A 72,089-nucleotide genomic window follows, 5' to 3' on the forward strand; every position below is an offset into this window, starting at 1 on the left:
CAGATAACATGAATGGTGATGAATTGAATATCAAGAGTAGACAAAAGAAGGTGAAAACTAAAATGATATTGAGTAGAACTATTATGAGTGAAATAAAAATAATAAACAAAACATAGAGAGAGGTGAAGTGCTTGGTAATCAACACTCAAAATTCAAATATATAGATTGGACCTGGTTCTAATTATTCTGAATAACTGAGGCAGTTAAGGAGTTAAAAAGACAAGGGTTTCAAAATTTATATTTTTTCATAATCAATTCAAATTAATATAAAGTACTAAAATTATTAAAATGAAAACAATTTCCAAGCAACAAAACTAAATAATAACTATCTTAAACACAAAGAATGTAATAAAGTTTACCATATAATGATTTTTTTCTGTGATTTTCTGGTTTAGTGGGAGATTTCAGGATAAAATTATACTTTAAAGCAAAGTCTGAAAAATAATAAGATAACGAAAAAAAAAAAAAATCCAGACTGTGTCTAGCTTGGATTATTTTCAGTTGTTTTAGAAACTAAAGATACAAGCTGTTTCAAACTTGAATTTTTTTTTCAATCAATCTAAACGAATATAAGACATTACAATTTTTAGTAAGTATAGTAATAGGAATAGCTTCTACACAAATAATTTTCTTTATTTAAAAATTTTCAACAAAGTATTTGATACAGTTAAATGAAATATTTAGGGATAAAATAAAACTTAAAAGCAAAAAAGCTTATTTTTTTACACATTAAAACATAACAAAGTATTTGATACAGTTAAATGAAATATTTAGGCATAAAATAAAACTTAAAAGCAAAAAAGCTTTTTTTTTACACATTAAAATATGCACATAATCACACATACAAAATAGCATAGCGCTGACATTTTTATATTGTTTAAAATTACAAGAGTTTCACCATTTGCATTAATATCTCAAATTACAAACTAAATAAAATGAATGGGTTAAAATACATTAAAATAGAAAAAAAAGGATTATTTATTTAAATAATGAATTAAATTAAATTATTCCTTTAGATTTTCTAAAAAAAAATTGCTGTATTTGCTGTATGTAGCTTAAAGTCTCTAGCTGTTGGAGTATAGTTCACAACCTTTCATACTTTATCACAGCAGTCTATACTATTAATACTCCAAAAAAAAAATCACAATTAAAAGTTTTGTACTTATTATCACACTAGCTATGAGATTCAACAATGGCATTAAAAAGACAGTTTATTAGGTGATTTAGTTTTCAAATCAAGACTTAAAATCAAGATGCAGGACTGGAATCAACAATTTTTCTACGCTTGCAAGATAAACTAGGCTTTCGTTTTTTGAGTTTAGCACAGCCTTTCCCATACCAGCCCCCGGAAATATTATTTTTATCAAAATTTTTTATAAAATAAGTCCTTGAGTCAATTTTCTGTGCATTTAACTGTAAGAGAGTCGAAGCAGAGGTTACGTCCTGTAGTTTGATACAAGGCACCAGGTTGTGATTCATGCAAATGAGGGCCTTTTCTTTATCTGTTTCTTCTTTTTTAACAGTGTTTAAAACAGAATTTTGCTTTGAACAGTTTTCTTCTTCTCTAATCAGATGCAACCTTGAGCAAGATGAATATTCATGAGGCAGCAGTGGTGTAGCTAAGTTAAAAATAGGGTCTTCTTGTCTAAAGAGGATATAAAAATGTTATTATGGTTACTAAAAAAGTTAACACACTGTTAAATAAAATTGATAATTTTTTTCATCCATTCACAGCACCTACTCTGTAGTTTACATATACTACTTAGTTTAGAAATAAAATTGCTGAATAATACTATACTAAATATCTTAAATTTAAAAAAAAATACAGTCGACAATTTTTAGTATGACCTCCCTCTCCACCATTATTACGATCCTTTCATTACAATGACCAATACACGAAGTCTTAATTTAGATTTAACAGGGTTGCCACTCAAATCTGGAGAAAAAAAATTTGTTTTCCCTGTACATGTTATACACAATATATTAAGAGGAAACAACAATTACTGTGCTCTTGTGAGAGCTATATTGGGCTAACTATATTTATTAGTTTCAATTGCTGGAAAAACAGCTGAACATACTTAAATAATGCTGTAGTAAATGAAATAGTTTAGTATAGCTGAAATATCATGGTTAAATATCCCACAGATTACGCATTGAGTGGTCACCATTTTTTAAAAGACAAAAATAAGAAACAAAATTCCCTGTATTTTCCAGGTTTGTAAAGAAAAAATCAAAATTCCCTGCATTTTCCAAGTAATTTTAGCTAATTTTTAAATTTCCTGTATTTTCCAGGTTTTCCCTGTTCTCCCTGCGGAGTGGCAACCCTGTTTAAACAAGTTAGTTAAATATATATTATTAATTAAGATATTTAAAAAAAAAAAATTAGACTTTTTTTTAAAAAAGAATTATAGAAAGTGCCTTTCTTGACTTGTCAATACATACAACGAAATGAATTGTAGACCATGTCGATTTAATGGTAATACAATTGGCACTATTTTCATGAATCCATTTTAAAGATTATTCAAGTAGTATAAAATACTAGGAGGTTCCGCCCCCTGCTCGCTAGTGCACGCCAACCCCCGAAAATTGCTACGCAATCCTATGTGGTTCACGCCGTGAACCATGGCTCGCTGCGCTCGCTCGCCAATGAACACAGTGTTCTAGCACAAAGACATAGTATATTATCATCAAAGACATAGTATTTTATAATCAAAGGCATAGTATTGTACTTTAGTATTGTACAATGCATAAATAAACGCGAAATATAAAAAAAATTCAATGCATTCAATACAAACACTTAGACGTTTAGGTAGCTCCCATTAGAAAAATATCAATTCAACAGCGGCCTTTTAAAGCATTCTCACTTCAATTAATTAATTAATTCCTAATTGAGTTAAAATTAAATATTGTCATGTTTTTAGTGCATGAATCTGAATTGAACAACCTGATAATGCTCACTCTGGTTATTGTTTCCGTTTTTAAAAGCGCTATATGTTGAGCCAGTTTAAATAAAATATTATCATGTTTTTAGGGCATGAATCTGAATTGAACAACCTGATAATGCTCACTCTGGTTATTGTTTCCGTTTTTAAAAGCGCTATATGTTGAGCCACCTCATCTAGATTTGCCATGTGATATTTTTATCAGCAATCATTGGTCGATTTTCTAACGTTGCCATTCGGGGAGTTGTAATATGGCTTTTTTTTGGTGCCATGTAAAAGAAATATATATATAGATCTTCTAGAATAATAAAAAACATTCAGTCGGCAAAAATGTGAGTCTTGATGCATATGAAGAGAGTCAGAAACAAGTTTTTTTATTTGATTTTGGTAGAGATGTGGATATATTGAACATCTCTATATTTTAGAGAGGAGTGAAGTGGCCCAGTAGGTTGTCAAAAAGGTGCCAAGAGAGGAATGCATCAGAATGGATAAAGACATGGACTAGTGGGTCACTGTTCATCCCTCAAATTTCATCAGTTGTTGGAGAAAAATGAAGAGATGATCAACAGGAGATTGAACGCAGGATTTGATACATCTTTAATCAAAAACCAGTCTAGATGTTGAAGATTGGGACCCTATTTTAGAATGATTACATGTTCATCAAGTTGATGGAGGAGATATATTTGGGAGCAAGTTTTAGGAGTTTCTTGGCACAAAAAAGAATCTTAAGGTGCTGTGAGAGGACGTCATTCAAGCCCTGGATTGGAGCACAAGGAGAAGAACAAAATTTAAGAGTAGATTTCTGGCGTTATGTGCTTGGTTGATGCATGTATCAATCTTCGCGGGGAACGTGTTGGTTTAAATACCACATTTATTTTTTGCCAGAAAATTTAAATTATTAGTAGGCCTATTTCTTCCCAAGTGAAAACTAAAGCTTAATTTTTAGTTTAAATACGCCATAGAAGAAACGTGCAACAACTAAACTGAAAAATTCACAAAATCTCATGTGTCGATAAAAGAGGCAAACAAAGAGTTGTAGGTAACTAGATACTGGAAATTCCAATGCGGTTCGCCCTAAAGAGTACAAATTGCAACTAAGTGACCCAATGTCAGAGCAATACTTTTAGAATGTTCAAATTGGACCATTCATTCAAATATAGCGATTAAAATGTTTCTTCAATTTCAAGAATATGATTCCAAAAACAGCATTTAACAGTTTTGAACTTTCTAAACAAAATTTTTTCATTGACAATGCAAAGCAAAAGTCTCCAGGAAATGATTCAAACCACTATTTTTTTTGATGTTACCCCTCAATACAGGTAAAACACACTTGAATTTTCTATGAATGATCTCTTATCTTAGGCAATTTTCTATGGTCAAAAAGATACTGAAATGTCGATTTCTTTCATTCTTGAGAATTAGAAATGTATATTGAATCTACACCAGGAAATTAGAGTCCTTTGTATGATTTCATAACCTTTGTAAATTTCTATTTGAAGGCATCAATTGATTTCTTAATCATATTTTTCTTGTCCAAAAACTACCCTCACTCTTTTCATGAAGTGTAGTAATAGGTGATTTATTTTGGAGATAAAACATTTGGTATATGCATTCTTCTTAATTTTATTTTTGGTTACACTTTTCAGTTCTCTGGGGGTATGCTATTTAGCAGAAATGGCTGCTTACAACCAGCATAACACCATATGTTTAGAACAGACTTTAAAAATTTTGAAGGCAGTGGATTGATTAGATAAGTATAGTAGATTTTGTAAAAATAAGCGCCGTATTTATGAGCAAGTATTTGCTACAATTTTCAATATTCCTATTATTGCAGACCTTATAATGCCCATATTTTTTTGGGCCACAGGGATTGTGTCGACTGTATTCAGAAGAATACAACATTATGTTAATCAAACTAAACACATAATATCGATAAAAAAAATAAATATTGGGAAAACTATAATAAAAACATAGATTTAGAGTTATATTAATGAAATAATGCTTTTAAGTGGTGGAAAGAAAGATTAGTTACTGTTTTAAAACTTGAATATAGCGGTCTAAAATTTCTTTTTTTCCCTTCAAAAAATGAAGACAAGTTTCTGTTAATATTCTTCATAACTATTTACCATAAATTCATTATTAGCAACGTCATGAAATTAAAGTGAATAAAACTCTAAAATTAGGCTCCTTTAAACACTTTGAGCAATACTTTGATTGTTAACTGCCAAAAAGTAGTGGCAAAAATTGCTTTTGGCTTTAATACAGAGAGCAATAGGCACTCATTATTCTACACTGCTTTTAATTTGAAGGTTGAAGCATTCAAAACAAGGCAGAACATAAATATAGCTAAAGATTCTAAATATAAAAAATGAACTAAAAATGGAAAACAAAATCTGATAAATTAATCATATCAGCATTGCATCCTTTTTTCAAAAAATGAAATAAAAGTGTTAAAACTTTCAATAAAAGATAGAAACGTTATTGATTACTGCCTATTCTTTGCAGACAGTGACCGCATCAGGTTTGTTTGGATGTGTCATTTTTGCACAAAACTTTGTTACTGAAAGGGTCCTATCTGTTAGGATCTATCTGTAGGTTAGGCATAGTGTTTTCTATTATTTTAAATAACTAATAAAAAATGTGTTACTTACTTTTTGTACTTGGGGGCATTTATGTTTAAGGATGACAGTACTAACTGCATTACTTCATCACATTTACCTAAGAAAAATGATTATAAATAATAAAAAAAAGCAAACAAATAAATCTGAAAAAAAAAATTCTCTTTATATCCTACTGAATTTATTAAAAATTAATCTATTTATTAACGTTAACAGAAATAATTCCAACATTATAGATATTGAAATATTTGTTAAATACAAGTAGTAAATTAATTGATAGATAACTAAAAAAAAAACTAACTTTCTTCTAATTGACAATGCAAAAAATAGTTTAAGGTAGAAAGCGTAAATGAAATTAATGCCAAAAAATTACAATGAAAAAATAATACACTTGAACTTACAGAACACACTATAAAAAGGAACACTAAGCATTGATATATTAAGAAACATGATAAATTAAGAAAAAAAAAAATGAATGTGAGCTGTAATATAACATAAACTAAAAAGGAATACTAAGTATTGATGAATTAAGTATTATAAAATAAATAGTGGGTAAAATATTAATTTAAATGAACGTGAGTAGTCACAGAACACAATTTAAAAAGATTTTTTTTAAAAATGTTTGTGAGTAGTTACAATACATAACTTAAAGAAGTAACGCTAAGCCTTGATAAATTAACAATTATAAAATAAATTAAAAAAATGCTAAATGAATTTTTTAATTGAATGTGAACATTAATAGAACTGAACTTAAAATAGAGCACCAATGAATTATCAACTATAAGATAAATTAAGACGAAAAAAAAAATTTACTATGAATTTTTTAAATGAATGTTAGCAGTTTTAAAACACAACATAAAATATTGAAATGATTTCTTTGAAATGATTGTGAGCAAATAAAAAACATAAATGAAAAAGAAACACTAAATATAGATAAATTAACAACTATATGATAAATAAAAGGGAAAAAAATACGCATGAAATTTTAAAATTAATCTAAGCAGTAATAGGACATAACTTAAAAAAGAATAACACTAAGTATTGATGAGTTATCAATAATATGATATATTAAGGAAGAGATGTTAAAGTGAAGTTTTTAGTAAAACATACCATTTATTTTTAACACTGCCTGAGAATCTTTTGGTGTCCACTGCAAGTTGACAATGTACAATTTAGGGCGTTTATCCAGTGACTGATTATTTCTCCATAGTTGAGGATATCTTCTTAAAACCTGTTAAGTTAATGTCATTAAATTTAAATATATAACAGCATCAGAACATGATTTCATCTGCAAAGTTATTTTTTATTATCCAAAAAAAAACCTAAACTGTAGAAAATTACAATTTAGGGCATTAATAATTCTGTTAATTAATAGGATTCAATATTATTAATTTTTTAAAAAAGTAGAGACATCATAATATAATTTACTGGGGTAAATTTTAATCATGGATTATAACTTTTTTACATTTGATAAACAAACATCTGAGGTCAAAGAGGTTTACCACTCCATAAAACACAAATGCATTCTAACTTCCTCAAAAAGTCCCCAACAAAAGTGAGTTTGCTCACAAGGCTTGGTGAAAGAGTTTTCTAGTCTCCTGGATTGGATTCAAAAATAAAAGTTTTTGGAGTTGAATATTGATAATCACAATATCTATATGAACTGACTGTTCAACACTGATGATGAAGATATTTAATAATAAATAATGAATATAAGATAAATATTATATACAACTCAAATTTTGATTCATCATTCTCTTGTTTTCTGAATTAGGTATATAATTACAAGACTACAAGTGTAAACATTGGCAAACACAAATTGGATGTGGATCAGCTATTAAATCTCAGCGATAAAAATAATATATCTTACAAAAAATAAAGGGCTGCAATTGGTAAGGTACATTGGTACAAAGAGCTAAAGATTGGTATGAACAAATCCTATCTGGATTGTTTGTTCAACATAAGAGATAAAAATGAATTCAGTCATACAATATAAATTGACATTACAACAGGGTTGCCATGCAAATCTAAAGAAAAAAAATTCCCTGTACGTATTATACACAATATATTAAGAGGAAATGCACATCCACTGTGCACTTGTCCAAACAATATTAGGCCAACTATACTAGCTATAATTGGTAAAAAAAATTAAAGAAATAAGGAACATCTTAACCTACTTAAAACAAATAATGCTATAGTAAATGAAATTGTTTTGTATAGCAGAAATATCATCCTTACATATCCCATAGAATGTGCATTGAGTTTTCACCACTTTTTAAAAGACGAAAATAAAAAAATAATTCCCTGTATTTTCTCAGTTATTTTAGGTGATTTTTAAATTTTCTGTATTTTCCAGGTTTTTCCTGTGGAGTAGCAACCCTGTACAATAAATATCAATCACATTATCATTATCATATAATAGAGTGTTCATGCAGGAGCTCTCTTGTTCAAATTACATGGCAACAGAATTGAACATCAGTAGGACACAAAACCCTATAGGGATTATTTTTTCAATGATGACCATAAAATAGATACGTGAGAGGAAGACAAAAGCTTACTTTTAGACTACTTCCAAGACACAGGATTACTTCAGCTTTATCAACTGCTTTGACAGCACCTTTCCAATTCATGGGCCACTGAAGTTTACCCTTCTCTCCGAAATGTACAATCGTATCAACCAACTCTGATTTACATTTGTTACAGAATCGACCGGTTTTGTGACGATGTAAGGCTGTGCGCTCCGTCACGTCAAATAGACGGATATATTGTTTGAGTGGCTTGCAATTAGGGCATACCTATAACATTTTATACATAAATGTTACATAAATTGATTTAGTAATTACAAAATATGGTGATATTACATAGCAGTGTTGATCACAAAGTTTTATGTGGGTCATGTTCCCATGCAATAGTTTAAAGTAATTTTGTGCAGAGTTCGCATTTTCAATATATGACATGACACACACCAAAAGAGACTTGATTACTATCTGACAATACTAGATTCAGAAAACTGCATTGCACTGGCATGCTTGCTTTCACATTTATTGATACAATGCCATTTATGTCTGGCCTGATATAACGATATTGCTTATAAAAACAACAAAAAGCTTTTAGAGCTTTAAGGAACCAGTAAAAATTTACAAAGAAAATAAGTATTTTTGAACACCCTATGCCAGAAAATATAACAATAAGCTTATAACTTATGTCTGGCCTGACAGACATTTATGTCTGACCTGATATAACGATATTGCTTATAAAAACAACAAAAAGCTTTTAGAGCTTTAAGGAACCAGCAAAAATTTACAAACAAAAATAAGTATTTTTGAACACCCGATGCAGAAAATATAACAATAAGCTTATAACTTGCATCAATTACTTAGGTTGTTACTTGCAATGATTGCATGGAATTTCATAAGGTTAGTTTAAATATTTATAGAGATATGGTCATTTTTATAAGAAACTAATTCCTTTTGCAACAACTTTAAAAATATTCATCAAAATTATTAAAAATTACTGGAGTAGATTTTAACTGATAACAAAATCATTCTTTTAAAATTTAAAAAAAAAAAAAAAAAAAAAAAAAAAAATTACACATATGAGTATTTAAAGTGGTGCTTTCATATTGACTAAGAGCGAGTAAAATTAATATATGTATATATATGTGTGTGTATATATATATATATATATATATATATATATATATATATATATATATATATATATATATATATATATATATATATATATATATATATATATATACACACACACAATTTTGAAGTAAATTGTATTCAGTATGAAGTGAAAAAGGTCCAACTTGAATGTCTTGAAAATTTAAAAAGTTTAGAAAACTTTTTTTAAAACTTTTTAAAAGAAAACGGGATTTTACAAAAATTTTATTTTGTATCATGAAACAAAATTTAATAAGAAATGATAATACCTAGCAATAATCATCCATACTCCACAATATGATAGTATAATAAAAAAAACCACATAACACTAAAAAAAAACTTTTACAGAGGTTAATCCTCTACAATGCTGGTGTTATTTTCAGTAAGTTTTGTCTATAATGGTATGAAATAAAATTTGCGACAAATCACAAATCCCTTATCAATCATTTAGAGCCTTTCTTAAAAAAGTACAAAACTACTTAGAAAATTGCTAGGAACTTTTTAAATTTCCAAGATTTCCAAATTGGACTTTTTCATTAGTTATTAAAATACAATTCACCAAGATACTGTGAAATTTTTTTCGCATATGCGCAGTATAAAAGAAGTATTTTAAAAGCCCATATCTAGCACAATTTTAAATTAATTTTGTTGAATATCTTTAAAGTGTCCAAATTGAGTATCTTTAAAGAAAAATGTCAATTTCTCCATAAATATGAAACTAAAGTTGATGAAATTTTCTGCAATCAATGCAAAGTAAAAGTAAAGTTTCCTGCAAAAGCAAAGTAAACGATGCAGAGGGTGTTTAAAAATACCTGTTTTCATTCATAATTTATTGCTAGCCTGTTAAAGCTCTGAAATCTTTAAAATTGATTGACAAATATGAGAAATTGCATGATCTAAACACCTGCAAAGTTATAAAATAATCATCTAATTATTTCATGAGAAATCTAAAAAATTGAAAGTTCCTCTTCCATTACTGTAGGGTAGTGTATCTTGTAGAGTAGCGAAATTTGCTTTGCAAGGCTCATAAAAATTTTGAGACTATTTTAGCATTAGTCTGCTCTATCTAATTGTACCAATATTTCCTTTCTTTTTGCATTTATTTAACAATTTTATATTTTTCTGATAAGATAGTTGCCTTTTAAAATAAATATTTTATTGCTTTTTTTTGAGCTTGTGATCAAATCTTTAAAATTAAATTATATAATCTGTAGTATTTCAATATTCTTTATATGAAAAGTTGAGCCTTTAAATTCTAATTACACCAAATAGTTGCAAAAACACATCTTTCTGACTGAATTCTAAAATATTTTTTAATTTTTGTTTTAAATATAATCAGCAAGCTTACGTTATTATTTAACACTAGAATGCTAGCAACTCTTGCAGTATTCTGTAAAAATAAACTGAATTACGAAAGTAGTAAGTATGTACTTTCCAAAAAAAAAGAAAAGAAAAAAAGCTTAAATTAAGCAATTATTTTTTTAAAAAACCGATAAGAAAATCACTTTAATTGCTTTATTAAATTTTCCTTAAAGGTATTATTAATGAACTTAAAAAAAAACGCAATTCACTATGTTGTTAGCGATTTAATTTTTCCTAGTGTGCTTGAATAATATTGGAGAAAATAAAAAAGTTTCTGTTATACGATACGACGGAGATACAATTGCTTTGTAATATTGAGGCCTAATTTTATGGGCATGGTGTTGTTAACGTGAACACTTAAAATGAAAAAGTGTCTGTTACATGATTTGGCGGTGATATAATTGCCTTGTGATATTGATGTTAATAATTGCCTTGTAATATTGAAGGTAATAGGCTAATAAATAATATGTTTCTGAAAATTTTTAAGGACATTATCTTTCATTTTAAGGTTATTTTTGGGTCTTTTTTTTGTTGTACTTTTAAAATTTTTTTATGTCATAAACATTTTAGTTCTGATTATTTTAAGTTGCACATATAATGATAAATTTTGTAACATTTAAAACATATATTTGATCTTGTGTAAAAAAAAATTCTACATCATTATAAAAGAAATCAAAATCAGAAATGTTGAAAGTGTACAAGAAGCTTTACCTCAATAAACATATTTCCATGTAATTCAGATAGAACATTTCGGGGTAGACCACTTCGGAGATGCAGGCCATCACAATTCTGGGAAACTATGTGTGATAAAAGTCCTTCCTTGTGGAGTTGTTTCAATGCCATATGGGTGAAAGTTGGTTCAGATTGACTCAGATCTTTCAGCCTGCACAGAAAAAAAAAAAGAAAATTTCATTCTTTTAAAATATAAAAACAGAAATAATTTATTTGAAGGAATTATAAATGAAAATAAATCAATAAATTTATAATTTTCTTTTAGCTGTAAAGAAAATAACTTGTTATTTAATAAATAAGTTTGAAGCATATACAATTTAGTTGTGTATTGAACAATGAAGAAAGACTTGTTCTGTCAAAAGTAACATAGAACAATTGTTTCTTTATGATCTAAATTAAATTTATTCTTAATTTAAAATTTAATTAAAAAATCGGGTTTTTGTTTATAGAAATTTAGAAGGGTGCTTGGTGTTGAGCTTGAACAAAAATAACTATGATTTCAGTTTTTTAATGATTAGTGTGTAATAATTTTATACAAAATAATATTTACCTTTTATGTTAGATGTTTTAATTATATTTCAATATTTATTTTCTTATATTATGCACCGTTTATACATTTTATCTGAGTTTTGATTGGTAAAGTTTTGATAAAATTTGGACTCCTTAATGTTTATTTTATTTTCTGCATATTTTGCCACATTCCAAGAATTTTTTAAGCTAACGGAAACATTTTTAAACAAAATTATAAAATTCATTTATACAAATATAATTCCAAGTAAAAAAGAATTTTTAATAATTATTTATTAGTATTTTATTTTTTATTTCATAATACTCCAAAAAAATTTGAATTGTAAGGAAAAAATTTTTTATCATTATTTTAAAGAATGTACAGGCTAATAAAAAATTTGAACATAATCGGTCAAATAGTTCCAAGAGAAAAAAAGTTATATAAAAGAAAAAGATACTTTAGAAACTTAAGAAAAAGATACTTAAGTTGAACTCCGGAACTATTTGACCAATTTCAGAAAGTATATACACTATCGGTCAAAAGTTTAGACTCACTCTTGAATTTTTAAAAATAGACAAATAACAATTAAAAATGACTTCTTTTAAACTGAAAATTACATTAAATTAATTTTATTTTGAGAAATGTAGGTACGCATATATGATAAGAACTATAATTTTATGCATAACTTATGAATTTCGTCCAATCTTGGATTTTTCGAAATATCCTCCTTTAGCCTTTATCACAGCAGCACATATTTTTGGCATTCTTTCTATTAGTTTTTGTAATGTTCTAGATGATATCTGGTTCCAGCAACTAAGTAAAGATCCCCAAAGCTTGTTTTGATTGGTACATCTCATTTTTGAAACATTTCTATCGAGTTCATCCCACAATAGCTCAATAGGATTAATATCAGGGGATTGAGGGGGCCAATCCATGTATTTCAGTACTTTTTTCTTTTCTTTCGATGCAATGTAGTTTCTACACAATTTCGATGAATGTTTTGGATCGTTATCTTGCTGAAAAACAAATCGTTGACCAACAATTCTCTGCCCACATGGGAAAGCGTAACGCTGCTATATTCCGCGATAATATTTTTATCCATAATACCTTCTATTCTTACAAGATCTCCAACTTTATCACCGACAAAACATCCCCAAATCATGACTGAACATCCACCATGCTTCACAGTTGGTAATAAACATTGACTTGTCATACGTTCACCAACTAAACGACAAACATACTGCCTTCGTTTGCTTCCAAACAATTCAAATTTTGATTCGTCCGTAAACAAAACCTTCGACCACTGTTCCAAAGACCAGGTAACATGTTTTTTAGCCCATTGCAGTCGTTTTACTTTATTTTGTTTTTTCAAAAGAGGTTTTCTAGCAGCTACACAACCTTTTAAGCCATAGTCACGAAGTCGACGTTGTACAGTAGATACTGACACTCTTATTTTTGACAGTTTCTTTCTTCCTTTGCAAAGTTCTGACAACAGTGGTCTGAGAAACATTAGTTTTAGAGGCAATTTGTCTACTTGAATAGCCTTCTGCATGAAGTGCAATAATAACTGCACGTGTTTCCACACTTATTTCTCGTTTTTGACCCATATTTCTGTAAAAAAAAATTTCTTTTTGTTTTTAATATATACCGGTTATTCTGGCAAATTAAGGCTATTATATAAATATTTAAAATTTGTCATGTACATGAACATAACTTATAATTAACCCCATAAAGGAAGAGAAAAGTAAATTCTTTATAAACTAAGAATTAATAAAATTTTTTTAAATAAATTACACTTGTTTTAGAATAGGTACTTACATGCAATTTCGTTATCAACTACAGAATGGATACAAAATGAAAAAATAATGAACAGTTTTAAAAGAAAACAGAGTTTTGTGATGTTTGTTTATGATTATGTTTGATAAATTGTATATTTAAGTCAGAAACATTTAACTATTTTTGAAAATTTTGAAATAAATACAAGTGAGTCTAAACTTTTGACCGGTAGTGTATATCAGCAAGTTTAGAGAGAGTAAAAATGAACTTAGCTTTTCTTAAGGACCTCTTTCCATGCCATAAATGAAAGTATCAATTGTAATATAAATTTTGAACATACTGTTAAATGGTGAAAAAATAAAACTAAATAAAATTCTACATATTTTTAACAGTAAATTTTGTTTTCATTGTTAGAAACCTTAGTTTAATTAAAGCATATAATTGAAAAAAAAATAGCAAAAAAAGCGAAGCAATATTTTTGTGGTTACATATTCAAGCAATGATTCTAGAGTATATTTACTTTGTAGTATTTCTCGACTAGTTATAAAATTGTTAGCAGTAATTTCTAAACACAATTTCTGTTATTAAATCCACTACTTTATACTATACTTCACTCCTAAGTGAAATTACTCTTTAAAACATTTTTTTTCCTTGGATAACACCATATTCCTATTTGATGATATATATTATTATATGATACACATGAATCATTTACTAACATTCGATATCACATCAACATCTAAATAAAACAAATAGATTACTTTATTTCTTGTCCTTTTTGCAATAAAGTCCACACTCCATCAGGGCCTCTGTAATCAGGAATCTCTGCTGACTGAAATGTAATGAATCATTTGTAATCAAGTACAATAAATAAAAATTTCTTCATTGATTAAACAATTTATTTAAAGGAAGTTCATGAAAATATACAAAAAAAATAAAATATCAGTAAGATAATAAAATTGAGACAACTTAGGTAAGAAAAAGGTTCTCGATGGTCAGGAAATGCTTCGTAATGCATAAGTGAATATACTGGTTAATTCAATTTATAGTAAAAAATGGTATTAAATGCATTATTTTTTTTTTATAATATCTTGCACAGTTTATAGTCTTTCAATATTTACACATTAATGATTAAACTGTTCATTTATTTTAAGAATTTTTAATTATATCTAGCATTTGATTTATACTAAGAACAACCCTTTTGCATTTCAACATGGTAAAACTATGAGCAGAATGTAAAGTATGTGGAAAATTTTAATAAGTACAACGATACTGCAACAATGGTCGAATCATATCTTGCCTCATCCTGCCCTGTTAGCATTTTGGAACAAGAGCTAAGCCAGTAGGCTATACTCAAAGTTGGTTGAACGAGTCCAATACTATAGAAAAGGAAGGTTTATGAAGAATGCAGTCTTCCCAGACATTTAAACGGCCGCAAACACAACTTCTCTTTTTTTTGTGGTCATTCCAGATAATCTAATCTTGATTAACTGAGAGTCTATTGTTTATGATTTTATTTGAAAGAAATCTTATAAAATCAAAGAAAATAAGTCATATTCCAATATTTAGACATTGTTAATGCATAGAATTTCATTAAATCATAGAATTTCAATGCATAGAATTTCATTAAGAATATCATTGGCATAATTAGTTACAATAGAAATTTCATTGACCATCTATGATATATATCTATAAACATGAGACTGATTGAGAAGTCAAGGCAAATCCTATAAAAATGTCCTAGTTATGCCAATATTGGTAAAAATTAATTGTCAGTTGCTATTAATAATTAAAGGTTATTAATAATTACCAAGCATGCATTACCCAAGTACTAACAATAACTCATTTATGTGAATTAGTTATCATACTTTTTAAAAGTTATAATTAATAATAGCTGGTTAATAGTAGAAGTAATAGTTTTCTATTTAAGTCACACAAGAGCTGCACTATGTGCAATTGGTAAAGTTTTGGGATCATTCCTGAGGATGATCTGAAGACATGCCATCACAATTTTGATCCTCTGTTGGCTCTCCCCATTTGATAGCCCGATTTCCTGTGTGCAAAGTTGAGCACTTTAAGGCAGAACAGCTTAATGAGTATCGTATTATGCTCCCTCAGTCTCTTTGCAGACTGATCAATGTGGTCAACCACCCGCTAACTGATGGCTGGCAGTGATGCTGACTACAGTGTTTTACTGGGAATTGTGCTTTATGGTCAGTCCATTAAGCAATACTATTAATAATTATAATTAATAAAAAAAACTTATCATATTAACCAGGGTTGGCAAGTTTTTGACACATGAAGGTTTTACCGGTTTATACCATGGTTTTTACCGTCACGTCAAAAACTGTCAAGAACCCATAGTTTTGATAAAACTGTATTTTAATTTGAGTTTAACTGCTTATGATTTAAAATTAATTCATTTTTGGGCATAAAATTAGAAAAAAAGTTGTTAAAAGATATTTAAGAACAGATTTTTGCACTTTCCCAACATGATTATATCAAATCATACTATTCGAAGTAAAATATTAGGATACTCTGCAAAATTTTCAACATTTCCAAGCATCATTTTGTTTGCATATTACGTAACTGAAGAATGTCAAGTCATTCCTGACTTACAGTTTGTTAGTAGTTACAAGTTTTGAAAGTTTTGTTTAGCTTATTTCTAATATTTAAGAAATGCCAAATTTTAAATTCTTCTTTTTAGTTCTTGAATTTATTAATAGTTTTTTTGTTTGTTTGCTTATTTCTAACAATTAAGAAGTGCAAAATTTTGAATCCTTTGCAAATCAAGCTATAATGATAAAAGTTAAGTATCACTATTTTCAATAAGTATATTACAATATTTCTGTATGAATGTATATCCTTCTATAAGAATACATGTATATAGTTGCAAAATCAATAGCAATCATTTACAACATTCATTTATAAAGGCAATTAAGTGAAAATAATATATTGTCCGCTGTATGCCATAAGTTAAAGAAAACAGTAGGTTTTTGATGGTTTTTACCGGTAAAAACGCGGTTTTTATCACCATCATGACAAAAACCAGTTTTTGACGGCAAAAACCCAACCCTGATATTAACCAGAACAATTATATGATGAAAACTTGTACAACACTCACTGTACTTATTCCAGCTCCAGTGTACACTACAGTATAAGCTGATTCCTTCAATGCTTGGGCCAGTTGAAGACATTTAGCAGATAGAACTTCAGGATCATCAATAACCTAAAAATTTAAAAGATGAACAGTAATTTATAGAGAAAAAATTTAAAATATTTAGATAGAACATGATCACTCATTTTAACAGTTTAAACATCAAATTAAGAATGGATAACTTAATATTTGATAAGTTCACTAATAACAAATGATCAGAGCTCATTCTAGGCAGGGTAAACAGGGCGCAGCACCCTGCTGCCCTTTTAGTCAAAAGAATTCCCCCTGTTACCCCTGAAGTAAATTAGTGCCCTGATGTAATAGACTCCATACCCTTTTTGCCATTTCTTTCCTCAACCCTTCTTTACTTTTTCTCCAAACTCTACAACGGATTTCTTAAACTGTTATTTTTAACTCTTTTTATTTAGTTTGTCATTGCTGTCAATACATAGATTTATATGGGAAAGGAAAAATAGCCATCACAACCCATTGTTGCACTTGTCATTGAAAGTTTGCAGTTACTTCCACTATCATTAAATCATAATTATTATTAATCATTTTAATTATTTAATCATAACTACAGACACTTAAAAACATACATTTATTATTTTATTTATATATGCATGCATTTTAAATAAATTACTAAGCTAATTAGCTCATTAACTCGATATATATGTTAATTTATTAATGAAAATAAGTAATTAATGATTGCTTTGTTACTTTAAGTTAAGTAAAAAAAAATTCTTTTACTAATTGACAATGTTTTTTAATAGAATGTGTAAAGAATTCTTGTTTTTAATAGAATGTGAAATTATTGCCTTTTTAGAATAATAATGCCCTTTCTTTAAACTTTTGCACCCTGCCCTTTTTTCTGCCTAGAATGAGCTCTGCAAATATGAATAAAATAAAAAAATTAAAGTAAAAAAATGTTGAAAGGCATTTTTAATGATATTCCATTAGCCTTCTTCAGACCTCTTTTTACTGACAGTGATTACAACTGCATTTGTTGCGTTCTGGTATATATCTTCGCTCGGAATAGAATGGTATCTACTAAAAAGCATAAAAAATGTTAAAACATTAATTTTGGAAATGTATTAAATAGTTTATACTTTTGGTTCAGTTTAAAATGATTATAATAGATGAGATATTCTACATTTTCCCTAGGTGTAGTTTATAAAATATATTGAGAGGAGCCCGATTGATGAATTCAGGATATTTTTGCAAAACTTTTCAAATTCTTTCTGGCTTCGTGAATTTCACTTTCATGTTCAACCTTATAATAGGGCTTTCATTTCCTTTAACATTAAATTTAAAATCAACATCCACTATTCCACAGACATAAAAGGGTTCTAAAATATTTTTCTTATCAATAAAATCGTTTAAACATGGTGCTAATAGCAAGCAAAATTTTTAAATGAGTCAAATGAAAAAAAAAGTGAGCACTATTCTTTGGGTCCTTGGATAACAACAAATGAATGTTGGAAATAATATAAATTACAAGAAAGAGGAAGAAAAATTATCAATAGCAAGAATCTACTTAAGATCATTGTTCGGAACATATTGAAAAACTTCTTTGATGTTAAAATTCAGCTCAATCACCTTCAAATAACACAAGTATAAGTATATAACACCCCTAAAAGTCATCACCTTGTCCTAAAGAATTTCTTTTTCAATGTAGTTAAAATTTCAACAAAAGAGTAAAATGCTGGTAATGAATGCACACCTTAAACATAAAAAAATTAATTTTTAAAATAAACCACGTTTTTATATTACTTTAATGAAAAATAATTAAAATTAATATAGGCACAGTTGAAAAACAGGTTTAGTTTCTCCTTAAAAAATAGCTGAAAACAAATGAACTTTAAATAAAATCAAATGAACTTTTAAAAGAAATCATATTCATAAAACTGGAAATTTGAATATTTTAAAATTGTAAACTTTATATGTTTTCCAATCAGTACAGTCTATCGGACTTTTTTTTAAAAATATTTACCTCTTTGATTCTTTCTTTCAAATTTACATGTTTTTCTTTATTATTTTGAATTCTTTGCACTAGATCAGGAGCCTCTTCTAAAAGTTTAATTTCTTCATTTGTCCTACTTGATAATGGCTTTTTCATAATTTTTCTAACCTGCAATAAGACACACATCCTGATAGTAATTAGAAAAACATTTTGAATTGTTTGAAAAACATTTTGAAAATGTTTTACATTTTGAATAAAACATAAACATACTGTCTGGTTCCTAAGGCATAATGGTAATATATGGTTAATACCTACTTAAACTGTGACAGAATCGCGGCGACATGCCGCAGAACATTACAGAGTTCTTGAAGAAAGATTTTTCTCTTGGGAAGAAATTTTTTTTTTTCCTGCAGAAATTTTCACATAAAATTTGAATCGTGCAATTAAATTAATGCTTTTTGTCATGTTCAATTTATGCTGATAGCATCGTAAATCCATGTAGTGTTCCGATTGTATTTTTAGCAGTTATTGATACCGATTTTCATATGGTTTTTAATTATACCAATATATTTTAGACAATATGGGAAATTCAAATTGTGCATTTGAGTATTTACTTTTTAAGGCGATGATTCTATTGATTTTTTTTTGGGATTTATTGCTTTTAATTTTCACATAGTTTTTAAAATCTGATATTTTTCAAACAATATTATTTATTATAACAATCAAATCATGCGACAAAACATGCATTTGAGCAACCCGTTTTTGAAGAGTCAGATTCGTGTGATTTTGTCGTCGATCTGTTTTTTAGTAATTACTCTTACGGATTTCATGATTTTCAATAATTTTTTTTAAAGTGATGATGATTTACAAAATGCGATAAAGGAAATAACTAGAGCATTTTTTTTCCAAACAAAATGTGAGAATATCGTCCATAATATTAGAATAAAAAAATATTACATATTCAATGAAAAAAATTCTTTGAATTTTTTTTTTTGTTGGTGAACAGAGCGTTTCTGTTGCTTTAAATTCGCAAAATACTTCTTTGTTATTATTGAAAGTATCTTGCAGAAAGATATTAATGCTAAAGATATTTGTTGCAGAAGGCCTGAAAAAATTCATCCACAGGGCCTACTAACAAAAACCTTTGTGCTGATCAGCAACATCATGAAAATTAATGCATAGTATTACTTTCAAATCAATGCAATAAACGGATCTGAATAATAAATACACAAAAAGGTCGAATAAAATGAGAATCACAAACAAATGATTAGCAAAAAATGATGAAAGTGATAGCAGATGGTCCAGTTTGCTTTCAAAGAACACATAGTGCGATGATTTTATTTTGTTTTTTTCTTTAAACAAAACAAATTTATATTTCAGTTTCCGTATTTATAATTTAGAAATTCTAGAAGAATAAGAATATTAAACTATAAGACGGCATAATAAAATACATCACAGATCATCATTTCAGAAATTTAAATTTTAATAGAAATTTTTACCAAACGCAAGTGTGAGCGTTCTTTCTCAATATGAATAATGCGAAGTAGATCTTGACTCTTCTTAATTTGTCTTCGCGATCTTTCAGACATAATATTAAAAAAATAGGTTTAAAAAGCTAAAGTTGTTTGTTTATATTTACAAATTTAAAGACAAAAAAGTGAAAGGAGCAGCAGAAAGCGAAACAAGTTCTTATTATATCTAATGATGAACTGTTCGATCGCGTTCTTTCAGTTTGCAATGATTCGATGTTAGATCTCACTGCTTTCCGTTCGAGACGCAGTATATCGTTTAAACGATTTAAACCGAAAAAATCGGTTTTTTCTTTTCTTCTGAAAAAAAAAAACGTTACAGAAATTTTTTTTTTAAATGACTGATTCAATTTAAGAAACGAATATTTCTTTTTTCGAAAAGTACAAGCATAAGGCAAAAACAGTCAGCCGGAAACGTTTTTGGGAAATTATCTAACTCTAACTTCAACTTTCAATTTTGAACTCCTAATTTTACACATTATTTCTTGTCTGCTCTTTTTCTCGTTTTCAAAAACAAAAAAAGTAGTCATATTGTGTCTGCATTGGTCAGTAATTACAGCATCTTCTTTTGTACGATAAGATTTAATAATTATGATTTTTAAGCATAAGAATGCAGAATTCCTCATAGTTTTTGATTTCTCGAACTGTTATAGTTATGCATAAAGTATGATGTCATAGTACCGAAACAACTGCATGTTTTCACATCATTTGTGCTCCTGTCGTTATGATAATACTTCCTAATTGGGGAGAATTATATTTCTACATTCGTTTAAAAATACGCCTAGACTTTTGAGGGTAATAAAAATTGGTGCCAATTGATAAGTAGTTTACAAAAAATTCACATGTTTCATTTTGCAATTTTAAATATGGCTTTGTTCCACTTTGTTTAATAATAATTATTGTTGTGTATTTTTTCAATAAGTTTTCTAAATATGTTGAAGCCTCACCTTACAGACCCTCCTCCTAGATTTTCACATTATAGGCAATTTCCAAAATAACTTAGTCTTTTGTATTACTATTTAATCATCATGTTAATTTAGTTAGAGAAAATTTTTAGCAATATCCTTTATATATTTATGATTTATGGACAGTTTTCAGTTCCGGAGGGTTTCACGGTAATAGTTTGCAATCGGGAGCCCTCTCATTTTTGGCAATTTGCAAATAAATGAATATGTGTGTAAATAAATTAAAAACCAATCACATAAAGGTAAACAAAAGTTACGGTAACCAGAAATGAGATTTCAGCAAAATGGAACGAAAATTATTGCTAAACCAAGGGGCCTCCGATTCTACACTATAGCCGTTATCACTTCAAGCAATGCACTTCTTATATGCACTTCTTATTTTTTCAGGTTGTGTTTTTGAATTCCTCGTCAAAATATGTATTGGTAAATTTTACTTTTGTGAAATCAAACTATAGTTTCAATTTTTGCTGAAATATGGAGTATGTAAGTTATGCTACAACATCTATGAGCAGTGATTTATCTAAGAAGACTTTGCAAAAGCTGGGCAAAGACAAACTATCTGAGCCTTTAAGAAGTGAACTGAAACAGGTTTCTTTCTCTTATTTTTATTATTTATAGTGAATAGACTAATATTTTTAAAGCAGGGTTGGCAGGTTTTTGACATGTGACAGTTTTTGACAGTTTAAACCATGGTTTAAACCGTCACGTCAAAAACCTCACTGTCAAAAATGTCGAAAATGTCAAAAACCTATATTCATATGTGAAATTTAATTAATACATAAAATTTATATATTTTTTAAAGGATAGTGTTTCTAAATATGTTCTAGAAAAAATAAATTTAAAATTTTGAAGAAACACTTATATTTTGAATAGTAACCAAAATCTTGTACTTTTGAAAACTCACATCTTTTGTAATATTATGTATTCATTTTCATGTGTTATTGAAAATCTGCAGTGATATTATTAAGAAATTTATTTATAACCAAATTTAGTGTATAGTATAGATTATACTAAAAATTAGACATTTTTAAAGATAAACATTAGCAGTTTTGTACATTAGACATCTTCTTTTAAAGAAAAATCTTTTTAATATTCTTTTAAATCTTCTTAATAATCTTTTTAACATAAGACAATACAAATTGAAGTGCTTTCTGTTAAATACACAGAGTAGTTAATGTCGATTTACAGTATATTCAGCCTTCATTTACTATGCTGAAAATTTAGTTTATCCAAATACTTGTGAATTTCATTTTGCTGAATACGATATAGTTTTGTTGAATATCTAAATATTCAGCTGTTGAATAATTACTTCCTGCTTTCAAGATATGCATTATTTGTATTCTTAATACAAGTGGAGAAAAAAAAATTAAGAGATAAAAATTGTTTTAAAATGATAAGTGTAATAATTATAAATAAATATAAATAAATATAATAAACAATATGAATTATATTTATCATTATTCATAAATATAACTACTTTTAAATTCAAATTAACTTACTGGATAATAAAGATATTCGGTATAACATTAAAAAAAAAAATTTTATACACTTGTATCTTATATCAAGTTTATATTTATACAACATAACTTGTAAGTTCCTTATAAATATTAGTTATATGTTCCTTATATGTCAAAAATGCATAGTAATAAACTTTTAATTTTCTTAAGTATCAAAAAGAAATTTTTTTTTTTTTTAAATATAAATATTTAAACAATTTTTGTGCAAAATTTTTCTGCACATGCATTTGAATATAAATTTCTGAGATTTTAAATCTGTTATTTTACCTTAATTTTAATTAAAAAATATTTTAAAACCTGCTGATTACCTATAGTATAATTAAATTTCAATATAATGCATGGCAACTGTTGGTAGTTTTGAAGTTTATATAATTTCTTGGCAAACTTCAGTTTTTGACATTTTTGACGGGTTTTTGACAGTTTAAACCAGTATTATACCCTTGTCATGTCAAAAACCACTTTTTGACGTCAAAAACCCAACCCTGTTTTAAAGTATTTTGAAGATTTGAATGTACAATAATTTTTTAGCTGACTTTACAAAAGGCTTTCTTTGCCGTAAAATTTTAGGCTGTAGCAAGTTTGTTGATTAAAATTTTTTTCTTCATAGATTTAAATCAGAATTTTTTGTTAAATTCTGATTTTTTTTTTTTAATATTGTTATGTAGTATTTAAATATTTGTATTGAAATTAATACACAAATTTTGTTTTAGTGTAGCTTTTTTGACAATTGTCAAAATGTCAGGTCTTTGATTGTAGTTTATTTTAGGCTAGTAATGAAATTTAAAAATTACCAAGTTTTATATTTTTCGAACCATTTGTTTTTGAGTTGTACATAATTTGTTTCGTAATTCTTTAATTTTTAAACAGCTATAACTTGAACTAATTGACTTAGAGAGTTAAATTTTGTGTCAATTAGTTAACTTTTTAATGACATTTTTTAAAGCATATAAAAGGGTAAAGTTGTTATACAAAATAATTTTCTTTAAAGATTAAATTCGAAAAAATTTCACAATTGAAATTTTTAATTTTCTTGAAAAATATATGATATTTGACTTTTTTAGCAATATGTGTGCCAAATTTCATGGTGGTATTTCTATGTGATCATGAAGAAATTTTTCTTTCTAGCCTTACAGTTTTTAGAAGGGTGGTACACTCTGTCTTCCTTTTGTTCCTTATAAATATGCCCTTTATGTAAAAATAAGCCTTTAACTGCCTTTTTATTTATATTCCATTTTTAAAAAAGTAATTCACTATTTAAATAATAATTACACACTGGTTAAATTATCTGTGTTTATAAGTTGATATGATTACTTTTAAAAATTTTTGCTTTGTACAGGAATTACTCTTAACTGGTTAAATTTTTATGAGTTTCTCTTTTTTTTGGGGGGGGGGGGGAGGAGGTATATTAATGAATTTTTGTTTTTTAATTGATTTTAAATTTTAAAATTATTTTAAATAAATACCTTTTTTTAAATGTGCATTTAAATGTTAGTTTTCTTATAATTTTCATTTTATGCTATAGAAAAAAAGCTTTCAAGTTGTTTATCAATTAATAATTGTTTTAGTGTGCATTTTTTGAAAAAAATTTATGCACAGAGATTATCTTTTAACATTCCTTTAATTATTATTATAAAATACAAATATTATCTTCTTTTCATAACGAGTGGGAATTATTTTTTGAAATATACACATAAAATAGTGTAAGAGGGTAATTTGAAAATTGTTGAGAATCAAATTCAGTTGTTACATAATTTTGTTAAATTTTTACGGTGTTAAGAGATTTCCCTTTCAAAATTCAAAGTTCCCTTTTCTGAGAGGAAACACCCTGCCCTTTTTTATTCCTAGGGAGAACTCTGCTTAGTATTTCAAAAAATATAACATAGTGAAAATTTTTATTTTATAAATTTAAAGATCATATGTGTTAGAATCAATACTCGCAGTATTCTTATATGGGACCACTCTGCAATGGGATTGAATGGAAAATGTTGTAGTTCTGAAAGGTTTTTAATGTTTTTAAATGTTAAGCATTTTTTTTTCAACGGCCAACTTATGTATTTGACGTACCAGAAATTTGCTATCTCATAATCAAAAATCTCTACTTCAGGATAAAGGGAAATAGGTTCTGAGGTTCTTGTCAAATCTTAAATCAAGGCACGCAATATACAAGTTTGACCTTTGTTATTGCTGATAAATGATAATTATTGGTTGCATGTTATGCTTATGTTTTTACCTATATAAGTATAAAATTATTTTTGTAGGTTAATGGAGAGTTAGCAGAGGCTACAAAAGAATATTTTAAGTACAAATTTATTGTAGACTGTGTAAAAAAATTTCTGGATCAAAACGTGGAGAAAAAAGTGAAAAACAAGGTATAATCAAATATTATTTTTGCTATTTTGTTATTTTTTTGGATCTACTTACCGAAAACTATTGTTTTCAGGCATGGTATTCAAGACCGTTGATTTCCTGACTTTCATGAATCGATGATTTATATTCCGAGAAAATTTACTCAGAGTTCCGCTGATCTGAAAATAAGTTTCATTACTTACTCAAAATCTCACTAAGGATGTATTTATTCCGCCCTCACAAGCACCTCTTTTTTTTTTTTGTTCCTAAGTAATGTTCTCATTCACGGCAATAACATCTTCATTGATGCAGAAAAAAAAAGCAACTTCGGATAAATTTAATAACACGAGACTGAAAAAAAATGCCCTAATTAATGAACTACAGTGGCAGAACACAAAAGTATAAAATTGATAATATAAAAAGTAAATCTGATATGGCATTTAAAAGATTGTTGGCTACAAAAAATGGTATGTTTATAATTTTTCTTTTAAAATTTATGTTTTAATGAGTAGCAGGTTTGTTGCAAATTCTGATTTGTTATGGAAGAATTATTTGATCAATGTGATATATTTGCCCCCATTTTTATTAAGCTACTGTTAGATTGAATAAATTTTTAATATGATATTGAAAGTTCAAATTTCAAATCATGCATTTCAGTAATCATTTTTCAATTCCTTGTTTCGATCTTTTTTTTTAATCGCAATTATTGCAATTGATTTTCTTATGTTTTTATTAATTTTTTTAAAATTCCGATATTACTACAACACGTAAATTTCTCATTTGAGTAATTGCATTTTGATGTGCTCGATTTGGATCGATACCATCGTAATTGATAATTGATAATTTTGTCGGCAATTGTTTCAGCAAATTTTACCAATATTTTTTTAATCACTTTGTTTTTTTATACATTATTACTACAAGCAAAATTCAATAAGTGCATTAGTCACTTTTTGATGCCGTAGTACCTCTGATTTTTTTATTGAATTTTTATACAAATATTGCCACTGATATCCTCTTGGTTTTTTTAATTTTGATATTTTCATGACATATTATTAAGAAATGAGAAATTTGAATGGCATATTTGATTAATTACTTTTGCACACTTCCGATTTGTGTTAAATCCATATGATGTTTCAAATGTTTTTTTTTATATTTTCATGATAAGAAATTTGAATGGCATATTTGGACACTTCTGACTTGTGTTAAATCCAGGTGATGCTTCAAATGTTTTTTTTTCCCATTGTTATTGCTGTGAATGAATTTTTAAAATTCTGATGTTATTAAGGTATGATAAATTTTAACTGTGCACCCGAGTATTCACTAATGCGATAATTCTATAATTTTTGAACAATTTTTTGCCGATTTTCTGTACAATCTTGATATTTTTCATGCATTATTTATTACAACATGTGAATTTCAAAACCTACATTTTAATTATCCCCATTTTGACGTGTCTGATTTCGTTGAAAATGATGTGTTTTTTATAATCAAACTTTTTCCTGTTATTGTCTTAGATTTCATAATTTTTAAAATTTTTTGATGTGATGACTCGGGAAAAACAATGCCTTAGATTTCATAATTTTTAAAATTTTTTTGCGCGAAATGCAAAAAAGTCGGAATATGTAATTTCTTTTCTATGCATACATAAGTTTTTAGGTGTTGATAAGAAAATAATTTATTAAGTAAACAAAAATTTATTCTTGACTTGTATTTTTAGGATCAAGCTATTTTATCGGATCCACTTTACTTAAATATTGTGAAGGAATATTCAACTGAGGATGGCATTCAACCTTTTGGCATAACTGAGGACTTTATTAATAAAACTATAAGTAGAAAACAAAAAACTCAAGTATGTTTTATAAATCTAGTTTAGATTCATTGTGAAATTTCCTATCAAATATTGTTTATTAAATTACCATTTTATTAAGACTGTTCTTTGGTTATATTGTCATAAAAAAGTAGTATGTGATTTATATAATGGGTGTTGTGAGCTTGTAACAGAAATGATTCTCAATCAACTTGACAGTTTTAAATCACAAATTTTTGAAAAGTAATATTTGAAAGTGCTTTAAAAAAATCTAAAGAAAAATTCATACTTAATCTTTCTAAGGCACTTAAGAGAAAAATGAAGCAATCTCATTTTATTGATACTGACTGTTAAGTTAGTCTTTTGATTCCTAAAATGCCAGGAGAGTGAAATTTTTTTAAAATTTTTAATACAAGGCCTGTTTCTAAGTTCTAAAGGCAGATTTAAGTTTAAGAAAAGTTCTATTAGAATCATCACATTAATACACATTATAAAATGTGTTATTTTTTAGAAAATGTTTACTTGCCAACTTTTCAGTTTTTACACTTGTTCTGCCAACTAGATTTTACATAATTTTTTTTGTTTTTTTAAATATTTTTAAAGATTTTTCAGTAATTCGCTGAATGTTTCGTTTTGCGCTCAAATATTCATTTTAAACTACTAAATTTATACTAAGACTTTAAAATATGTTTCAATTCACATATAATCTTTTTGTTAAGAGGCAAAATTTTTTTTCCATCGATTCACTTTTATTTTATTTAAATGACCAACAACATATCAGCAATTCATTTTAATGGCATTTACAAAATAGACTGTGATTTGCATTAAAGAGATTTAATAATCAACATAGCAATTTGCGATTAATATTCACGTGATTTAGGCCTCATTACCTTGTTCTTTAAATCATTAATTTTTGTAATTCATATTGATCTGATTTGCAAATTATAAGTATCACAATTTAATTTTGATTTGCGAGTCATGCAATCTTCTAGTCTCCACATCAACTGCATTTCTTAAACTAATAACACATCATATATTTTGTGATTTTGAAATGCCAAATCGTGATTTGTTTTCACATGACTTAGAAATTTTGTACGAGTTATTCGCATTCATGCAATTTTAAAATCAAGCAGCAAGCTTAAAATCATGAAAAGCATTTGTGATCTAATTTTTTAATATTTAAAAAGTTATCCAATGCTGCATTATCTGCAAGTTATTTGAATAAAAATTGAGAATTATTCTTAAGATTTGATAATTAAGTGGGGAAATCTCACCAAATTGGGACGATTTTTAAAAAGAAGTTTAATTATTTTTAAAATAGTTAAATTATTTCTCCGTTAAAAAGCCCAGAAAATTTTTTATGGCAGGATGATATATATTGTTTAAAATCATAGTTTTGCTTCAAGTGTAAGGCGCTTTTACAGTAGCTTTTTTTATTTCTCTTGGTGAAGATGCAACACTTAAGTAAGTTTTAAGATCTAGGCTCTTCTGTTCATTAAGCTAGTATATTTAATTTAAAACTGTAACTTTGCCTTTAGTTTAAGGCAAACATTTTATGGCATTTATTTGGTAAAAAAGCTTTGAAGGACGTCCTTAACTTTTATATATATATATATATATATATTTATATATATATATATATATATATATTTACATATGCGATTGAAATATGAACAGAAGAAAATGTTTTGGAATCTATGAAAAAAGGATCTCTATTCTTTCACTGCAATCCATCTTGGATAATTGTATTTGTGAAAATGGTATAATTTTGAATGCATTTTTGAAAGCTCTTCAAAATAAATTGATTGTATTCACCTGGGATCTCTTGCCAAGAAGGTCTAATTTTATGCATTTTGTTTAAGAGGTTTACACTGGTTTCATAGTTGTCCTGATATTTTTGATAAAAAATATTTTGTCATTTTTTGTTCTGATTTTTAACTTTTTCTGATGGTCTTAAATCTTTTTTTTTTTTTTTCCTTTTTTTTTTTTGCATTTAAAACATTTTTTTTTCTGCAAATACAAATGCAATTTCTTAAAATTACACAATTTAAAGAATCAAAGGGTATGGATTTTTGTTGCAAAATTCTTTTTAATTTTATTTAAAATCTTAGTAAAAATTTCAAAATTTGATAGTTAAAACATGAATATTCTCTAGCTGTGTACATGGTTAACCTTACAGGTTAACCATGTACCTTATGACAAAGATTTTACATTATAAAATTTTTATGAGGAAAAATTTTGTCATATGCTTAATTTGCTATTTTCATTAAATGCAGTAACAAATCTTGTAGGGTAGTTCTTGTTTGTTCTGTAGTTTCACAATTAAAAACTGTTATTTTTAATCTGTTTTAAAGAATGATAGATTTCAATTAATAATACTAATGCTGCCTTTTTCATTTAAGATATCGGTCATTTACTCTAAACATATCTTTGTGTTTTTTTTGGAACTGTTTCGTTTTTAAGTGTTCAGAATGATTTTATTTGGTGTAAATGTCATTTATATTAAAATAATGTTTTTTTTTTCCAATTGTGTCTTTGAAGAAATGTTTAATTTTTTTTGTTTGATTTTAGAAAGAAAAAGAAGAACTTAATAAGTTTATAAGAGATGAAATCAACAATTTTTGTGTTAAAATATCTGAATATACTGGCTGTGGTAATAGCAATTCCTTGAGTTAATGTAGCAGTTTTATTTTTAAATATTCCGCAATTATTTTTATTATTATTTAAAAATTTTTTTAGCACAAAGATACAGAAAAGCATTACCAGAAAGAGCCTTTCAAGAATCTGTAAAAGATTTATCATCTGAAATAGATAGTCTTGCTGATGCCAAATGCAAGCTTGAATCTGATGAAGAAGAGATTAATAATTTGGTTACAAATTATTTTGAGGTTAATTTTAATTACTATTATTTATTCTAATACAGTAAATCCTCTAGAGAGCGACCACTATCTGTTCTGCAGTAAAATGCTCATTAATGGAGATTGGTCTTTCTTAGTGGTTTCCTCCATTGATTTTAAAATTGTCATCGAAGGTACATGATTTTTCGCAAATGATTTTAATTATAGTCTGCATAATTTTCTTGGAGTGGAAATGCCAATTCTGTTAGTGTAATGAAAAGACGTATATATGAATAAATTTACCGTCTATTAAAATGATCCAAGTGATGTAGTTATGTGTAAAAACAAATTTACCTATTATGAATGATAAAGCTATTTTAAATTAATAAATTATGTTTTTTGTTTAAGTTTGCATTTAATTTTATATCATAAGAATTAGTTATCTTTAAAAGATGAGAAGAGGTTTGTTTGTTTGAGATGCTTGTTTTTTCTTAAATAACTTTTTCTAATTTAATTTTCAACTCTAAATGATAGCATTGTCTTTAATGCTCTCTGACTGTAACATGAGGTTGTATCATCAAAAAAAGCTCTCTAAATAAGACACTCAAATATTTTGAATACATTTGAATCTAATTATTTGTTTTGTTAAATTTTTTGTTTTGATATTTTTTGATGTTTCCTTATTTGACCTTTTCCGCATTTGGTGCAGATGCTTGCCCAGTCTCTCCTAAAGGTTTTCTTCAACAGAAAGTCTATGGAAAAAATTTTGTGCCCCCCAACAGTGGTCGTAAATAGAGGTTGTCTTTCCTGGAGGTTTTACTCTGATAAATTTTAAGTTAACTTTTTTTTTTATTACTAATAAGTTAATTTGCTTTTAAGTGAAATTTATTTGAAGTGTTTGTGATAATTTAATATCATTTCTGCCAGTATTGATGATGTAACATTCTGTTAATTGTTACAGTCAAAACGATTATCTTCCAGTGCTCTATTCTACTATATAACCTGTGTTGAATAGTCAACCCAATTCTGCATTTAATGTTCAATGTTCAACTCTGTAGCTTTGTTATTTTGAACCCTACCCTAAAGACAAAGGTAATTCTGGATCATGCATTGAAGCAATCTGATCTTTGTGAAAGACTTTTTGAAGGAACTAATCTGCTTTTGCATTGCATGGAGAGGAAAATTTTGAAACCTTCCACAGTCAGCAAGACAGCGAGGGATTCTAACCCGTGATCCATCTACCATCTATATATATATTTCTCTTACACGGCGATAAAAAAAAGCCTCATTACAACTCCCCGAATGGCAATGCTAGAAAATAGACCAATGATTACCGCTAAAAATGTCACATGCCAAATCTAGCTAAGATGGCTCAACATATAGCGCTTTTAAAAACGGAAACTGAAATAACCAGGGAGAGCATAAGCTAGGCAGAAGTCTTTGTCGATAGATCTCTATTTTGGTTTTTTGTCGAAAGCGTTTTTTTTCCACGAATTTATGTATTACGAATTTATTTGACAATTTTTGATTTATATCACGAATTTATTTGTTTTACTAGAATTTATTTGTTTATGCAGGTTTTTCCATTGCAATTCACTCATTTAAATTTTTAATAGACTTAATTATAGCCGAAATTTTAATCTTTTTAAAGAGATATCAGTTTTAGAAATTTTATCTTAAGATTTTATACTATAGCACATTTCTAATAGATTTAACGAATTACATGTCATTTATTTGAATTCAAATTTATTTTAAGGACTCAGTACTTACTAAAAAGATGCAATTTTTTTTAGAAAAAAAAGTTGTTATATGGATTTGAATGATTGTTTTGAATTCTTAGAATTTTGTGCATTTGCAATGTACCTAAGTTAGTAGTGAGCGAAGCGAGCTTGGTTTGCGGAGCAAACCATATAACATTGCGTAGCAATTTTCGGGGGTTGGCGAGCGTTAGCGAGCAGGGGGCGCAGCCCACTAGTTGAAGATATTTTGCTTCAGCACTGGGCTTGGTGCGAGCAGGAAGCAGAATCTGTACCAACCAGCAGCCACTGAGATTCGAACGGGGGTCATCTCATTGAAAGGCAAACTCTATCTCTAGTCAGTATTCTGTTTATATTGAACAAATACTGTCTCTCCCATGACCATCAACTGACTATTGTGAGAGTAATTTACTTTTTAAAATATAGTCTATGCTTAATATAATGACCCCTGTCCTAGAATATATAGACGTTATTACTTAACTCTTAGTAATAAATGCTGAACTAATTTTGACTAAACTGTGTTTTACAAACAAGGAAAAAAGAAAATTAGAAAATTAACAAAATAATTTTAAATAAGGCAACACGTTAAACATCACATTACAAAACCATTTTCTTATATAACATACATTCAAAAAACTGCTACGTCTAAACCAAGACAAGTCGAGACGAATATGGATACCTTATGTTTTAACTTAAAAAATAAAAAAATAGAAAATTAAATTTTCTTATAAGATAAGTGTGAGATAAAATTTAAAGATTGTGAAATTTTTTTGTTAATTTTTTTTGCTTATTTAAGGGTAGATATTGATATTAGTTTGTTACCTATAAGTACATTAAGTGCTGATAAATAATATAAGCTAAAAATGCTGTGATCTTGTTTATAATTTCAGAATCTTATGGAAGGTGTTTTGATGCTGAAAAGTTTAATTTTATTACACGAAAAGAAACTTGAATTTCATTCATCATTGAGAGATTTGTATGATTCAAGACAGAGAACCATGGCTGCCAAAATAAAGTACGAAACAAAGTTTATTTTTCTGGGGAGTATAATAGGAAGCTATAAATCTGTCATCTCTTTTTAGATAAAGAAACCTTTCTTTTTTAACAGTACAATACTACTCTGCGATTGCATTTATTTTGCCTTGCTTCTCCTTTTGCTACTGTGGCACATGAAGCTTTGAACTTCTGCATCTACCTCTTTTTCTAGGACTACCTATCTCGCTAGAAGGTGTCATTTTCCTTTTAAGATCATATGATAATTATTTTTACTGATCCTCTTTTTCTTTGATCTCTAAAATCAGATGGTTTCAAAAGATTTAGGTTAATACTTTCAAAATCATAGTTGTCCTGATTTTCCAGATCAAAATATTTTGTCTTGATTTTAACTTTGCTGAGGTTTCTAATTTTTGTGTGGTTAAAACATATTATTTTTTGCACATTTTAAAATAATCCTTTATTTTAAGAATCTAGATTTAGAGATTTTTAATTTTGCTCCGTTTTATTTTAATCGATAATGCTAGTAAAAATCAATTTTTCGATAGTTTGAACTTAGGGACTCGTCACTAATTACATGGTTGAGTCTTATTACCTTGCCAACAGGATTCATCATTTTCAAATCTTTTTAGACTTAGAACTTCTCATGAGAATTTTTTAAATATTTTTTTTATTGTCATCAATAAGGAGGATCATGTACGTTTTTGTTATTTTAGCGAATGCTGTAATATATCTTGTAGAATATAGTTTTGTAGTTTCACTATTGTTGATTTGCCTCTTTAATCTGATTTTAAAAATTATCGATACCAATTTCTAATACTGTAATCATGGATTTTTTTAATTGACGCATTTAAGGACCATTTACTAAATTACTTTTGCACAAAAATGTTGAGTTGCATATTCACTGATTTTTTGTTTAAAAATTATAAAAACCCTATTGAAGATTTTTTTTAAGGAAGTCTTGAATTCAATTTCAAATTTAAATAAAATATTGGTATGGGGGAATATTAGCTAATTGATATTGGTTGCTTTTTTTAATGTAACAGTACTGTAAAAAGTTTGTTTATACTCATCTCAAACTATTGTGATTTCAGCTCATTATTAGTAAAATTATACTGGAAAGTGCCAAAAAGTTCTGAACAAAGTAACTCTGAAATTAAATTAAAAATAGTATATATTAGTATACTTTTGGGATAACATTTGCTTTTATTATATTTAAGTGGAGCAAGTAATACTTTTTTTTATAGGTTTTGATTTGTCACTTGCAAATTTATCTGCTATATGTGTACTGTACAAAAAAAAAAAATGTCCTCACTTTTTTGAGAAACTGAATATTGATTTTTTTTTTTGGGTCATCTAATGAGATCTGAATTATTACTTTTTTTTAAAAATTTAAAGTACTATTTTTACGTTTTACTATTTTTCTACTGTTGAGAAAATTAGGCAAACCTAAAATAAACTCATTTATTATTCTTTATCTTTAGCTGATTCTATTTTAACTGTTTTCGTATATTTTATTGATTTATTTGTCGGCATTTTTATTTTAAATGTGTTACTTTTTTATACCTGCAACCATTTTTGTTTTGTTTTGTTATTTTTTGATTGAGATATCTTGTCGTCTTTCTTTATGTATTCTGTTCTTTAAATCTCTTTTAGCCGCTTTGAGCATCAAGTTTTGGCTGCTACCTATCATAAAAAAAGTATTGAAGCCTTATCTTTAATCAGGTATTTTGCTTTATTTATTTATTATTCGTAATTTTGCTTTTCTTTTTTGTATAAATGCTATCTAAGGATTAGATTCTACTCAATTTAATTTCTAATTTTAAAAGGACTCCATATCGTGGGAGAAATTTTTCATTGCAAATTTCATTTTGTTTTGTGAAATGCATCAGATGGAGTGCCTCACTTCATTAATATCAAGTTTTTTTTAATCCATTAAAATGTTCAAATTTTGAGAAAGTGGCCACTACTGGCCAGTACTAGAATGTCCTAATTTTGCCCTATAAGATGCATTATATTTAAACTATAATTAAATACTGACAGGGATTTATTTTCAAGAATATTTTCTTTTCAACAAATATTAAAATATTTGACCTTAAACTTTATGTAAATATGCTATTTAAAATATGAATACAGCATATTTCCAAATAAAAGCCATTCAAGCCGAGGGAACGCTTGTTGTTTGAAAATTTGTTCAAAATTCATAACTTATCATAAGCCAATGTAAATAAAATAAAATGCGCTATCTTTGTGGGTAACTTTAAACTTCCCTTTTGGACTATCCAGCCTTTGTTCAGTTTGTTTGTTTACTTTTATACAGAAATAAAAGTCTATTGAAAGTCTCACCAATTCTTTTCTTCCTACTTTTGTTTTTTGCTCTCTTCTTAAGCGTTGAACTTATCAGTCCGGATTAACCCTTCAAACCCTTCTTGTCCCTTCAAAAGATTTTTAAGGCAGCCCTTATTTTAATGTTCGGACCTTCATATATATCATAGGCATTTTATTAATAATTCATCATCATCAACAAAATTTTGTACCTCAAAAGTGATTGAAAAAATAACAAATCAAGAATGTTTGCCTTGGCTTAAAAAATAATGTAGTGTATCTGCGTATAATCCTTTTTTTTATAAATGAAAATATAGTATTTTAACGTTAAGTTGACTTTTTTTCGCTGAGGAATGCTTGCAGAACATTTGTATAATTTAATAAGTCCTGTTGCAGAACATTTGAAAATATTCTGCTTCTGGGTGCAAAAGTTTAATGAAGTAGCAAGACACAACTCTAAATAAAGTGCAAAATTCTTTGAAATATTACTGTGTGTGGGTCCCGTACAAATGCCTCTTTTTAAAATGCCATAATCGTGCCTTCCTTTGATGCAAATTATGTTTCAGTGATCAATCAATCAATTAATGTTACTCTTATTTAATTTGTTTTTATTTCTACGCTAATGTTTGATAAATTTTAGGGCAGAACTAGATGAGAGAAAAACATCACTAGATAATGATATAAACAGTACCACCGCTAAGCTGCAAGAGTACCTTGTACTCGGACCACAGTACAACAGACTTGTGGAGGAGTATACTGAATTACTAAGACAGATCCAAAATGAAAAATGGGCTTTAGAATCTTTAAAGAGAAGAGAATCCTTTGGTGCACCTCTGTTTGTTGAAGAGGAATTAATAAATAGTTTTGACCTAGAACGCTCAGTGTTCGAAGAAACAAGGGATAACTCAACTCTGGAGGGAACGGCAGATAGCTCAAAGTTAGAGGTAACAGCAAGTGGCTCAAAGTCAGAGGAAACAGCAGATGGCTCAACGCTAGAGGAAATGGCAGATGGCTCAACGTTAGAGAAAACGACAGATAGCTCAAAGTTTGATGAAACAGCAGATGGCTCAAGGTTAGAGGAAACAGCAGATGGCTCAAGGTTAGAGGAAACAGTGGATGACTCAAAGTTAGAGGAAACAGTGGATAACTCAAAGTTAGAGGAAACAGTGGATGACTCAAAGCTAGAGGAAACAGCGGATGACTCAAAGTTGGAAGGAATTTTATTTAGTTCAACGCTAAGAGAGTCGGTGAGCTGATCAACGTTAGAGAAAACAGTTGATAACTCAGTTCTAGATGAAACTCAATGTTTGATAAAAAAAAAGTAGATTCACAAGAGTAAATAATGGAATGCGTAGTAAGAAGCGAGCATTGTGCCATGTAGAATAAGCTTGTATTGTGGGAGATATCACAACTAGGCCTTACATGTATTCCTTTATAAGATTTATTTACACGAAATTCTTAAGTTGTAATTTAAATGTAATAATTTAGCTATTTTATTTATCAGCTAAAGTTCAAATTAAGTAATTTTTGTGTAAATATTTTTTCAATATTTAAAAATTTGTTTTGTTTCAGTTTAAGGAACTCTATCTAAAACTCCATAGGTTTGGGTGTTATAAATATTTTAGTATTAATAATTATAATGTAAATAAGTTGTTTGAATGCTATAAATAATTTTGTATTAATAAAATTGTTTTTTGAGTGCTATAAATATTTTTATTAAATTTTTTTTGTCTGAAAGTTCAAAATATTTTCATACTATAATTACTGCATTGTAAGATTTATTTTTTTAAATAACTAACCTACTTAGTCTGAACTAATTTAAAAATTTCAGCTTTATTTCAAAGAAATATTTTTATTAGATTGGTGTAAAGTAAAATTAAAATTCCTGTGGTTTTTAAAAACTTTGTTCAATGTTTTTCTGAAATTTTTACAAGGAAATTTAAGTGCTACAAAATTTTGTTTTATTTGTGCATAGCTGTCAACTTTATTGCACTTTCTTTGTGAGCATTGGATTTCGTGAATTTATACTGAAATGTTGTTTTTAAAATTTTCCTAACAAATAGAATTCTTCTATCTTTTTTTGTGATATATTTAATTTTTATTAAAGAATTTATTTTAGAACATATTAAATATGTATGTAATTTGGGTTTTGCTTATTTTTAAAAATTTTAATACATTAAAAAATGAGATTGAATAAATTTTAATTGAAATTTATATAAGAGTCTGTCATAAAAATTTTCTAGATTGTGTGATAAGTATGAAAACAGCCAAATGCTGTTAGAAAGAAACATCCGATTAAATATTTACCTGTGGATCCTCCATTTTTTCATTGCACATCTGGATTTTTTAGAGAAAATTACTTTTGTTTGTCTTAAATGTTTTGTATTTTGATTAGCAGATGGCACTGTAATTGATAAACATAAAGATAGGTAATGAGCTGTTTAAAACACAGTTCATATTTGAGATTTTGAAGTTGAACTCCATTCCACTCTTTTTTGAAAATATTTGTCACATGTATTTTTAGATATTATATTTAATGTCTATGTTTTGAGTTATTTGACCATTTCTATATTTTTTGGGCACCCTTTTTAACTGTAATATGATATGCAAATATGTTTTGCATTACATTATTTTAAAATTTAAAAAAAATCAAAATAATAATTTTTTTTCTTAAGTTTGTAAGAATGAATAAAATGAATCAGATTCTTATGTAATCAAATAATTTGTGCTAAAATGTTTGCATGCTTGTGCTTTTTCTTTTTTTTAAACTTCAGCATTACACTTAATTTAGATTTGTTGATAATTGTGTTCAACTGACATTCTGTTTAAATCATTCATGCTTTAGTTTGTTGTACATATTCATATGCATAACTTGTACATAATTTTTTTTGTATTAAATAATAAACAGTACTTGTATGTACTTTTAAACATGTATGTACTTTTAAACATGCACTTTTAAACATGTATTTTAAACATGTAACATGTAGTTAGCTGAATTTATTATGCTTTAGTACAGTTTATGTGAAATTAGCCATTTGACAAGAATAATTTATTTAATTTAGAAAAGTGAGTTTTTCTTGATTGTAAATATTATTTATTTTACCTAAGTTTAGCGAAGTAAAATTTTCATCATTGTAAATTTGTTTCTTTTGTTGTATTATTTGCTTTTGTTATTAAATAGTTGAACAATTTTATTTGGAATTATTTGAAAGCAGTTTATTGCTTTAACTCTTCTGTGAAAAAATTTGTGTTAATACTTGGCTGTCAACTTTATGGATTTTCATTAAGATAGTAATTTTATAAACATGGTTGCAAAATGTATGCGTTATTTATTATTTTTTTCATTGGCATAATTTAAATCCCTTGATTTTTTATTTTTTTAAAGAGTCATTGATTTAAATTACTTGATTTTTTTTAACAATTAAACATCAATTTAAATAAGAAATATTTTATACTCTATGCTTTATAAATAAATTCGTACGTTTTTTTTTTTTTTTTTAAAAGCCTGATTTCATTAATATTAAAGATTTTTACGGGGTAGTTATGCTACCTTGACAATCAGGAAACCTTCTCTTATGTTTCCTGATCTAAATAATTTTTCTCCAATTTATCTAACTGACTCATTAGATTTTTGTCTACAAATTCATGAGTGTTTTGAGCTTGAATAAAAATAACTATGATTTCATTTGCTCATACATTTGTTTGTAATAATTATCTAGTAGTTTTATCCATTTTAAGCTAGAAATATTAATACTTTTTATTATAATATTGTTTTTTTTTAATATATTCGTTACAAAATTTTGCTGCTATAATGGAAAAGGCACTTCCATTTTTTTGACATTTTAAATTTCTCAATAATTATGTGGAGGACTATTTTGTAACTTTAGAAGTGTTTAGTTCATGCAATTTTTCATACTTAGCAATATGGTTTAGAGCTTTTGGATGCACTTTGAGGAACCGATAATATATTACTAAAGAAATGAAATATTTTTGAACACCCTATGCCGGAAAATCAAGCTATGTACTCGTAACTCGTATCAATTACTTAGGTTGTTATTTACAATAACTGCATAAAATTTCGTGAACTTCGTTTGAATATTTATGGAGATATGGACATTTTCATAAAAAGTAATTTTTATGTCATATGTTTTTGTTGCTATAGCTAAAAATATTTAATAAAATTAATCAAAATTTTTGGAGCAGTTTAAAATTATTTACAAAATTATTCTTTTTTAAAATTAGAAAAAATACAGGCTCTAATACCGATATAGTGTGTTCGAGAACTAACCAAATGATAGTTAGCTCGAATATGTCTATAAAAACATTGTAGATTTAAGAACTGATCAAAAAATATGTAGTTTCTAAAAATGAGCAAATGATAGTGAATTCGAGTTTTGAATAAAATAAAAAACAGTTGGTTTAAGTATTAAAAAAATACTAACTGGTTTGAGTACCAATAATAAGACAGTGGTCTCAAATTTGAAATTAAAGAGAAGCTTTTCGGAAATAAATCGGGTGATAGTGGGCTCAAGTAAGTATTAAAAGATAGTGGTTTAAGATACCGATAAAAAGAGAGTGAGTTCGAGAGCTAATTAAGTGATAATTAGTTGAAAAAACAACCTGAATTTGAATACAGATCAATGCAGGTTAAGATTTCTAGAACAGATTGAACGTTTGAGTTTCCAAGTGTATAAAAAAGCGTCAGTGAGGTTATACTGACTAATAACTGGGTTCAGTGTCGATAATACTATAGTGTGTCTGAGAATTTAAGAAAAAAAAGGAGTGGGTTCTAAAATTTTTCAAATGGGGGGTTCGAGTACGGGTCAAAATAGAGTGGAATTAAGTAATGTTCAATTACGAGAAGGTCGGATTGAGCCCTGTTTAAAAAGAGTTTTTTCGAGCACTAATAAAAAAAGAGTGATAGATTTTTATTTTATTTTAACAAAATAGAATTGTTTAGAAATCGTTGAATAGAATTGTTTAGAATGCCCGCCTGTGTTAACATCCGTCAATTCAGGCATCGACAGGGCGATTTTGTTGACCTCTCTTACGGGGGCACTATATTAGGTGAGCCAACGTCGCTCCCACAGTATGGACAGAGAGGGAAAGAACATCCATGCCTTCCCCGGGATTCGAACCCAGAACCTTTCTGATGCAAGGGCAGTTCCCTGCCCCCCACACAGCCGGTTGGCGATATGGGAACAAATATCGATAAAAAAAATAGCGAGTTCGAGTGTTGATAAAAAGAGAAGTAATCAAATGATAGTTGATTCGTATACTTATGAAGACAACATAGGTTCGGCATTAATGAGAATGTGTAGTTTCTAAAACTGATTGAATGATAGTGGGTTCGAATACCAAAAAAAAAAAGACAGTCTGGTATCACTGATAAAATGACACCGGGTCTAATTACCGATAAAATAACAGTGCGTTCGAAAAGTGTTTAAATAATAGTGTTTATTTGAGTACCAATTTAAAGATAGGGGTTATGATCAACTGAATCGTATTATGATCAATTGATAGTAGGTAGGTTCGAGTACTGATCAAATGATAGCGGATTTGAGTTCTGATACAAAATAGTGGTTTCGAGTACCGATAAAAAGATAGAGGATCGAGAACTGACCCAATGAAAGTTGATTCGAGTATACCTATAAAAATATTGTAGGTTGGAATACTAATCAACAAAGTATGTGGTTTTCAAAACTGATCAAATTATAATGGGTTCGAGTACTGATCAAATGATAGCGGTCTCTAGTACCACAAAATGGTATGGTGTTTGAGCAGTGCCGGATTAGGCGTTCGCGGGGCCCTAGGCCATTAAAATTTTTGGGCCCTTAGATTACATTTTTTTCTTGTATATTTTTTATTTATTCAAATATAAAAGTATTTATATATCTTTTTATTTAAGAAAGCATATCTATACATAATAATAAACGCGGCTGTGTGTGTGTCTGTCTGTAATCACAATATATCGCCCCAGAAGCCTCGCCAAGGCACGAAATTCGGCACATAATTGTGTTTTGGCATAATGAAGAAGTATTTTTTTTCTTTTTCAAAAATTTGGATTAGTTTTTTAGTTATCAGCCATTTTCTAAGAAAATCTATGCGTTTTCGTCTTCAAAGAGCCATATTCAAAAAACTATTAAAAAATGCATATACTTTTCTCCGCTCTTATAAATGTATGCTAATGCGAACCTTACAATTGAAATATTAATTTTCGACTACTTAAACCAATAATATACGAAGGAATTAATAATTAAATTGTAAGGTTCGCATTAGTTTACATTTATCAAAGTGGAGAAAAGTTTAACTTTTGTATTAAAAATGTGGCAACATATTCGATACGTAAATAGAACGCTTCGCTTTGATATATTTGTCGCTGTTCATAATTGTTATAATAAGTTCTTCTTCTTTCCACGCTCTATTTTTTTTTTCTTAAGCGAAGACGATAATTTTTGTAGCGATATAGAAATAGAAATTGATACCATAAAAAATTATATAGAAATAGAAATTGATACCATAAAAAATTAATTCGTTTTCGTGCTCTTTTCATGTATTTAGCATTTTAGTTTTTTTTTCTTAAGCGTTGTAGCTATATAATTTCAAACATCCTCAAGAGCTATAACACATCTGCAGCAGAACTGGATATGAAGACAAAATTGCAGGACAGGAACACTTTAACTGTCCACTAATCTTCAGATTTCCTGCTATGTTTAAAAAAACTTTATTTGTGAAAACCTTTAGCGTGGCGGACAGCTGGCCACCTTAGGCGGCTAGTTTAAAATAAAAGTGAATAATAATAAATTAAATTTTACTTTATTTTGTTAAATTAGAACTAAAAAATAATCATAACATTTTGAAAAAATTTGAAATTTATCAATACTGGGGCTCCTAATCATTGGGGGCCCCAGGGCATGACCTAGTCTGGCCTAATGGGTAATGCGGCACTGGGTTTGAGCATTGAATCTAAGAGAGTAGATTTTAAAACAGATTAAATTTGTAGTGGAGTACCCTCAGAGGTATAATTTGTCATGGGAACATGGATTATTTTGTGACCCTACAGATTTAATGTGCACCAGTCACCATTTTACTAGACTAGATTCGAATAACTATTCTTACGAACGTGAGTCAAGCGTTCTGCCATCCAGGCTGTCCCGCCTACAAAAGTGTTAAAATTAATAATAAAAATTTACAAATAACCGAAACAAAGTATCTGTTTCCTAGCTAAAAGAAAATAATAAAGTAGCAGCGACTTTTCAGATTATGCAATATGTAATCAAAAAGTACGTTTATGACGAAAAAAGTAATTAACGTCATAATTAATTTTTCTGCATCACTCTTAACTTTCTCAATAAATGACAAAATCACTTAATGTGTTAATATTTAACATTAAAGTGATGTACAGTATAGATCAGTCTAGGCGATAAATTATGAAAAAAAAAAAGAAAAGGGTTCGATAAGCTTTTTAGTCCACAAAATAGAATTTCAGTGATGAAAAACTTTTCTAAACAGATAGGCCAGCAAGATTTTAATTTTCTTTTCTTTGATGCAGTGATGAAAGAATTAATGAATGTAAAAAATGAGCTTAAAAAAAAATAAAAAAATAAGTAATGCATTTTTTTCCGGGTAAAAGTGTTTGTACTTATTAGTTTCCTAGAATTTCTACTTTACTTACCAAATATAATTATCAGTTGAAATGATTGTGATATTTGGTGCAATTCGATTCAATAAACAGGGTTCTTAGTTGTCCTGACATTCCCGATTTTCTTGATCAAAATTTTTTTGCCCTTATTTGTCCTGATTTTTAGTTTATTGTTCTCATACTCGTGATTTTTATGTGTGTGTTCAAGTCAGTGGTGTAGTTTTGGGGAGGGCTTGGTGAACGAAATCCTCTCCGAAATTAAACATTACTTGATTAATGAACTATTGTAAAGTGCACAAAAAATGGACCATACAATAATTAACTAAATAACTTTTAATCCAATGATCGGATAATAATTCTCGTTCTAGCACACGATCTTCATGGTTTGAGGGGGTGAGTTAATATTCTAATATGACTAATATGAGGGGGTGACTTAATATGCTATAATGACTTAAATATGCTACTTGATTAGTTAGGACGATATTTTAAGTTACGAAATCAGACACAAAAACGTACTTTATCTGAATAAACATTCTCTTTTTTCAACAGTTCCGGATTTCTGACCTCCTAAAAAGGGGTCGCTCCAATCTAGGAAATATGGTTCTAATAGTTCGGTCAAGAGAGCTCTCCAAAATGTGGATCAATTACTGTTAATTTTACTTTTCGCATATTCCTCCATAACTCGAGAACTTTTAAGCGGATTGAAAAATGTATACGCACAATTATAAAATTCGCTTAGCCCAAGAAAATTTCATGCAAAATTAAAATTTCAGAAAATATTTACTATTTTTTATAATTTCATATAGGAAAGGTTGAAAAAGATTAGAATTGTAAGTTTTATAATGTTTTGATTCATTTTAAAGAATTGCAATTTATATAGCAAAACACAAAATTTGATAAAAAATTCTTTTTTAGAATTCTTTAAATTTTTTTTTAGAAAATTTAAAAAAAAAAAATTGGGAACAAAAAAAGGGATATCTACAATGTTCTGGTCCCTAAAATTTTTTTTTCTTTAAATAAGGAAGTCAAAAATCATCTGGCTCAGTTTTTTCCTGTAAAGAATAAAATTTTTTTTCGTATTGAATCATGCCACTACCAGAAAGATGGCAAAAGGTGTTTAACTAGAATGGACAATATATGGTTGAATAAAATATTCAATCACTATAAGGAAATCTTTCATTTTCATTTAAAAAACAAAACAAAAATACTTTTCGAACAATCCAATAAATGAGAAATGAAATAATCAAATAAGGAGGTCCAAAATCAAATGGCTAAGTCTTTTCTTGCAAAGAATAAACATTTTATTCGTGTTGAATCATGCCACTACCAGAAAGATGGCAAAAGGTGTTTAGCTAGAATGGACAATATATGGTTGAATAAAATATTCAATCACTATAAGGAAATCTTTCATTTTCATTTAAAAAACAAAACAAAAATACTTTTCGAACAATCCAATAAATGAGAAATGAAATAATCAAATAAGGAGGTCCAAAATCAAGTGGCTAAATCTTTTCTTGCAAAGAATAAACATTTTATTCCTGTTGAATCATGCCACTACCAGAAAGATGACAAAAGGTGTTTAGCTAGAATGGACAATATATGGTTGAATAAAATATTCAATCACTATAAGGATATCGTTCATTTTCATTTAAAAAACAAAACAAAAATATTTTTCGAACAATCCAATAAATGAGAAATGAAATAATCAAATAAGGAGGTCCAAAATCAAGTGGCTAAGTCTTTTCTTGCAAAGAATAAACATTTTATTCGTGTTGAATCATGCCACTACCGGAAAGATGGCAAAAAGTGTTTAGCTAGAATGGACAATATATGGTTGAATAAAATATTCAATCACTATAAGGAAATCTCCTTTTATTTTCATTTAAAAAACAAAACAAAAATACTTTTCGAACAATCCAATAAATGAGAAATGAAATAATCAAATAAGGAGGTCCAAAATCAAATGGCTAAGTCTTTTCTTGCAAAGAATAAGCATTTTATTCATGTTGAATCATGCCCCTACCAGAAAGATGGAAAAGGTGTTTAGCTAGAATGGACAATGTATGGTTGAATAAAATATTCAATTACTTTAAGAAAATCTCCTTTCATTTTCATAAAAAGACAAAACAAAAATACTTTTTGAACAATCCAATAAATGCGGATTGAAATAATCAAATAAGGAGGTACAAAATCAAATGGCTCAGTTTCTTGATTACAGTGAATAAACATTTTATTCGTGTTGAATCATGCCACTATCAGAAAGATGGCAAAAGGTGCTTAGCTAGAATGGACAATATATGGTTGAATAAAATATTCAATAAGGAAATATAGGGAAATATATTATTACTATATATCACTATAAAATATATTATCACTATAAGGAAATTTCCTTTAATTTTCATTTAAAAAACAAAGCAAAAATACTTTTCGAACGATCCAATAAATGAGAATTGAAATAAACAAATAAGGAGGTTCAAAATCAAATGGCTCAGTTTTTTCTTGCTAAGAATAAACATTTTATTCGTGTTGAATCATGCGACTACCAGAAAGATGGCAATAGGTGAACCAGAATGAACAATACATGGTTCAATAAAATATTCAATCACTATACGAAAATTCATTTCTTTCATTTTCATTAAAAAAATGAAATTACTTTTCGAACTATCCAATAAATGCGGATTGGAATAGTCAATTAAAAAAAAAAAATCCCGAAAGATTTAGATTTTCAATCCAACATGTTTTTATTTTAACTAATAATGTTTGCAAAACTCACAAAATTTTTAATTTCAAACATTAGAACTGCCTACTAATTATGTATTTATATACATGTAGTTCAGACAGATAGCCTTGCGCACCCTAATGCGGTGCCCTGAAAACCAAAAAGAAAAACATGCTTGGCTTTGCAGATATGGCTTATTGAGTTTAAAGCACGCACTATTTTTATGAAAGTTAACTTAAAAAAAGGAACTGTGTTATGTCATCGATTTCTGATAAGTTGTCAGGCGTGTTATGCTTATTAACATGACACGTTTTGAGAATTGTTACAAGTTCCTTCATACGTGAGAAAAGTTACATTTTTCGAAAGTGATAAAAATCTTATCACGTTGCCTCCAAAGAGTTTTGGAACGTTTGTGACATATTATAAAAACTAAATTTAATTTTAGTTCCACTGAAGTTGTGTTTGACTAGCTATTAAGGAAGGAAAAAACTTTAAAAAGTGTATTGGTTTTAACTTTTAAGAAGGGAGGAGAGGAGGAGGAGGAGGTAGTGCCACAATATAGACATTTTTCAAAAATCGAATTTTTTCTTTTATCATTTCTGGAAGCTTGATAGTGGGCAAAAGTGGAGCAGTTACAACGATCAGTGGGGAGTTTTGGTCCATAGGCAGAATGTCTTATAATTGGCACGGGAGACTGCGAAACAAATCAAGAGTTAGCATCAGGTATATTTGATAACTTTGGATACATATTTATATGTTATTTATATTTGTATATTAAATATTGGTATGAATTAATATATTAACTAGTATCAATATGCGTAAAAGTCAGGTGAAAACGATGGCTTATTCGTGTTTTCTCACCGGTCAGATAAATTAGATGGTATGATCTAGTTTCTTTTGTTTCTTAAGCTAAAAAAATTCCATTTTTTAATGTATTATTATTTGTTGCCCTTTCTACTGAATTTACGTTCTTAGAATAAGCAAAACAGGATTGTAGAAGAGCATAATGCTTATGTTTGTATATTTATTAAATTCACTAATTACAACTATACCAATAGTACCTATTTACCAAAATTGATTAAGTTTCATTGGCGTAAATAATATATCGATTTTTCATTATTTATCTAGACTAATTAGTACCTTTTCTCCATTAATTTTACTTTTAAGTATAGAACTTATTTTTTTTAATTTCAAATTATGCTTATTACCAAAACTAATTAACAGTAATACACGAAAATAATTAGTAACGTCACTAATATTTTTACAATCATCTTTGGTGTACTAATATTGGTGCTTAATTATATGATACTAGGAGGCTCCGCCCCCTGCTCGCTAACGCTCGCCAACCCCCGAGAATTGCTACGCAATCCTATGTGGTTCACGCCGTGAACCATGGCTCGCTGCGCTCGCTCGCCAATGAACACAATGTTCTAGCACAAAGACATAATATATTATCATCAAAGACATAGTATTTTATCATCAAAGACATAGTATTGTACTTATGTAATAGAATTCTACCAATGTTCTTATTGGCTTTTAAAAAAGTATATTAGCTATTTAGATTGAACATGGTGAAAAAATCAAAACATTAGCTAAATAAGAAACATATAAGCAAAATAAATGATCAAATATTGCTTCACTAATATTCTGCATTTTAAAGCGTGAAAATTCAATGCATAAATAAACGCGAAATATAAAAAAATTCAATGCATTCAATGCAAACACTTAAACGTTTTTTAGACGTTTAGGTAGCTCCCAGTAGAAAAATATCAATTCAACAGCGGCCTTTTAAAGCATTCTCACTTCAATTAATTCCTAATTGAGTTTAAATTAAATATTGCCATGTTTTTAGTGCATGAATCTGAATTGAACAACCTGATAATGCTCACTCTGGTCATTGTTATCTGGTTGCTCACTACGTGCTCTTGCGCGCCGAATCCAATCAATTAATGAAAACTGTTACCAGCGCGAGAAAAGAAATATCATCGGTTTTATTGATACATACGTACGTATTATCGTTTTATATAATAAGATGATCCCGTTTGTTTTGTTTCTAAAACTGAAGCAATTCCAATTTTTTTTAATGTACTATTATTTGTTGCCCTTTCCACTGGATTTACGTTGTTAGAACAATTTACGTCGCAAAATATATTAACATTGATTTGATTTCACTTGTATTAATCTAATATTCGCGAATGCTATGAACTATAGAGGGGGCGATATTATTAGAGGCGAAGGCCTGCAATTTCTGCTAACAGTCGTTCTGTTGCTCAGGAGATTTCTTCAGTTCAACACGCAAGTTCGGGAATGGATCTGAAACTGAAAATGTTCGAGATTTTTTCCGATGTTGGTACCAAAAGAATATAGTTAAGGTTAGTGAAACCAAAGATAAGTAATTTATAAAAACGTGCGATAAAAGTAATTTTTAATTAGTTACAGCTGGAAGATAAAAAAATCACTCATATGATAAAAAATTTATTGAATTCTCCAAAAATTCTTTCTTTGGGGTGTATCGCGTGAACTAGTGGTCAGAGAAAGAGTTTTAAAATAGAAAGTTTGGATCTGCTGTGTCTTCGAACGTATGCACACCAAATTTGTTGCGGATCGGTCCACAATTGCGGATTTGTATAAGGTATGCACATACATCTAAATATTCCGCTTCATTTATTTAGAACATTATCCTTAAGGCTAGTTTATATGGTTCAAGTTCTTGGAGAGAGATTGATGGTAACTTGTTTTGCTTGGAGCTTGAATAGTGTAAACGATCATCCAAGTTCTTGCTTCAAGCCCTAGGAGGGTAGTTGGACAAGTTCTTATTTCCATCCAAGTTTTCTCCCCCTTAACCTGTTATCTTCTACAGTTTCATGACATCGGCGAGAAGTTCAGAAACCAAGTGAAAAATTAAGAACATACTTTACATATCTTTAAAAACAGCACAAAGTACAAAAGAACTTGCAATAAGCACTGAAATCTTTCAATTTACAACGACTTACGGACATTGAAACATTAAAAGCTTTTCGTGCTGATTTTAGAATGGTAATATGAAGCTTTTCCTCTGTAGATATCAGTTCATGGAATCAAATCCAGTTAAAATGAACATACTTCACCTGGTAACATTGTAACATAATTCACCTATAGATATCTGTACACGAAATTATATGATTAATTAAAAATAAACATATTTCATCTGGTGACATTGTAAAATAATTTACCTACAGATATCAGTATACGAAATCGAATAATTCATTTGAAATTAACACATTTCATCTAATAACATTGCAGTATACGAGGGCTGTTCAGAAAGTATCGAGACTGAATTTATTATGCAAAAACATACATACATAAACAGGTTATGAGTCAATCTCCTTCGAAATATGCTTCATTGGCAATAACACACTTGGCCCAACGATCTTTCCAGTCCTCGAAACATTTCTAGAACTCAGACTTTGGGATGGCCTGAAGCTGCTGCGTCGAATTTTGCTTTATGCTTTCAATGTCCTGAAACCGGTGTCCTTTTAAGGTATTCTTGATCTTGGGAAAGAGGAAGAAATCCGGAGGTGACATGTCCGGCAAGTAGGGAGGATGTGCTATGTTCCGTGTTTTGTCCACTGATTTACGACCCTCCTTGAACAGTCGGAACCACTCGAAAACCCGAGCACGACTCATCGTCTCATCTCCAAAGGCTGTTTTCATCATCTCGTAGGTTTCGGTGCCCGTTTTACCAAGCTGAAAGCAAAATTTGATACAGATTCGTGTTTTCACACATTTTCTGTTTTCGACGAACGCACGCAAACACTCCACATGAAAGAAGTCAGTGTGACTGAACGGCGCGCTGTACAGACCTGCCGATTTTTGTGAGGCGAGGTGAAATATGCGCGTGCATGATGGGCACAGTCCCACCGCTAAGGGTTTTCTGGAACAAATAGAATAAATTCAGTTTCGATACTTTCTGAACAGCCCTCGTAATTCTCCTATAGATATCTGTACACGAAACCACATAATTCATTAAAGATTAACGTATTTCATCTGGTAATATTTTAAAACAATTCACCGACAGATCTCAGCACAAGAAATTCTCGAAAACAATAACTCATAACTATTTGCATTTTACCCAATATTTTAATATTTTCTATTCAAATTGCGGCTTATTTAGTTATATGTAAAAAGGAGGAGATCTGAAAAATTATAACTACATATTAAATTTAGAGAGATGCAACGACTAAACCCAGAAGCTATAAAATTAAATATTTATTCATTTAAATATTTAGCAGTCAGTGAATTAAATTTTCTTTGTCATCTTAAAGTGATTCACCTTAATTAAAATCTAAATTAAAGGACAATACTTACTACACCCGAAGATTGGATTAAACGAAAAAGATATAATTATAACAAAGCACTGTGGCGGTTAAATATCTCATTCAATTTAATTATTTCACTGATTTGACTTCCTAGAGGGAAAATGTATGAAAGGGATCACCATTTAATATAAAATGCAAAAGTATTAAAGTTGGAGTTGTTAAAGTAATTTAGCCGAAATGTATCTTTTTATAATTAATCTGCCAGTTTTGCACGATTAATTCTGTGTAATAACTGCTGCTATTTGTATAGGGTATGCTGTATGTATCTTCTTTAATTAATTGTTTTGTTTCATATAATTTAAATCAGAATGAAATTGAAATAAGGGGCGGTTCAGATTTTTAAAATGCAATGGTGGGGCTTGTCAAAGTTGTCGATTATCATCTGGGGTGTTTCTTTCTAACCGACGGTGTCTTAGCCAGATTGTTTTGATAAGAAAAAAGAATACTAAAATACCAATATTTTTTAAATAATTTAGTAGGATTTCTTTAAAAAGTAATGAATACTTTTTTATGCTCTTTTTTTTTCTTTAAAGATTTTTTTGCGAAAAAATTGAACAAGCAAAAATGTTAAGTTTGCTTATAAAGTATGTTTGTTTATTGTAAAGCTTATAAAACAACGGTCGCCAGTCTCTTAATCGTCGCGGGCCACCAGACAGAAAATATTTTATTTCATCACCTTGACTACCACCTCATATATTTTGGAGGACTATTATCCCTTTATATTAAAAAAAAATGCTTACACATTAAAATGCACAATTTTAAACCCATTAGAAATAGTAAAAAAAATAACTTAAAGCATAAAATTAAAAATGAATTGAAAAAAAAATGACTAGTTCCATTTCTACACCAGTATGTAAAATGACTAAAAATTGATTGTTGCATTTCTGCAGCATCTCAATTCGATTCAAAAATTTTAATTCTAGTAATATTCCTGAAACTTTGTAAGCAATAAATATCAATTCTAAAAATTATCTCAGTTTTTGTACCTCTGGGGGTACTGAACTGGAGATTGACCGTTCGCTGGTTCAGGTCAAAATTACGATCTTTGTGGGAATGGAATAAACAGGTTTGTCTTGTAAGCAGGTGGGAAGTATGTATGTGACAGAAGTCGAATTCTTGGCCATAGATGGCGCCACTGGTAAGCACGAACAATCGCACGCCTTGTACCTTAATGACCCACGACGGCAACAACAATATCGCCATGAAAAAGAAAAAAGTTGAACAATATGTGCTGAGAGTATTATGTAACAGGTTTTCACTAATTGCCTAAATCCTTCTTGTGAAAATTCACGCTCTTTTCGTATTTGTTGTAGACATGCAAAACTGTGACATACATAAGTGGATTTTTAAATGTCTCCCTTAAAAACAAAAATGACGTATTTCAGTAATTTTGAAAAATTGTATTAATTCAAAAGTAATTCTAGGTGGCAAGTTTTCTAATGAATACACATGCATATTGTCAATTTTTTTTGTAATATGACGACTAAGGTTAAGAAAGAAAAGTCACTGCAATAAAAGTAATGATTTTCATTTAGTGTGACTTCACATATATAGGACGGCGAGAAATTTGACTGAGGCTACCTACCAAAGCAAAAATTCTTGTTCGTTAAAATTTTTTCACTGACCACCAATGGTTCGCAAACCATGGTATGTCGACAGCTGGTATAAAATATACATAAAAAATATATGTTTATCAATTTTCACAATGCAAATATTTTTTAATCACTTACAATTTGACGATTTTAGTCAAAACAACTTGTGATTGATGGAAATATTAGCTTAGACTAGCAAGCTCAGCTGCAGTTGTTTCTGAAAGTGTGATAGATAGAAGCTCAGAAAACAGAAAAGACGCAGTCAACGGAAAAAATGAAAGCAGAAAATAGTGGAAAAAAAGCAGTAGCCGAGAGGACATGGGTCCAAAGAAAGCAGAGTTAGATAGAATAGACTGGAGTGGAACAGGAATGTGATCATTTACTAAAAAATTTGCATTGGAATCTCTTGTATTTTCAATAAAATATTTAAAAAAATTATTTTGTTAAAGAAACTTTTTCAGATAGTACTTCATTTCAAGCTTAAATTCATTAATTTTCTTATTTGAAGAAAAAGGCGTTAAAACAATTTATCCGTGAAAACAATTCATTTAATAATAATACCAAATCTATCACTTTTATTTTAAAATCTTTTATTCAAACTGCCCTTGAATATATTAACTTCATTTTAGAACTTGAATATCTTCATTTTGAATTTTCTTTTTATCCCTCCTTTTTTATCACTGTTATAACTGAAATAGGAGATTATCTAGCAATTACTTAAAAGAATTCCCAGTCTATGAATAACTTTAAAAACAGAGAAGTACTTTGCATACTAAACGCACGCAATATAATTTACACTCTGAGAATTTGTGGAAGCTTTAATTTTGTTGATGGAAACAATTTATTTTTACCTCGTGGGATTAAGTGAAATAATAGTTTAGGACAAAAGTTAGCTCCCCCATGAAATGATAACTATTTCTCATATTATTGATTAATATAACCTCAGCTGCTCTTCATTAAAATGAAAAATATCGTTACAATTTATGTAGTCATTGAATTCGAATATGCGAATACTATATGTTGTAAGCGCAGCCTGTGTTTTGGGAGTGAAACTGAATGAAAATCTATTATGATATGAATCTTTATATATTAATAATTCTGTAAAGAGTTTTATTTTCGGAGAAACTAAGCTATTGCTTGTAAATATTCTATTGCAAAATTGGTTCGTCGTGTGAACAATAATATTGTCTAAATTTTCTGCAACCTTAGAATGGTACCAAGTATGATAGTAAATTGGATTCATTAATGAAACCTTATCCTGGTATTAAACTAAATTAAACTCAGTGGCGCGACAGCCCATAGAGGGCCAAGGTCTACTGTGCCCATCTCAGTTTTCTTGACCTTGGGCTCTGGGGTGCAGAAGCAGATGTTCTGGTTAGGTGGTCAGCCGAACGCGAAACCCCCAGTGTTTAGTTCCCAAGCATGCTTGGTACTCATTTATCGCCCACCTCACTTATCACTCATTTATCAATTCCTTCAGGATGAAAGGCTGAGTCAACCCTGCCCGGTCTGAGGATTGAACACAGGACCTGTGACACGGGAACGTGAAGCGCTACCACTCAGCCACCGGACGTCTTATCCTGGTATTATTTGATTAAAAAATTTCATTTGCTTCAAAAATATGCAGATTGGAAATAACCGGGGATATGTTTCAAGTGCTCAAAAATAGGCGCCCATTTTCAAGACGTGAAGAAGAAGAAATAAAAGTTTCTTTGTTTTTGTTTTTCTTACCCACCTCTTCAGTTTTGTTTTCGTTTCAGTTTCTTGGGATTATCCATTTAACCTTATCCTGGTGTTAGGTTTAACTCTAATCTCGAATAAGAATGAAATATTATTTAAATTTTAGGTTGAATCTTATTCCGGAATCAGAAGGGTAATAGGTTGGTGCTAGGTTGACATATGATCTTGAATGAATTAAATATCGTACTATGGAGCTTGGTTGAACATTAATCTCGAATTAGTAGAAAACATGATTATTATGGAGCTAGGTTGAGCTAATAAGTAGTAAGTAGAAAGCATAAGAAGACCTGTAATAAGTAGAAAATATTATCCTTATGATGTTCGATTGAATCTTAATCTAGAATAAATAGAAAACATTATTATTATTACGGCGTAAGGTTGAACCTTAATCTGGAATAAGTAGGAAACATTATTAAGGTGTTAGGTTGAATCTTAATCTGGAGTCAAGTAGAAAACATTATTATTATGGAGCTAGGTTGAGCTAATATGTAGTAAGTAGAAAGCATAAGAAGACCTGTAATAAGTAGAAAATATTATCCTTATGATGTTCGATTGAATCTTAATCTAGAATAAATAGAAAACATTATTATTATTACGGCGTAAGGTTGAACCTTAATCTGGAATAAGTAGGAAACATTATTAAAGTGTTAGGTTGAATCTTAATCTGGAGTCAAGTAGAAAACATTATTATTATGGAGCTAGGTTGAGCTAATATGTAGTAAGTAGAAAGCATAAGAAGACCTGTAATAAGTAGAAAATATTATCCTTATGATGTTCGATTGAATCTTAATCTAGAATAAATAGAAAACATTATTATTATTACGGCGTAAGGTTGAACCTTAATCTGGAATAAGTAGGAAACATTATTAAGGTGTTAGGTTGAATCTTAATCTGGAGTCAAGTAGAAAACATTATTATTATGGAGCTAGGTTGAGCTAATATGTAGTAAGTAGAAAGCATAAGAAGACCTGTAATAAGTAGAAAATATTATCCTTATGATGTTCGATTGAATCTTAATCTAGAATAAATAGAAAACATTATTATTATTACGGCGTAAGGTTGAACCTTAATCTGGAATAAGTAGGAAACATTATTAAGGTGTTAGGTTGAATCTTAATCTGGAGTCAAGTAGAAAACATTATTATTATGGAGCTAGGTTGAGCTAATATGTAGTAAGTAGAAAGCATAAGAAGACCTGTAATAAGTAGAAAATATTATCCTTATGATGTTCGATTGAATCTTAATCTAGAATAAATAGAAAACATTATTATTATTACGGCGTAAGGTTGAACCTTAATCTGGAATAAGTAGGAAACATTATTAAAGTGTTAGGTTGAATCTTAATCTGGAGTCAAGTAGAAAACATTATTATTATGGAGCTAGGTTGAGCTAATATGTAGTAAGTAGAAAGCATAAGAAGACCTGTAATAAGTAGAAAATATTATCCTTATGATGTTCGATTGAATCTTAATCTAGAATAAATAGAAAACATTATTATTATTACGGCGTAAGGTTGAACCTTAATCTGGAATAAGTAGGAAACATTATTATTTTGGTACAAGGATGAAACTTAATCTGGATTAAGTATGAAACATTATTATTATGGTGTAAGGCTGAATCCTAATTTGGAATAGGTAGTAAACATTATTATTATGGTGCTAGGGTAAACCTTAATCTAGAATAAGTAGAAAGTGCTAGGTAGAAATTTAAACTAGATGAAGTATAAAAATATAATTATTATGGTGGTAGGTAGAGCCTTAATCTTGAAGAAGTTGAGAACATTATTATAATGGTGCTAGAGTGAACCTTAATCAAGAATAAATGGAAAATATTTTTATTATGGTGGTAAGTTAATCCATACATTTTAATGTAAATTATTGCAATGTCTTTTAGTATAAATTATATCATGTTTCTGCAGCAACATCTGTAACAACATCTAAATCTATCTAAAATATTATAGTAAATAGATTTTTCGCTTTAAAAACAGACTGATTTTTTACCCATTGGCAAAATGGGTCTTGGTTTGGATTTGATGGCGTTCACACACCTTTCAACTGTGTTCAAGAGTAACGGTAAACAGTACGCATGCGTCGCCATTGCATACGTCGCTGTTTTTCTTTTTATTTTCACTAGCAGGCATTTTTAGTGTATTTATTTAATAATAATTTAAAGTATTTATGTATTCTTTTTATTATTAATGTATAATTACTAGCTTGACTGTGATTTCAATATAAATATGAATGCTGAAGACGGAAAAGCATTTTGTGACGCCTTGAAACACGTACATAGGCAGGATTTGAAAAACCAATCCGACGACAAACATCAATTGAGACAGTTTTTGCAACCCATGATTTGAAATGTTGTAACGGAGTCAATCCAGAAAGAAAAAGCATTTGATCAATGGGTAACCATTGATCGTACTAAGGCTATCACAACTTTTTTTTGACTTTTTTATTTAAAAAAAAAAGCAGTTCTGACATTAATAAAAAACAGTTTTAATCTCAAAAATACAAAAAGCCAATTTTTTGTAAGTAATCGTTTTATTAAAAACAATGCTTTTTATATCAATAATATATTCCCTAAAATATAACAATACATTATCTTCAATAATAATATCTTAATCTAACCACCACAGCATTATTATATACTTGTATATTTTGTTAAATTACAAACGATAAAATTTTTTTTGTGTAATTTTCGTTCAATGCTATTCTGGCACTGATTGACGACTGTTTGAAAGTCAAAAATACAAAGGAGTCTATTGTTATAAGTAGGACTGGGCTATAAATCGATGTATCGAGACATATCGATTTAACGCATATATCGGTAAGACGATACAACGACTTTCATTCAAGGCGATGCACCAGAAATCTGATTTAAGCCGTCGAGTAAAGACAACGAGCGCAAAACGATATAGCGCTATAAGACACGCAAGGATATAAGATAACGATATAGCGATATAAGACTCTTACGTTCCGATGTCGACTCGCGCTGTGGAAGACGATGTTCGTTTCGTTGTGTTGAAATGGCCTTGATTGGTGGGCTGTAGAATCAGAATCAGAGTTTTGAGAACACATATCGTTATATCGCATGTTCCTTTTCGCATTTCTTAGCTTTTTTTTTCTTCGCGACTTTTCTTGCAGGTTATTTTCAATGGGACTAACTTCGTGATCGCCGATGTTACCTTGTTCTGAAGGCAATCTATTATTGAAAAGAATACATAAAGAAGAGTTTCTTCATTAATTAGATAAGTTTTTTTTTTAAAAAGCTTCTTATTATTTTTAAATGTGAAAATTATCGGCAATCTAATTTAGGCGCCCATAAAGAATTGAATTTGTTAGGTTATTTTTTTTACTTTCTTTTAATTTATTAAAAACTTTTTGGATGAAACTTCTAATAATTTAATGAGTTAATATTACTGATTTTAAATTTATAAATCTTGTTGTTTTTATTTTTAGAAATAAAGTAAAAACAAAATTTATTTCTGTCATTTGGATTTGGACATAAGTCAATCAACTTTGCTTATACAAAAAAATTTGAAAGGTTTGCGTATTTTATTCATTTTCTTAAATCATTTAGCACTTCGTTTTATTTAAAAAATATTCTTTTCATATTATTTGTTAATTAGCTAAATATATTATCGAATATTACAATTTTTTTATTCTTAAGAAATCAAATCTTACTTTGTTTTTCGTTTATAATTCGGTCATTATTTAATTTAATTAATCATTTATCTGAAATGATAAGGTCCCGCAGTGGACTGATCGTTAAGACACGGTTCCCTGCAGATCACCAAAGTCAAGCATCACTGGCTGCGGTCAGTGTGCGGGTGAGTGACCACTTGGATCAGTCTGCGTAGGGACCGAGGGTGTGCGGTATTGGTCCTCGTTAAACTGTTCTACCGTAAAGTGCTCGACTTCGCGTGCAGGTCGTCGAGCTACCGAAGCGGGGGTGCCATCTCATCTGCAGAGGATCAAAATTGTGATGGCATGTTTTCGGATAATCCTCAGGGATGTTTCCCAGACCGTCGCCAATAGCCAATAGCCAATTGTGCAGCTCTAGTGTGACGTAAATGAACTAATGCGATGATGATCTAATGATTTTTTGTAAACAATTATCTTATGAAAACCAAAACTAAGGCTTTTTTACTTTCTAAACATGTTTTTCATGGTATAGCATTATATTCCTCTATAACAATATTTTAATCCAATCAACAAAGAATTTGTTACATAAAGGTTTTGCTTAATTATGAAAGAAAAATATTTTTTTCCGAAATTTTTTCAATACAATTCAGTCAGTTGGAACGTCAAAAGTACATAAAGTAAATTTTTGTTTTTATAATTATTTTACATAAATTAATATTCAAACTTTTTTATTCGAAACTGTATCATCCTGCGACGTAACGATCTCCCTTTTTTTAACAATATTTTAACAACCAAATCATTGTTGTAAAATGAACTAAACAAAATTGTGAAAAAAAATTTTTTTTCCAGCTAATTTTTTTAAAAACCATATGAAATACAATAGCAGACAATAACAAATTTGTGCGGTTGTCACATGAAATATTATCTATAAAATTATTCGCTAAATACATTTCGTTATAGATTTGCTGGAAAAGTAAAAGTTGTTAGTTACATAAGATTTAGCTTAGGTGGTTGATTCGGAAACTTTCAACAATCATAAATAAACAATCAAAGAACAACTAGTATCTCAGCGTTTTGTAATAAAACTAATAATTATTAAAGATGTCAAAGACATCCCACTCTAACTATTTGCTGATACTTGAAAAATGTTTTATAACAATCTGGATAACTTTAATTATTGAGGTGGAGGAAAGTAATAATACATTTACAGAGTGGTAAAGTCAGAAATGAGTGTATGTGGCAGGTGATATGATTGTTTACCATTCATTTTTTTACCATCGGGATCCTTGAACAATAAAGCGGCTGGTAAATGGGATTTGATAGCCAGTTTTAATTCATATATTTAAGCACTTCTTTCGGAAAAGAGTTTTGATTGTAGTGAATAAGAATTATCTTGACCAATTTTAATGCTTAGCGTTTTAGTTCATCAAATCAATAAGGAAACTATGGTGATGTTGCTTTTTTAGTAAGGGAAAGATAATGAATCATACCAAGAATTTTTCTTCTTCTAATCAATAGATTTTTACTAACTTTGATACACATTAGTTTAACATAAAAAAGCTAAAATTGCATTATAAGAGTTGTATAGTCAGAGGTGCAGAATGAATCACCCAAAATAAATTTTGATCTGATCTTGATCATCATCATCATTAAAAGAGGCAGTTCTTGAAAAGAGGCAGTTAAATTTCTGTTGCTTGCACAGTGAATAAGGAAACAAATAATCCTATCTAACTTTCGATCTAATTAACAAATCTTGATCAACTTTGATACACATTCATGATCTTCATAATCATTAGTTCGTCAAAAAGGTTCGGTGTGCTGCTTATTTAGTCAGGAAGAAAACAAATCACTCTATATAATTTAATCAACACATCTTTACCGACATTCATATTCCTTAGTTTATTCATGAAAATAAAGCATCTTTAAGATTTCTTGCTTGTATATTCAATTAAAAAAAGAGAATCAGAGATGTTGCTTGCATACTGAATAAGGAAACAAATCACCCTATATAACTTTCGATCTAATCAACGAATATTGATCAACTTAGATACACATTCATTATTAGTTCGTTAAAAAGGTGTAGCGTGTTGCTTACTCTGACAAGAAGAAAACAAATCACTATAAATAATTTTTAATTAATCAACAGATCGTTACCGACGTTGATATTTCTTAGTTCACTGAAAAAATAAGGAAACTTTAAGATCTGTTGCTTGTATAGTAAGAAAAAAAAGAATCGCACTGAATAACTTTTGATCTCATCAAATGGTTTTTCTGTGTTAAAATGCACTCGAAATGTTTTAGATGGCCTACTTAAAATATAAGAATTAATTATTGAGGATAGAAAATTAATTATCTTCGAATTAATATATTGATTGACCGATTTGATTAAGAATGTTAAATTAACTTAAGAATGTTAAATTAACTTGAAGTTAATTAAATACAGCCCCATATCGCACATCGAATATGTTGAAATATAATCGTTTCACGTCTACGCCTTTTATTTAATTTAGATTTATTATTTGTTTACAGATTTTTGTTTTGTGCACATGGCAACTTCGAAGCATAATTAGTTTGTTTATGTTCTTCATGGCTTTGTGCTTGTCTTTGTGTTAAGTAAGAAGTATGTAGTGAAAGAAATACGATTTTTGTGAAAGATTCTTTGTGAAAGGATGTGGAATGTGTCATTTAAGAGATTTGATACTTAACGGGCTTAGCTTACTCAAAATATAATGGAAAGAACAGTTGATAATGCAAACAAATGCCACGTTTCAACAACCAACCAGAATCGATATACCTACTTTACGTCACTTGTAGGTATTTCATTATTCAATCTTATAATGATTAGAAAGGAAAATTGAGCTGTTAGATAAAACTATTCTATAAAGCTTAAATGTTGTAACTTAAAATTGTAAAATGAAATATATGAATGAAATCAGTTGAATAGTTTCTGAGAAATCCATGCTAAAGAAAGACGATTTTATTTGTTTTCGATCTTTCAGTTTTTGCAAGTTTCCGATAAATTTAGATCGTTTGATAACATTTGAATACTTAGATTAAATTTAAATTGTTGTTTTGGATAATTGAGGAATTATTTTATTATTTTAATGAGTTTGTATCTAAGTGTATCATATTCTTAGTCACTCCGATTGTTAAAATGTTTGATTCCTTTATTTATAATTAAGTAGTTACAGATATTATTACGAAACATTTTTCTTTATCTGTGTATGTCTTTACATAATCAATGTTTCTGGAGCGAAACAACTGTTTAAATACATGAAGAATTTCCTATTTCTCGTGTACTTCAATTTAATTTCTTCATATTCAATTAAGAAAATAGATATTGTTAGTGCCGCTTCGAAGATTAAGCTTACGTAAATTGATTGAATAGATCTTGCGGTGGTTAACCTAATACCTAAATATATTCTGAGGTTGCGATTAATTGCGGAAAAGAAATTTTAATCCGATTACGAAAGTGAACTGGGGAAGATTACGTTAGCATACTATTTTACGTTCGTAATTAATTTCGCTCGTATACTACTTTTAAAACTAGAGCATGGAGATTATAACTTTTATTGCAATAACACTGAATAAGTTCTTAACTAGTGGCATTACTTAGAGCATTTGATAGCTTTATTTATTGATTTTGTAAACATACTTAATTTTAAAAGACGGTACAGAACAAATCGAAAGAAACTTTATATGAAAACATAAACGTCATGAGATGATAGATCATTATTTCAAAACCAGGCTCATTTTTCTTTTTAAATCAATATTACTGGGAGGCGTATGTTGTCAACAATGTAAATCTTCATCTATGAAAAAGAACCCCAACATAGAATTGAATTAACATGTCTTATATACTAGTGAAATGTTATTGAATAACTGTAGTGGTAGACAAGCTACAGCACTTCCCTTCAAGAATTTCACTCGTGACAGAATTCGATGAACCACTAGCCGATTTATTGTTGTTTTGTGAGAGGCCGGGAGAGCAGTATTAAGATTACCTGACTTAAGAGTGCTAATCGTGAGAGCTGAATTAAGTTCGCGATCATAGCCACTCCTGTGTTACCACTAGCAGTCGAGTGAATATAAATTGACGTTGTGTGTGACTTAGACTGAGTAGCAACAGCGCGAGGAGGTGAACAGTGTAGCTGTCGCAAGTAGCAAGCCAACTGTTCAAAGCGGTCAATTGATCGAAGTAGGCGTTTGCAAATAGAAGTGGGTTTTTTTGACAGATCATATCCGGGTCATCAATGTGGGGCGTATGTTATAGACAGTGTCACCCTTCATCTATGAGAAGGTACCCTAATAAGGAATCGAGTTAACATGTTTTATATACTAGTGATTTGGAATTGAATAACTGTAGTGGCAAACACACTACAGCACTATTTTTTTGCACTCTAACTTCTGCATGTAATAATATAAACCAATTGCTCTGTCATGAGCTGTTTTTGCTCTGGATATGATATAAAGTTAATTTTTTTTGTTGATAAATTTAGAAAAACCCATGCAACAGACGGTTACTTTTGTTGAAGCTTGACAAACAATTTAATTTCCAGATAAAATAATGTGAACATGATAAAATATAATAGACGAAAAGAGTTATTAATTAGTATGAAATTCTATTTCTTGAAGAGCATTGTTTTTATAGCAAAAGTACTTGATTCTACATCATTGGCAGCCCCCCAAAACGGATAAGTACCCTATCTTGCTACCTAACACGTAACTTTAATTTTTCGATAATAGTTTTATATTTCGTTGCAACTTGTTACTCTTAGATTTACGATAATATGAGTTAAAGTTGAAATCATTAAAACGAAGAATAAGCATACATATTGTATCATTTAGTTCGTGATATTCATAATTCACCACCGATTTTCCAAGGTTTAATAAATAACTTCAAATTTATTTATTATTTTTTGTTCAGTTTCTATTATTTACAATCCTGTAGATAGACACTTTAAGAGCTTAAGTGATAATATAAGGAACACATGATTTCCTTTCAGATATTGGAGTTATAGAAGAAAAAAAAATGACAAAAAGATTAAACAGTTATATAAAATTCATAACAATAACAGTAAATGCAATTAAGTAGGAACAATTGGGTTTTTACATTTCAAGAAGAAAACGATCACGGATACCCAGACATGTGACCTATGACGTCAGCACCAGTGGATCTCTTATAAACCAAATGGCGTGTTAAAGTGGACTTAAGTTCCTCCACATAAGTTGGAATGTTAATTAACGTGCAGTTAATAAAATACGGAGCCGTATAACGTGCAGTTAATAAAATACAGAGCCGTATTACGTGCAGTTTATAAAATACAGAGCCGTATAACGTGCAGTTAATAAAATACAGAGCCGTATAACGTGTAGTTAATGAAATACAGAGCCGTATAACGTGCAGTTGATAAAATACAGAGCCGTATAACGTGTAGTTAATGAAATACAGAGTCGTATAACGTGCAGTTAATAAAATACAGAGCCGTATAACGTGCAGCTAATAAAATACAGAGCTGCTCATAAAATTTATTGAAATATAATTCTTTCTCGTCTACGTCTTTTACTTAACTACGATTTATTATTTGCTTATGTCTTTTTTTGTAACCGTGATATATTTTTGCTTTGTGCACCTGGCAACTTCGTTACATAATTAGTTTGTTTTTGTTCTACATGGCTTCGTGCCTGTTTTTGTGTTATCCTGACGAAAATGGCGGTCCTTAAATGGGGTAGACTATATTTGAGAGTGCCTTTTGATTCACGTCAAGTTGAGATTGGTTGATCGACAAGCTGGGCGATGTTGAAACCCAATCGTGATTCTGATTGGTTTAGATTTTAGCGTTATTTTTAAATGTTCAACGGTATATGTAATTTTAGATGTCCGTTTGTTCTACGTTGGATAACTGCAAGTAAGGTTACTTTTGCTTCTGGTCAATAAGATCGAAGGTATGTAGGTAGTCATAAAAATGGACTTCAGAAAAAAATGTCACCGCCAGTCCAGTACCACAGACGCCATTTTCGATTCGTATTTCGCTGAATTTATGTGGCGATGAAGATAAACATATTCTATTCATGATGAATTTAGACTGCTAAATCTAACTGCTATTTGAAAATTCTGTGCCTGATGATATTCAAGTTTAATGAAGAAGTGATTTGTTTTGTTCCTTTTCTTTCTGTGCTTACTACATTAATTTTTGTTTCGATTCAAAATGCATTTTATTGGGTTTATTAATTTTGCTTATATTGGATTCATTGCAATTTTATAAAGTTTTGACCGATGTGAAATTTTTCTATGTTTTATTGAGATATCATTATGTTTTGGCCGCCATTCCTGTTACCACGGTGTTCCGCGCAAGCAGGAATGGCGCCAAACATAAGTCGTCAATTTCGCCAAGGGGCACCCTCAAGTATATTTTTCCCAATAAATGATATATTATAAAACTAAAAGTTTCAAAAGCAAATTTAGAATACGCAGAGATGTGCCACATCGCCATCGTCAAAACCCATTAGGGTGAGTAAGACGCTAGTTTATTTTTCGCCAAGTAAAGTTGAGAAATCCATGCATTGGCTATGAATCGTTAGAAATTATCTCTAAGGTCGTAAAAGGTAATCCCTTGTCTAGAGTTTTGAATTTAAAATTTGTTAGCAGTGATATTTATTTCATAATAATGTACATGATCGATCCGGGACTTAAACTTTTTTACTAAAAACATAAATAAGAGTACTATATTGTGTTTTTTTTGATAATCAGAATTTATTTAAAATATTTAAAATGACAATTTGTCTACAATAATCTTCATCTGCAATATATATGTATCTTTTCTCGAGCACTATTTCAACATTTAAGTGCAAAAGCATTTTAAACAGCTTCCATAAAATAAGAGCAGTCCAAAAATACTTTTAAAACTTATACTAGATCTCAAGCAACTTTTAACGAAAAAAAAAAGAATAATAAAAGACTTTCTTTGACGAGTTTTGACAAGTAGATCCAAATTTTTATAAAGTAACTACAGGAAAGAATTTTATGGAATAAGCTATACGTGACTATGGCATGTAGGGAAAGGTTTAGGTGAAAGCTAAACCCGTTTTGAGTAGTGAAACTGACAAAAGTACGAAGTTATAGAAGACGGGGTTTATTCTTTAAGGAAGGGTGTTAGTTGGACTCGTGAAAATGTTCTTTTAATAATACACAAGGAAAAATGGCAGAAAAAAATACAAACTAGACAGTAAAAATTTAATAATGCTTTCCATCTCGAAATGTCTATTTTATTATTTAGATATTTTAAAAAATTTTATGCTTTTTATTTGTGTCAAAATCTTTTTGGTGTAGTTAAAATCTAAAGTGCTTCTATTTATGCTGAGTGTATATAAATTAGAATAACGGTTTTCAAAAATTTGTGTCAACAAAATAGTTGAGGTAAAAAATGAAATAATTCTTGTCCCAAAATTGTGTGACAGGGTGCATATATATATATCTCTTTCTGAAATATCTGGTTTCAGAAAAAGTTATCAGCAGAAGGCACTGCAGATAATTAAAGTCTAAACCGAAGAAAAATGCTTGAAAGTCACAAAAGCCCAAAATCAATTATAAAATGAAAACTGCATTAAAACTTTTGAAGTGTCTACGCAAGATTAAACTTAATTAAAGCAATATTACGTAAATAAATCAAAAGCATAGCTACACGCAAATGCTTGATTACTAAACTAATTGATAAATATTCGATTCTGCTACAATAAATACTCATGTTTTATAAAAACAACAAAGATGCATCAAAACGCAATGAAAAAAAAAAAAAAAAAAAAACGGTTAGAGGGATTTTTAATTCCATCTGTCAGAATTTCTTCCACGAACTACAACCAGGAATTCTAGGAGGAAAAGTTTGTGGAATGTCGTATGAATTGAATGAAAGGTTTTTTCCTTTAATCTTAGCCGTTTTTCAGTTATAAATTTTTAAAAGTTAGTTTTAAATAGAACAACATTCTGTAAACCAATCAAAATAATAGTGACCCGAAAATGCTCCATCCCGCTATTATTTAATCAGTACTCGATTCTACCATTATAAACACTCATGTTGCATAAATCAACCCAACAGATATATCAAAACGCAACAGAAAGAACGGTCAGAGGCATTTTTAGCGCCATCTGTTAAATTTTTTCAAAATTAAACAGAAGAACTCCTTGGGGAAAGTTTATGGAATGTTGTAAAAATTAATGGTAATTTTTTTAAAATTTTAGCTATAATTCCCCCCCCCCCAATGCCTTCCTGTGTTAACATCCGTCAATTAAGGCATATACAGGGTGATTTTGTTGACCTCTCTTTCAGGGGCACCATATTAGGTGGGCCAATGTCGCTCCCACAGTGAGGTCAGATAGTACAGAGAAGGAAAGAACATCCATGCCTTGGCCGAGATTCGAACCCAGAACCTTTCTGATGCAAGGACAGTTCCCTGCCCCTTACACAAGTCGGTTGGCAGTTATAAAATGTTCTTAAATATAAAATTATTTTGAAAATCGCTCGTCTAATTTAGAACACCAAATAGTTTCAATGAAGGAGGCCATAAAGATTTTTAATTTATGCTGAAAAAAATTAGTTTTAAACTAAATATTTCTAGCAAGTATTAACAATAAAATTGGAAATCTATAGAGACTAGTCTTAAATAAGCAATTAAAGGATCATTACAGGAATAATAATACAGCGTACATCAATGTAAAATACAACGTTCTCAGCTTACAGCTCAGAAACATTGATTAAGAAGAAGTTTGATAATAATAATCTTTTTCAATCGTTTTGTTGATATGTTTACCATCAATTATTCATTTCCTATAATTTAAGACTAGTCTGACACATATTGAATTAAATTTTTATTTTTAATGAGAAAAATAAAATTTTATGTTTTGATACCATGACTATGAAATAGCAGGCTAGGAGATTATATAATTTGTTTTGCTTTAACCAATGTACTAAAAACCCTTTTATTAATAAAACATTTCTTGCAATTTTATTTTTATTGGTATTATATCATAAGTCTCATATATTATCTTGAACCCTTTTAACAAATTAAAAAATCACTATAAGGAAGGAAAAAAGAAACTTCCCTATCAGCTCCAACCCAATTCTTATGCAAAATTATACCAATAATTTAAAAAAAGGAAAGAAAAATGTATCAAATGTAATGCCATTTTGATCAAAAGTCATTTTTCAATTAAGGAATACTTTTATAAAGCTTTTACAATTATTTTTACATCAAAAAACATGTGGCATTATTTTCCAACTATTTTTTTTTAATAAAAAGTACTTCAGATTAAATATCCATTACAACAACAGCTGGTCTAAAAACTTTATTCTGAAAACTTACATTTAACGTTTAAGTTCATCGTTTGCTTTTCAAGCAAACTCCCCAATTTTAGAGCAGCTATGAACATTCCTGAAATTATGGAAAACACATTTTGATATTTTATTTAAAAAAATTATATTTACCAATGGGTAGAATGAAGTAAATACAACTGGAAATATTAGAAGTACTTCTTAATTGACATTACATGCAAAAGAGAGTAAAAAATCTGCAAATATTGTAAAATTAGACAAGAAGAACAACAAAATGAAAAAAAGAGAGATTAAAAAAGGGAATTAAAAAAAAGTTTTATTTATTGCGTATAAGCTACAAATGTATAGATAGAACCTACAAAATATGTTAAAAAAACAAAGAAAGCAGGAAAAAGAAATACACTTTTGAATTGATATATTTTGCTTTGGGTACATTAACACAATTATAGAAAGCACTCTTTTTTGTGGATATTATTGTGTGAGTTGAGGACGAGATTATATATTTTTCTTATTTTGTTTTCGGACTATTAATTTTTTTTTAATATTTTGAAATATTTTTCAAAAAAAAATTATTTATGAATAAATTTTTTTCTTCTCTTTAAAAATGTATTTTTTTTCTTTGTTTTCTTGGTATTTTGTTCTTTGTACAAATGTTTTTGACGATAAATAAAGAGCTCAGTTAAAAAAACGAGGTAGGCGACACTTTATTGAATTTCAGTAAATAAGCTTTAAAGTTGAAATGCTCCTCGTTTTTATTACTTCGTTTATTCTTTATGTTTTTAGTATATTTGTGAAAAAATAACTGATAAAATTTTTTATGGTGTATTTATTTGACAGTAACTCTTTTATATTGGATGATTTTTAATGGTTTTTGTGCGCAGCATCTACTTATTTTCATAGAGGATTATTATTATTTTTCAACGAATATAATTTTGTTTGAAAAGCTAAAATAAACATACATATAGTTAGGCTTGTAATCTCCATATAAAATTTCAGCAATATCAATTTGGAACAGGTTATATTTAATCTTGTTTGTCTGAAAATCGTTCATAAACGATTCGATCGATTCTGAGATCTATATTCGCGGTATTTTTTGCTTAAGTTGCCGACAATTTGATAAATATTGATTTTTTTTATAGCGCTGCTGATAGAGATCAAAATGCTATGCCATTTGCTTACTTCTAAGGGCATGTCTGAGCCACGGTGGCACAGGGGATAGATCGTTTGCCTCCTAATGTGGTAAATTAGTTTCGAATCCCAGCGGTGGCTGTTTGACACAAATTCTGCTCTTAGTTTGCACCAACCACATTGCTGACGTAAGATATCCTCAGTGGTAGACGGATTATGGGTCCCTTGCCATTATTGTAACCATAGGAGGTTTTCAAGGTTTTCCTCGCCATGTAAGGCAAATGCGGGTTAGTCACATTAATAAGTCTTTCACGAAGGCTAGTTTGCTCCAATGCTTGACCCAGGAATTTCTTGTCTTCTGGGTTGGGTTAAGAATTACAAGGCTACGGAGATGAACATTAATAATCGTAAACTCAGAATACGGTTGGCTGCTTAACGCTGGTTATAAAATAAAGTAAATTAAAGGTATTTTGAAGACTGAATAAAAGTATTTTTTATTTGTTTTAATAAAAAAATAAAATGTTGATTGCATTTTATGTCGATTGCATTTTAAAGCTGTTGAAAGTATCGGTGTTCAATAAAAATTAGTACAAAAGTATTTCATACAAAAGTATTTCATTACATTAGTATTTCATACAAAAAATTCATTGTTTTTTTAATTCATAAAAATGATTATGAAACTGTTTTGGGTATTTTTTTATCGTGGTAGTAAATAATTATGATTAGTTATGAGACTCTTATTTTCTTTGAAACTTTAAGTCACCACTTCACTAATTTTTGGAGTAGAGCTGCCAATCCAATCAAAGAATGTGTAGATTTTTTTTATATTAAACTTTTTAGCCTTGAGTCTAAAAGACAAGAGTATTGCCTGCTTAAACAACTAGAACTCGTTCACGTTTGAGAAGAATTCTTTCAAGCGAAACTAATCAGCATTTGCGCAAAATGGAGGTAAAAATTCACGAAAACATCTCAAGTTCGATGCCAAAGGAGCTCTGCTGATCTGTCTCTACCAAAAGCATGCTTTGCATAACCAATACAATCCCTGCTGGCAAAATAAAGTAAGCAAAATAAAATGTAACATGCTTAACAATTCAGATTTAACTCTTAATATTTTAATTGTGGGTCACTTCATTTCTAGTCATTCGCCTAGTCATTTTTAATTCAAAAATATTAATCAGATTGGTATTTCTGATAATTGGTATTACTGATAAATGTTAATTGCTGCTTCAATAGTTACCATATATATTAATGTAGGTAACATGTTACCTACTATAGGTACTATAAAAATAGTTTTTGAAGTTATACTTCTTATGCGACTTCCAACAAGGTTGCGTTAAACGTTTAACGCAACATTTTTATTGGCCGGGAAATCACGCGGTGGGATCCAGTTTTCCCTCATTCATTTCCATATTGTTCTGGTTCTCACTAGCATAAAAGTCATAAAAGTATTGTTTTACTATAAATATTTTTTTAGTTTGTTTTGATACACATGAAATTTAATAGGGTAGTATTTTTTATTTTCAAACTTAGTGGATTACAATTGTAAAAAATGAGTGAAAACAATCCCACGGACAATGCGACGGATTTAAGGTTATGTCAAGGTACGTCTCTTGGGAATATCAATTGATTGTTAGGTTTTCTCTTCTGAAATTACATTGTGACGCATTCACATACATTATTAATACAAATACATTTTCCAGGGCGAGACGATGAGGCAACCACAAGCACTTCCACTGGTTCAAGAGGTCCACGAGGGAAAAATGCACAATATTACCGTGATTACAGAGCAAGGAAGCGAGCGGAGCAGGAAAAAGAGTCGTTGAATAGAACTAGTGATCCTTCTACGACTGCTGATTCTTCTACAATTAACGTCGCAGGTTGCGAAGTTTAACTTATTCCGCGAGGAGGGATTCCACGCACTATTTTTTTTTGTTACAGTTATTCTCGAATAGGAGTATAAGTACTGGAGAGGTTTGTTGATTATGATAATTTTTGACAAGAGTTAGCCGTTAGCAATAGTATTATGCCAAATTCTGTTGAATATTATTAATATTTATTCTGATGGGATGAGATTCTAAAAATATGTTTTGCTTAATTTAAAAACATAAATCTATCAGAACGAGTAACAAATAATCATAAATTAAAAAGCTGGAATTGTTTTAACTTCATTAATTGTGTCAGTATATCTATTTTAGTTTTGTGCATGATTTCGTACCCAGAGAAAACAAATTAGAAGAACGGATTTGTATGCTAGTGATATTTCTACTAAGAAAACCCCATAATTTTGGTTAACAAAACTAAAACATCTGGTTAATAAACCATTCATTTGAGAAGTTTTCCGTTCATGTGGTAAAAATTTACCGGAAATTTCGGTTTTCAAAATTATATATATGTAATTTAATTAAATATACAAAACTAAAAAGTATATGTAACCGAATAAATGGTTAGAATGTCCTGCTCTAAGGTATCAGGATAAAATTGAAAAATTATACTACATTTATGAAATTTTATCATATATTATAAAATTGTATTTTATAGATAATTTCACCATAATCATTACCAAAGGGTTTCGGTATAAATTGGAGAGTTTTTTGGTGTTTTAAAAGAGCCAAAACCACGGTAAATCTTATTAAATTCTGACAGTTTTGACTAAACTTTTTATTATCAGTGTTGTGTTGATCATTGCGAACTTATTGATTATTTATTTTTTTATAACCCAAGCGAAGAATGAGTATTCAGATAGTATCAATAATAATATACTGAAAAAGTACCATAACTGCAAAATTATATTTATTGTCAAGGCAACTTTCAGATTAAAAAAATTAAATTCGGTAATAGGCAGTGTGTCTGAAACACAGGGTATTGATAAAAAGAAGCAATAAGCCATTAAAGAAATAATATGAAACGACAAACCATTTAAGAGCTATTTTTTTCTCTTTATTTTTTTAAATTTTTGTAAAAGAATCTATCTTCTTTAATGCATAGAAGCTGCTGCTTCAAGTTTTCCATTTTCTACAGAATAACTTCGTATTCCTTGTGCCGTAGCGCTTGATGCCACACGAGTGATTTTCTAGAGTTGTTTGTTGACTATTTCTTGCCAAATCACCTACATGGTTCTTCCACCGGAAGAATGCTCAAATAATGTCACTTGCCTAGTTCTTCCACTGAGTATTCTTGGAATTAATAGATTTAATAATATGAATGAATATAAGACATTTTTCTGAGAGATCTCAATTTAAAAATTTTGCTTTCCTGGTTCTTCAACTAAGCTCTTTAAATAATAATACAAATAGAGAAAAATAAGTCGTTACTTTAAAGTTTTGACTCATTAAAACAGTTAAGTACTAATGATAAAATTTTGACGGTTCATTATTTGATAGTTATTTTTAGAAACTGTACGTGGTTTCGGACAAACTAAGACGTTTCAGTTGCCATGATATAGATCAAATTTGCTGACTGTAATCTCAATATGGTCAGAAGTTGAACTACTTTATCTTTAAAATTAAATCTTCTTAAACTTTAGTACACGATAGTACAATGAAAAAAAAATGTATGGTCAAAACTACTTGAATATGGTAAAATTTACCGTGTTTCTGGCTCTATGATACGAAAAAGCTCGGTAGTTTTTACGGAAGCGCTTTTGTAATGATTTTCATTAAATCGTTGCCATATGAACGGAAAAAGAATTACCAAATGAATGTTTTACATACCGTCTATTTTGGCTTTATAAACCAGAATTATATATATGTATTTTTTTTACCAGAAATGTCTTTTCCATAACGTACGGTAATTTTACCAGAATTTTTCTCTGAGCATGGTTCAACTTAGATGGGGATATGATGCAGCTTAACACCTTGTAATGATTGTAGTTGAATTCGGAGGTATTTTTGTTCATGCTAACGATATTTCGTTTCAATGTTGAACCGTTGTCTGAGAGTTTTGATAGTTTTGATAAATAGGAAAATGGTGAGGAGAAAATAAACATAATATCGATGTCTAGATAAAAAAATTAAATAAACATTATTAAAAGTAGAAAATTAAATAAAACAGCAACAAAAAAAATCATTGCATATTTTCAAATTAACCTCGCTTTTTCGATTGTTATGAAAGCAAGGTTTTCAATTTTCCTCCTGTAGCCCAACGTTCAATATATTGGACAACATTTGATACAATATTATCCTCTATTAATCTCCTGAGACCCTGGATTCAACAAACAGGAAAATATTGTATACAATTTTTTCATTTAAAAATTAATATTTTAAGATATTTTCTGCACGTATACCTTTACAAAGGATGAACAAGTTTGTCCATGCAAAAATTTAATTGGATTTATCCTTGTTCGTCAGAATTTTTAATTACAATAAAAGAATTCCAAGAAAGGTAAGAAATTTGATTCAAATAACCATTTGAGAAATTTTCTGACATATAAGTATCTTACTATTAGCTTCTAGTGGATTTTGTATCACGAACAAAATGTGCAGAAATACACTAGAAAAATATTTTATAACATGCAAGAAATCCTAAAAATTAAAATTTATAATTTTTAAATCAATAAGAGAATTTAAAAAAAAACTTTAATTAAGTTTAATTAGTCGAATTTTTGTTATACGATATATTAGTGCATTTTGAATTAATTGCATGCTAAGCAAAAATCAAAGTAAAAATCGCATTTTCTTTCATTATTTAAAGCTCGGATTTCAGAAGGTTACAAGGTTAGTTTTGCAATCCTATGACAAAAATATTTTTTTAAGTGTAAATGAGATAATTTAGAGGACTGTCAACGGAATAAGAATTTATAATGCAAACAATAAATTTTATTAAAGAATAAGTAATATTCATATTATTTACTTTTTATTTTACGTAATCTAATTATATTAATATCTTTTCATTTTAAACTAAACCTTTTAACATATGTAATTGCGTAAGCATGAATAATATATTTTTTGATACTTTTAACTGATTCAATTTTGTTTGTATGCATCATGGTTATTTTTTTATAAATATTAGAATACTTTACAAAGGCAAAATGTAACAAATTTTCTTAAAAACCATACTTTACATTTTCGAAAAAAATGGTTTATGAAAGTAAGCTTTTTTAAAAAAACTCTAATGATTTAAAGTGGGATTCGAAATGA

General features: G+C 28.9%; 2 protein-coding genes across 3 annotated transcripts; one reads left to right on the top strand and one right to left on the bottom strand.

Annotated features, from left to right (window-relative positions):
* Positions 1–612: 612 nt before the first annotated feature.
* On the bottom strand, positions 613–20,601 carry Sirt7 (sirtuin 7). The gene is made up of 9 exons (XM_016069102.5): positions 20,229–20,601; positions 18,760–18,897; positions 16,734–16,838; positions 14,371–14,441; positions 11,305–11,476; positions 8,119–8,355; positions 6,671–6,791; positions 5,594–5,660; positions 613–1,645 (listed from the first exon to the last, which is right to left on the bottom strand). The coding sequence occupies exons 1-9, from the start codon at positions 20,316–20,318 to the stop codon at positions 1,249–1,251; spliced, it is 1,398 nt and encodes a 465-aa protein (XP_015924588.1). The 5' UTR covers positions 20,319–20,601; the 3' UTR covers positions 613–1,248.
* Positions 20,602–20,668: 67 nt separating this feature from the next.
* Positions 20,669–36,747, top strand: LOC107452596 (uncharacterized). Of its 2 annotated transcripts, none has more exons than XM_016069103.5 (9): positions 20,669–20,803; positions 21,611–21,811; positions 24,999–25,109; positions 26,804–26,935; positions 29,465–29,546; positions 29,633–29,781; positions 32,378–32,502; positions 34,137–34,205; positions 35,446–36,747. In XM_016069103.5, exons 2-9 carry the CDS (start codon positions 21,698–21,700, stop codon positions 36,059–36,061), a joined length of 1,398 nt encoding a protein of 465 aa, XP_015924589.3. In that variant the 5' UTR covers positions 20,669–20,803; positions 21,611–21,697; the 3' UTR covers positions 36,062–36,747. The 2 variants fall into 2 exon arrangements, with proteins under 2 accessions (XP_015924589.3, XP_015924590.3); XM_016069104.5 differs by having other exon boundaries at positions 20,718–21,053.
* The last annotated feature ends 35,342 nt before the right edge of the window (positions 36,748–72,089 follow it).

This window comes from Parasteatoda tepidariorum, chromosome 9, assembly GCF_982258835.1.
Source record: "Parasteatoda tepidariorum strain Cologne lab strain chromosome 9, Ptep-v5.0, whole genome shotgun sequence".
NCBI lineage: Eukaryota > Metazoa > Arthropoda > Arachnida > Araneae > Theridiidae > Parasteatoda > Parasteatoda tepidariorum.

Coding starts and splice junctions, on each gene's coding strand:
- Sirt7 (XM_016069102.5), bottom strand. CDS start 20,318: ATGTCTGAAAGATCGCGAAGACAAATTAAGAAGAGTCAAGATCTACTT. Junction 5,661..6,670: donor GGCAGTGTTAAAAATAAATG/GTATGTTTTACT, acceptor CATTTTTCTTAG/GTAAATGTGATGAAGTAATG. Junction 1,646..5,593: donor AATGCCCCCAAGTACAAAAA/GTAAGTAACACA, acceptor TATCCTCTTTAG/ACAAGAAGACCCTATTTTTA.
- LOC107452596 (XM_016069103.5), top strand. CDS start 21,698: ATGGAGTATGTAAGTTATGCTACAACATCTATGAGCAGTGATTTATCT. Junction 26,936..29,464: donor GTAGAAAACAAAAAACTCAA/GTATGTTTTATA, acceptor GTTTGATTTTAG/AAAGAAAAAGAAGAACTTAA. Junction 29,547..29,632: donor ATCTGAATATACTGGCTGTG/GTAATAGCAATT, acceptor AAATTTTTTTAG/CACAAAGATACAGAAAAGCA.